Source organism: Hippoglossus stenolepis, chromosome 1 (assembly GCF_022539355.2).
Source record: "Hippoglossus stenolepis isolate QCI-W04-F060 chromosome 1, HSTE1.2, whole genome shotgun sequence".
Lineage (NCBI taxonomy): Eukaryota > Metazoa > Chordata > Actinopteri > Pleuronectiformes > Pleuronectidae > Hippoglossus > Hippoglossus stenolepis.
The window spans coordinates 29494290-29553658 of record NC_061483.1 but is presented as its reverse complement, the minus strand read 5'-3'; the positions used below and the strand labels follow the sequence as shown (position 1 = coordinate 29553658).

At 41.0% G+C, this 59369-nt stretch overlaps 1 protein-coding gene across 1 annotated transcript; it reads left to right on the top strand.

Annotated features, from left to right (window-relative positions):
• Positions 1–10890: 10890 nt before the first annotated feature.
• On the top strand, positions 10891–54206 carry LOC118109289 (mucin-5AC-like). The gene is given in 57 exon segments (XM_047340296.1): positions 10891–10951; positions 11108–11167; positions 11279–11540; positions 11995–12109; positions 13517–13607; positions 13685–13791; positions 14119–14347; positions 15088–15213; positions 15313–15430; positions 15645–15783; positions 16632–16742; positions 17343–17412; positions 18019–18156; positions 18972–19136; positions 19220–19314; positions 19410–19536; positions 20417–20672; positions 21556–21602; positions 21951–22054; positions 22197–22348; positions 22475–22613; positions 22914–23024; positions 25435–25614; positions 25713–25952; positions 27392–27548; positions 27814–27942; positions 28202–28352; positions 28989–29233; positions 29666–31975; positions 31978–35996; positions 36107–36220; positions 36628–36808; positions 37927–39134; positions 39136–39338; positions 39664–39835; positions 39985–40000; positions 40068–40265; positions 40268–40470; positions 41675–43934; positions 45233–45372; positions 45521–45692; positions 45896–46143; positions 46367–46550; positions 46772–46955; positions 47264–47442; positions 47565–47634; positions 47737–47867; positions 48237–48271; positions 48374–48542; positions 49076–49174; positions 49269–49312; positions 50379–50501; positions 50896–50994; positions 52004–52132; positions 52300–52339; positions 52898–53021; positions 53662–54206. Coding segments are annotated over 57 exon segments (17205 nt in total). The 3' UTR covers positions 53888–54206.
• The last annotated feature ends 5163 nt before the right edge of the window (positions 54207–59369 follow it).

Sequence of the window (59369 nt, the reverse complement as noted above, 5' to 3'; positions counted from 1 at the left end):
CGTATTGCATTCACTTGAATGCAATACGCAATAGATAATTGTAATCTAGTATTTTGATGAAGTTACATTTTGCGTGGATGTTTCGCACAGAGCCCTTGTTCCGCGGGCTACATGTAACTGTTGCACTCTTAGACAGTCTTTTGTTTGGCACGATTTCTTGTATTAGCGCCATGACGTATAGCGTCGCTTCAAACTGTCAGATTCTCCTTCTGTATAAATAACAGTGAACCACAAAAGACTAATGTAGCCGAGCGTGTTGTTCTCTTATACTGTCACAGGCCTCAGCCGAAGAAGGACACGAGAGATGGTTATTGACTCGGGACATCACACCCGGTTACTTTCCTTCACACTTCAAAACTTCTCTATCAACAGAACCCTCTTCCGTTAGAAGCCCTTTCAAAACAAGAGTCCCAACCAACACCCTGCTTATAACAGGAACTACACATCAATCTTCCATAATAAAGCCACTAAATAAAATAGCTTACACTAACAAACGAAATATTTGAATTATGGACAAAAATGAAAACTATCTGCAGCATATCCCCCGAAAGATGGTCGAGACTTTCAACTGATGTTTTCAGGTATATTTTTTTCAAGTGAATGCAACACGATTCCGTAGACCGGTGCTGTGGGCCTAAGGCCTAAGGCGGTACCCAATCCCTGGTGGTGGTGTTTTCCTCACGATCCCTTTTTCTGTTGGTCTGCAGTGTCAAGGGTTCATTTATGGGCCGTTCCCATTTTTGGTTCCCTGCCACCATGGTAAGCCCCAGCCCTGTCCTCATTACCCTGCCTAAGTGCTAATTTTATCTCACTCATTTTATCTGTAATTAATCCTGGTGTTACATTTAAGTTACTGTTGAATTGGTAATTATTTTTGTTAAATAAAGTTCTTTTCTTTTTCAGCTGAAACCGTCCCCCAGGTAGTGTTGTTGCAACAAATGTTCATCCTTGCTCACGCTACATATAATTGCAGTTCTTTAAATAATCATCTCTGTCCACATCTTTCCTCTCTCTAAAACCTCCACCAGAGAATAGTGTGTGCTCCCTGCAGAACAAACCATCTTCCTGGGTATAGTGTACTGAACAGGTAAGTCAAGTATAATGTTTGTTTCCACCTGTGCTTTTCCTGAATTCTATTTGAAATAAGTTCAGATTTATTCTGGTTTCTCACTGCTACAGTCATCCTCCCTGTCCGGCACCCCTCCTGCTAAACAAACAGCAGCACCCAGCATCGCCCAGAGCTATCACTCTAACCTGATACACACTGATAACAGCTCATACTCCTATACAGCAGCCTTATCTCTGCTGCACGCCAACTTCAACCATACCTGTTGCTTCTGTGTACTGTGCACACATAATCATCCGTTGGTATTAAACGTTGGGTTAGTGGGGTGGCATACAAAAACGTTTTTCCCTTGTTCCTGCATTTCTTCTTGTCGTCACCACTGAACAACAAAACAATTTTAGGTGAGGCAAACAATGAATTGATTTGAAGCAGTGCTGCTCTGAGTTGGGTGGCACCACCAAGTCACACCTCTAAAACAATTGAAACCACATACAGCGTTATCTCTGCCACTGTGCTGGATAGAAAGTGTTGCTCATACAACGACTGCAGCAAAGGGATGATTATTGCTCATATGGGTGGACAGTAACTAAGTACTTACTCAAGTATTGTCCTCAATGACAATTCTGAAGTACTTGTTTCGTACTTGAGAATTTTGTTAAGTAGTTTCCATATAGTGTCTTTGAGTTATATTAATATTTCTTGGCTGTAGCTCAACAACATGTTTTGTTTGCCTCTTCCACTAACACCTCCAATCCCATGGCACTAAATTTCGCTCTGCTCTCCGTAATGCTCCATGGCTGAAACCAGTAACGCACGCAAAACACTCTTTGAATACTACTGCCTCTACCATGTTTGCACCTGTTATCATTTACGCAATCATTTTTAGTAGATCACCTGCAAAATGCCCACCAACCAAACGTGTAATCTGTTATAATGCACACGCGATTTAGCACACTTTATTTGGGATCTTAGGTGATCAGGCCCTTAGAGACCACTTTTTTGGTATCAGGTTCAGCTGTCAGTAGGGACTGAAGTTCATCGTGAGAATTATAAGTTTCAAAGTGTGAAATATTTCCTCTGACATAGTTCCTGATTTGCAGATATCTGAAAAAATCTGTTGACTGCAGCACAAATCTGGCTGTAAGCTTAGCAACTGAGGACAATAAATTTAGGTATTCTTATTCATTGATGGTATAGCAAGACCTTTCCTCCTCTAAATTGAAAAAAACAGCATATCGTTGTGAAGGGAGAAATGCATGATTATAACAAATGGGGGATAAAGTAGAGGTGTTTGGTAAATTGAACACTTTCTTTATTTGATACCATAACTTACTTTTTTTTTTTAACTATAAAACCAATCCCTTTAAATGACCTGAGCGTTTTTTTGCAGCATGCAGTAGCACTGGAAGGGAACCCCCACTAATGTCCTGCTCTATAGCCAACCATGATGGGGTTGTGTCATTAATCTCTTCAGGATATGCCTCCTGGCAGTAAACAAATGCTCAGGCATTGGCTGCCCAGTAATAGTGTCGGAACTCAGGTAAACCCAGTCCCCCTGAATCTTTAGATTTACAAAGATGAAAAACATGATGATTGAATCCAATTCTTTAAAGAAGCCTTTGGCCAAAAAATAGGTATGTTTTAAAAATAAATGAAGAAACATTGGCAAGGTCTCCATTTGTACGGCATTAATTCTGCCAGTCATTGACAGGGAAAGTATTCGCCAGTATTCAGTATCAAGTTTATTAATCAAACTCAGTTTTTAAAGCAGGTCTGATTGCATAGGAACAGTGGTTCCCAGGTACTTTACATGGTCAGTATTTTAAGCGGAAGTATACAGAGAAACTCAGGATCTCATTCAGAGGCATAAATTCACCTTTCTGCCAATTTATAGTATACCCTGATAGCTTCCCACATTTTTATATAGGTCTAGAAGAGGTGGGACAGATTCCTCAGACCATGAGAGAAATAAAACGGTTCTCTGGAGGCCGATTCGGTGAGCTCGGTCTACTTTGTTTCATTGGGGAAAGTGATCAGCTCCCAGAAGTTTAGGCAACAGATCTAATGCCTTCTCCATCTTCTCTGGTAGACTTTAACTAATTATTCGCCAACGTCTTTACAGATACAAAAGCGAGCATTTCTTATTTAAATGTAGATGTGTTCTCACATTGCCTCTTCCAGTCTGGAGGATCACCAGAGTTCATTGCATGTCTGAAAACAGCTTATATCAGTTAGTTTCCATTCACTGAAGGAACAGCAAGCTGGTCTTCTTAATGCACATAAGTAAAAGGATCAATTGGAGGAACCAGGAACACATTCAAATGTAAAGTAGTAACCTGGCTCCTGCATAAACATTCTACAGGTCAGTAATCCGTTTTTTTCCAGACCCCTGACTGTCTTTTTTTTCTCTATTCTAACTGTAGCACTGATTGAAGATACTTTTTTGCAGCATGAGTGTATCTGAGCATAATGATCAGATTTCCAGGATTATGGTTAATTTATTATGGATGAAGTTATTCTAAATCCAAAAATGCTTCACTGTGTATCATGATCCCTGCTTATTCAGCTGCTGCAATGCTCCTCTCACTGTCTGCAGTCCTTGGTCATGCATATGTCATGTGTTTGAAAAGCCAATTCGAAAACCATTTATCAGTTGATATGGCAAATTGTTCTCGTGGATGAATCTATCTGGCGAATTCAGGTTTCTTTCTCACATTTGCAGAACATTTAACCATTATCTCACTGCAAAAAGCCAATTGTAACCGGGTACTAAAGTACTATATACGTTCCATCCAACACGTCATACCAAACCTTAATTCACATAATGAGTTTATACTTATACGTTTAAACTGACCTGTTAAATTCCTTAACTATTTGATCATGAAAGATAAGTCCGGATGATATAAAGGGGTGTTACCTCTGAAGCTTTTTTAAATATGTACATATGATTTAGGCTTAAGAGCCGTATTTTCATCTTAGCAAATATTTGCTGTGTCACCTCAGATAGATTAAAAATTACATTCAAGTTTCTCCAAAATCATCCAGGTCAAACCACAGAAGCAGGTTTCATATGATTGGGCCCAAACCACCCGAGTCTCAGGCCAGTTATCACTGTTGGTTAAGGGAGGCGAGCGCAGTCCAAACACACTCTGACTTCTATGTGTTGTCAGGCTGACTCAGAAAATCGCAATATTGAGCAACTTCTTCACATTACATTCAAGTCGGCGCCGACTCTACCTCTGAACACACAGCGGTTATGATCACATGGCTTTTTCCAAAAGCCCCATGAGATGATAAGGTTCTCTCATCATATTGTCTCCTACAAGATTCACTAAAGTTTACCGTATATTCATTACATTTCCAAAAGTGCATTGGAGGTGTATCCTACACACCCAAGACTATGCATTTCACTAACCCTTCATGAAAAAGGACAAACTGTGTTGGCTGTTCTTCAATGACTCCAACCTTAACAGAGAGCAACATGCAATTACAAGTTGCTTTTCACACCTACTGACTGTATGTCAGTGAAATCAGATACAGCCATAGTGATTTATGTAATATATCATAGCAGAGAGTTACAGTGATACACTCACGTGCTCTTCTGGTCAAAACGTTTTTAACTCATATAATTGACTTTGCAATATGTGAACAGATTCTTAATCACCCCAATACTTGGTAGCAGGCCACCCGCTGGAAAATCTGACCACAGTGTTTACCACCTCTTGCCCAAATATAAAGCTGTGAAAAGAGAGAAACCACGTCGCCAAGCAAATACAGGTGTGGTCTGACAAATCTAAAGAACATCTCAGGCTTTGAGGAAACGGATTGAGACCTCTTCTTTAAATCCTTTCAAGATGCAGAAGACCCCACATACAATATTATGTCCTATAGTAAATTTTGTGAGGACACTGTGTCTAAAACAAAACTGAAAATATTCCATAATAATAACTCATGGGTGTCAAAACAATTGAAGACTGCTTTCTGCTCTGCTCTGGTGACTGTATAGAAAAAGAAGTGAGTTTAGGGAGAAATGATCTAAGGCAAAAACTGACTTAAAGAACAGACTAGAGGATACACTTTTAACTGGCAATATAACTAGACAGCTACACATACACAAATGCAGACGAATGTCATGTGTGTGACTGTGCCTTTAGGAGGGTGTGGGACACTCATGGGCAGAACCAGTAAATACATTGATGTTTCAGTAAATAACAGTCAAACCTTTTTTGATGACATGAATCACTTCTACTGTAGATTTAACAGCATTGATGACAGGACAGAATGTGATGAGTTGTTTAAAAGCCTCCCTGTAGAGACACTAATAGTTATTACAGAGGACAATTGCTACAAGTCTTCTTAAACCAAAACCAAATAAGACCACTGGCCCAGACAGCCTTAAACTGTGATACTCAATTAAAAGAGTTGAGACATGGCCTTGGTGGGCCTCCTACATAAAACCCACCCTTTCTGTGAAGCTGCCTAAGTCCACAAAACATATGTAGATGGGCAAACTCCCATGACCCCAACAGTCATCTTGGAAAAGTAAGGAGTTGGTCCAGTGTTCGACATTCAGCTCCTGCTGGATCTCAACAGTTGGTTGGAGCCCCCTTCCCAGCAGCCTGACACGAGCCTGTGTCCCCTCATACCCTGAGGTTATCCCCTCTCCAGGGGTTTTGCTCTAGAGTCAGTGCTTCGTGTGTCCACCTCTCGCACCAATTCCAGCTCCTTCCCCATCAGAGAGGTGACATTCAAAGTCTCCTCACATATACGTGTGTTTCTTTATGCTGCATCTGCTATTTTATTGTCAATATATCAATAATTTGATCAGTTTTTGTTTCCTTGAGCAGTTTCAGTTTACAGTAAGTTTGTGGTGGTTTTAGAGAGAGGATTTTTAAAACATCGGCGCTGGTCCTTATGCAAAACTTAGACACTTCTAGTGTTTAGTTGTAAAGCTGACTCTGTCAGTCTCTCCTGGAAACAATTAATAAGAGAGATCCCATCCCTTGGACAAGATACTGAACCCTGAATTGTCCCTCATAAAAAAATTGCTACAAGTAGAGTGGTCATCAAGACCAGAAAAGCTCTATATAAATACAGACCATTTCCCATTTACCATCTTGCCTAAAGACACTGTAACATCAGGAGCCAGAGCTGCATTTGCCTTTTAGTTTTACTCTGTCACAGTCTCTGTCAGAGAACTTGTGGAATAGAGGAATCTTCAGTATCCATGTCTCACATCACAGAGCTCAACTCATCTGTCATCCTGCTCACACCTCTGCTATGATCGCCTGTATCGCCTAGTTCACAGAATGATGTTGATGCCCCTCTGACCTTTCCTCTAGCAAAACCACCAGGCCAAAGTTTCCACTAGTACGCCATAGTCTTGCTCCTTGTTATGGGTGCCCTCTCCCACATGTTTTTAAGTCAGCTCTCACTGTTCTCAGCTATTTTTCATGTTTGCTCTGTGTGCTCTGAAGCTGTTTGAACCTGTGGTGCAGTGGTTTCCAATGCCTGAGCGTCCCACCTATGGTTTGTTTAAAGGTTTTAGCTTTATTTCACTCAATCAGCCCCTCACCCATTTCATTAAATGGCTTTTCTAGTCTTGATGACCACTCAAAGTGCTTTACAGCACAGTTAGCCATTTACCCATTCTCACACACAATCATACAGTGCATCTATTAGCAGCACCTTTTTTTGCTATGAGGGGCAATTCGGGCTTCAGCATCTTGCCCAAGGACACTTAAGATGGGTAAGACTGGGATCGAACTGCAGACATTCTCAGCCACAGCCGCCCCACAAGGTTGAGCTCGACACACAATTACTGATGCGTGACGACCATCAAAACCACATGATATTCCGGTTTAAAACAAATAATAACTGTATGTTTGAATTATTAGCTCTGCTAATCTGGTAAAAGCTTCTTCATCTTCATCTCTTCTCAGCCAGTTATATTAAAGGTTATGCAATTAAATTAACTGTGTGCTTTCACCTGTGTGTCTTAAACTATTGTTTATTGGTTTGAGAAGTTTCTTGAAATAATTTTTTACTTTTATGACTCTTGGGCAAGTTGAGGCAGATGTGCTGATCCCTATGGAGGTGTGTTATGGATATTCTACCCACTCAGCCACCTATCTGGACATGATGTATAGCATTACAGTCTCTGCAATAGAATGCTGAATAAGAAATTCATTGTCTGCAGCTTCCAAATAATGTATGTTACTCCATGATAATTTAAAACTAGGACAAACATGATATCACAAGGTACTAAAACAATTACAATATCAAATCATACTGTATTTATATAGTTGCAATACAAGATACAATTAAAATACAGCAATAGAATAAAATGCAATAATACAACAATACAATGAGAAATAAAATAAAATAAAATGTTGATTGGTACTCCACTATGATTGCCTCCACACTGGCTCCCTGTTAGTTTTCAAATAGATTTATACCTATTATTACTAAAATATTATTATTATATATTATATTATATTGGGAATGTTTGATTAGCTTTTATTTAACCGTTTTTATTTATTTTTATTTTCCTTTTTACTCATTGTTACTGCTTAATATTCATATTGCAATGTCCTTTTAGTCAACTGCTTTGTCTTTCATTTACATTTTTTGGTTTTACTTCTAGTTGCAAAGCACTTTGTAACATTGTTGAAAAAAGTGTTATATGAATTAGGTTTCGCATTATTATTATTACATATGCTGCTACATTCTGAATGATCTGTAGCTTGTTTATAGATTCCTTAGGTATAAAGAGAGCATTCCAGTAATCAAGCCTGCTGGTGATGAAAGTCTCTCTCGATATCTGACAGGGAGAGAAACAAAGGTGATAACAGACAGTTTCATTGAAATTACTGATGTACGAATCAAAATTTGAATCATGGTCCAAAAGTGGCCCAAAACATTTTTGTCATCATTCATGTTTTTAATGATATTTCCCGGTGGCAGCATGCAGGGACTGAGCAACACCAAGTACCAAACTCACAAAATGGATGGTGGATGGTGACACAACAACTAGATTGATTAGATATACAATATAACCTCCTCACATATTCTACCATTACTGACAATACCTCTATCATTACAAATGTCATTACTGCTCCCTTCATCTCTGACATTTCCTCATGCACAAACACATTAAACATTGATACTCCTCTCAATTTATTTTGTTGATGTTCTCAGTTACACGCGACAGCTATTGCCCCTCTGTCTGTCCTGGGAGAGGGATCCCTCACATGTGTCTCTCTCTCTGAGGTTTTTACGTTTCTTTCCCATGTTAATAATAATAAATACAATTTGATTGATTGACAATACTCACACTGCTTTCATGTTTGATGCAGTAGAGTCACAGGGTAGCAGCTAGAGGTTAATACTAATTTGTCTGGATGGACCTCAGTTCTGTTTAACTGTGATATGATTTAATTTATCAATAGCTGCTGCTCGAGAGAAAAGCCATACAGCTTATACACATTATTTCGTAATTACACCCACCTTTTCAGAGGTGTTACCTTTTTATATACGGTCTATGGGTGTTACACTAGATTTACACATTACTAATGTGAAACTATAGAGGCCTATAATCTCACCACGATGATAAAATATCATTCACCTAAACAAAATGTTTTTTTTAGAAAGTATAACCCTGTGTGTCTTAAAATATTGTTGATTTTGTTTATTATTTATATTTCTTTATTTGTATGACTAGTGCCGTGGTCATTCTAAACCTGCCTGTTTGGATGGACTGTATTTTTGGTCTGAGTTAATGCTACAGTTCTACAATATACTGTCACTTTTTATTGCTCGTGTGCAGGATTTTGTGTGGAGATATTATAAACAGTCTATGGTGATTGAAGTTAGAAACTTTGTGTTCATCCCACCTCTTTTATCTGCAATGAGGATTTTATGTTCAATGTTTTTCATAAAATGAAACTAAATTTTCTTTATTACTGTTCATGTGCATGGTTTATATTTAAGTTTGAATGATTTACTGAACTGCTGTAATTCTTTCAAACATTGCATGTTGGCTCTTTCAGACTTCTGACAGAATCTTCGGACCCAAGTTCACAACACTGCAAAATAAAAGCTCTGTAATTCAGCTCAATATAAAGGAAGTGATTCTACGAATGTTGTTGCCATGACAGAGATTAGCACCCGTCAATGGTCAATCTCTGTCTGTCTCAGCCTGATATGATAGAATAAAAATGATCAAGCTATCAAAATGATCAGGCGGTGATTTTGACCCCTGGTTTGACCCAGTTGTTGACCGCTATTGAGGTTTATCCAATGATGTAGAAGAAGACATGTCCAACTTGGTCCACAGTCTGAAGGCACTATAACCAACCCCCACTGATGGCTACAGATGGCTCCTTGTCTGTTTATTCAAATTGTATTAATATTGAACGTATCAAGTGTCAAAATCACACCAAATTCGGCACTGCACTTCCCTGGGCCATTACCAGTACACAGGCCTAGTGTAAAGCCGATAAGTTGGATGGTCATTAATAGTTAGTTAGTCAGACGTTTTGATATTTTGTGGGTGAGGCATTATTATGAGCTGTTGTCATGCGTGTGATTTCTCTGCTATGAAAGTCACAGGACTTTTGTGGCTAATAACAGCTTATGATTAGTGCTGCGGTGTCTATGGCTACACCCAATGAGCGTTAGGCACACTGCAGACTCACGTCAGCTGGCCACACTATCTCATTTTGGTGGACAGTAAAACAATACTAATGGATCTGTAATGAAGTGAAGTGAATTTAAGTAATGTCCACTCTCCATTCATGTGAGTCACTGCTGAGTCTTTGCTATTGTTAGAGATGACTGCTGGTGATAAGAGAACAAAAGATCTGAACACACCTTGTATACTTTCAAGCTTTTATCGCTTGAGTCAAAATATGACAAAGCAAAGCAAACACTCCAATTATATTTAATTGTTTCCTATTGTTTGCCTTCCCTTGTGTTTTGTGAAGCACTTTGTAACTGTGTTTTGCAAGGTTCCATTTAAATAAAGTTTATAACTAATTATAAATAAAGCAAATTGTTATTATTATTACTGGTCAATGTGATTGTGTTTCTTATAGTATGAGGTCTTTTTCCTTTATTTTGCATTACATTAACCATGCTTTGTGACCCTGTGATCACAAAGCATGGTTAATGTATTACAAAACAAATATATAAAACAAACTAATATTTAGGGATATATTTTGGGAGAACCACAAAATGTAAAATATAAATACAGTTTCTGTTAAATGATAATCAAACCCATAATTTTGGATTTTATCACATAAATTAAGTATTTGAAACTGCATTTGTGCAGAAAAATTCATTTTATTTTCAGTTTTATTATGTAGTTAAGTAAAAAAATAAACATTATGACAAAGATACGGTTTGTGAATAAGTTATATATTATAGTTTATTTAATGTTATATTTTGTTGGACCATATTTCTACTTCATTGCTGTATTATGAATGTAAACAAAAAGTTATGCATCTGTACGATCAACAACACATCAGAAGTAACAAGAGAAAAAACACCAATATAGCGTGTCATCATTGACCTTCAGGAGCCTATTTGTGTGCATCACAGACGTGAGGTGAGCATCTCTTTTCACGCTCAGTAACCTTCATACCAGGTGCGAGTGAAGGAATGGGCCGCAGCCAAAGGGCAGGACCAGCCGTCATGAATCACCATGTAAAGCTAAGAGGAGGCCACTCCCTCACCTGCCGCACAAAGAGCTCAACCCACGGTATAAAGACCTGGACCTCCCTCCCATCAGCCTCAGTGTTCCTGTGGAGAAGCAAATGGCTATGACGAACAAGTGGTTGCTATGGCTGACCCTGTCTGCCATCGCCGCCGCTTGGCACAGCGGTACATGCATTACACTCCATTAGGAAGCCTGGGAAATACAACACATTGGACAGATCAACAATTTAATTGTTCAAATATTGCTAGAGTAAAGTGTTTTAATGGTGTTTTATATTTGATCATTGATTACTGAACAAATGTTTTTATTTCTTTCAACAGAGGCAAAGTCTGCGGTGAACATGTTCTCTTCCATGTCCCAGATGTCTGGAAAAATAAAAGGTGAGCTTGTTGCTGTAACTGTGAACTATTTCAAATTGTGAGCATTCCATCACATTAACACAAAGATCTTACTTAGTCTTTGTGGCATCACGTCCTGATTTTTCTTTCTAGGTGTGAGTCCCATCCACAATGGCCAGGTTTGCAGTACATGGGGAAACTTCCACTTCAAGGCCTTTGATGGGGACGTTTTCCAGTTGCCCTCCACCTGCAACTACGTCCTGACCTCTTCATGCAGGAGCAGCTACAGCGACTTCAACATCCAGATAAGAAGAGAGGAGATTAAAGGCCATCCCGTCATCAAGCACATCATGATGAAGCTGGACGGTTCAGTGGTGGAGCTCTCAAATGGTTCAGTGGTCGTTGATGGGAAAGAGTGAGTTAAAAAGCCCTAAACACTGTGTCTGCATAAATTAATGCATCAGACTGGATGGTAAATATTTGATAATATATCATAATCTATTCAATTGGAAAAAAAACAACAGTATGTTATCTGATAAATCTGTTAAGTAGTTTATTAAATCTTGTTATTATTTGGAATATTGGAAACAAACATCTTTATGCTTTGGGATATTTGATTCATCCTGATCTTGATAACTGCCTCAAGCCTGAAGTGATAATAATTAGAACAGTATAGTCAGAAACTCAAGTACATTTCTCCAAAGAATATGGATGTCTACTACCACTCAATGCATTTATACCTTTCCACACAGTTACTGTAGATACAAATAATAGATCCACACACTCTCCCTTTGGCTCTTTGAACAAAAGTTAGAAAACACCTAAGATCCAAAATAATCTGTGTTTCTTCTTTTTTCTTCTTCCTGCAGAGCCAGTTTACCGTTCAGTCACTCAGGAGTGTTTATTGAAAAAACTCCCACCTACATCAAAATCAAAGCAAATTTGGGATTGTTTGCTACCTGGAACGAGGAGGACTCTTTTCTGGTAGGATTATTGGACTGCACAGAAATAACTCTTTATGTGTACAAACAGATCAGTCACAGCATTTAAACCATATGCCTGATATTATGGAAATCTGTATTTATAAAGCACTTTTCTAATCAACAACTAGTCTTATAAACAACTCGTTGCTTCTATGTGCAGCACATTTTTTATTGATACAAAGCCATCAGGGAGAGTTTGGGGTTCAGTGTCTGGTCCAAGGGCACTTCAGCATGCAGACTAGATGAGCCGAGTTTATCAACCCTCTGGTTAGTGGACAACCCGCTCTACCTCCTTGGCCACAACTGTTGTAGGTCTCCCCCATGCCTGAACCTTTGAGGCAGGACTCTACTAGATGAACTGTGGCTCTCTCTCAGACACCATCTTATGGTGAGGCCTTGAATGAATCAAACTTGTTTTTCCAGCTCATCTCACAGACAATTGGTTGGATTGAGAACTGCGAAATCTGAAGGCCAAGTCACCTTGAAGTCTATTGTCATGTTCCCCAAACCATTCCTTCAAACCATCAGTTCTTGCAGAGTGACAGGACCCAGGGGATACATCACATGTCAAAGTAACATCCACATAAATACCAGAATCCAAGGTTTCCCAGCAGAACTTTGCCCAGAGCTTCGCATTACCTCAGCGGGCTTTCTTTCTTCCCATGGAGCACCCAGCTGCCATTTCTTCCCCTGCTAAAGGCTGCACATGGACCCAGCCATGTATACAATGTAAAAGAAAACATGATTCATCAGACAGGGTCTCCTTCTTCCACTGCTTCATCGTCCAGTTCTGATGCTCATGTGCATATTGTAGATGCTGTTGGCAGTGGACAGGGGTCGGATGGGGACTCTGACCAGTACATGGCAACACGGCACCATTGGCAACAGTCCGTGATGCATTGTGTTCTTGCAGCCTTCTGTCATATAGCCATGATTTTTTCTTCAGTAGCTCTCCTGTGTGACTCGATCACACCAGCCAGCCATTGCTCCCTGTGCAGATCAGGTGCCCAGGACCTTGTTGCTGGTTCACTGGCTGTGCTTCCTTGGACCAGTTTTGGTCGAGACTGACCACTGTACACCAGGAACATTCCACAAGATACATCCTTTTGGAGATGCTCTGACCCAGCTGTCCAACCGACACATCTAGCTTCTTGTCGACTTGCTCAGATCATTGCTCATCTATCCTGCTTCCAACGCAACAACTTAAAGAAATGACTGCTCACACTTGTCGCCCAATAAAGCCCACCCCTTAACAGGTGCCATTGTAAGATCAACTAATCAGCGGTTTTATTTTTGTGGGTTTCTGTTTGTTTGCGTGTGTGTATCTGTGTTAGTATTATTTATTTTTAATTTTATTTGTGTATGTTTTAATCTGTACTGGTGTGTGTGTGTGGTTTTGTCCTCTCAGGTGGAGCTAGATGAGAAATACAGGAACCAAACGTGTGGTCTCTGTGGAGACTTTAATGGGCTCCAGCTATACAACGAGTTCTACAGTCACGGTACGCTGTGACACATTTGAACATGTTGGCCAGTGTAGGCGTGTCCACAGAGTTTAACTGTGATATTCTCCTGACAGGTGTACAAATTTCCCATGTGGATTTTGCCAACTTCTGGAAAATGGACGGTCCAACTGAGAGCTGCTCCGACTACACACAGGAACCAATAAAGAGCTGCAAGGACATGGTGAGAAAAAAAAAAAATATATATATGGAAATCAAGTCATTCTACACAAAACTACACTTTTATCACTGTTGTACCATGGCCAGTATCTTATTTATTTTAATGACTTGAACAACAACATTGTTAGTATATCAGCTGAAGAGTTCTCTCAAGAGTGGCTCATAGTTTTAGTTTTCAGTTACTTTACAGGTTTATCCCTGGACAATATGTTCAACCTTTTGTCACAATTTTGACTGAAGTGAGGCAGATGTGTTTAATCTTGCACCTTCATTGTTTGCCTCCTCTGTGTCCATCCCTGTCTGTCTGCCTATCCATCCGTCTGTCCTGCAGAAACCTCTGTGTGAGCAAATCCTCACGGGGCCGGCCTTCAACAGCTGTCACAGTCTGCTGGATGTTGAAGCCTTCACCTCTGCCTGCACCACTGACCTCTGCCAATGCGGCAACAGCACAGATGAACATGCAGACCCTTTCTGCCTGTGTAACACTGTGTCAGAGTTCTCCAGACAGTGCGTCCATGCTGGTGGCAAGCCCCACAACTGGAGGACCCAAGAGCTCTGCTGTGAGTGCACTCATCACACACGCACACACACACACACACACACACACACACACACACACACACACACACACACACACACACACACACACACACACACACAAAAGCGACACAACCTGAACGTTCCAAGCCTAAAATGCGGCATCTTGGGTTTGAATATCACATCCACATATTACATTTTTAAAATATAGATATAAAACACTGTATATTTTTGTACTATTGTTCTTTTTATTCGAAAACTGTTTTTTCAAAACTGTTTGTCTTTTTTATATTTATAGTTATTTGCTTCATGTTTTTCTTCTTTTTTATTATATGTATGTAGTGTCTTTGAGCCTAATAAAATGTAATAAGAATAATGACAATAATAAGGATAATTGTAAATAGTCTGTATCTAAGACAAATTTAGTTAACACCAGGCAGCACTCACAAAACATCTTACTGATGGGATCTACTTCTTGTCACTGTTAGACTGTGGAATGCTGGAAAAATGCAGTGTCTACACTTGCACAGTTTATTTTATCTCACATTCACTTCCTTAGCTAGCAGCTCATTAATGGAACACTGAGGTCAGAAAGTGTGAACTGATTCATGAGGTCAACCCCAGCCCTGCTCAAAGCTGAGGAGAGGATACTTCAGACATGTGGGCAGGTCGTTTAAGGGCAGGAACGAGGCTGCAGCCATGTGAATGTTATCTGAGAGGTTATGTAAGTCAAGTGGTGAGAAAGAATCTGGTGTATTCACAGGGAAGTTATGTCCTCTCAATATGGAGCACAAGGAGTGTGGAAGTCCCTGTGCTGATACCTGCTCCAACCCAGAGGCCAGCCACACCTGTGACAACCACTGTATCGATGGATGCTTCTGCCCCGCAGGTACAGCAGAGTGACACACACACACACACACACACACACACTCACAGACACAAACACACTCAATGTGCTTTAACAAAGTAATGCATTGATCACTTTCAGGCATGGTGCTGGATGATTTAAACAACAAAGGTTGTGTTCCACTGAGCAAGTGCTCCTGCAGCTACAACAGCAAGATCTACGGACCTGGAGAGTCCTACTCCAGTAACTGCAAAAAATGGTATGATATACAATATGCATGTGTGTGTGTGTGTGTGTGTGTGTGTGTGTGTGTGTGTGTGTGTGTGTGTGTGTGTGTGTGTGTGTGTGTGTGTTTTAAAGGCCTTATAGACTGTATGTCCAGGGTAGTGCCACCTAGTTTTGGCAAATGATTGCACATTAATTATTTCTAACTTTTCACTAGCAGTTAAGATTAAACTATGTTGTGCTGACAGTGTTTGTGAGAGTGGTGAGTGGACGTGTGCGGAGGAGAACTGCCCAGGAACCTGCTCTGTGGAGGGAGGAGCTCACGTCAACACCTTTGATGGAAAAGACTACACCTTCCATGGGGACTGCTCCTACATTCTGGCTAAGGTAGTATTCACACACAAACACACACATACACAAGCCTAAACAGCTAAAATCGTCATAGGCAGATGGTTGCATAAAGAGATGTAAATATTAAAATCAAGAGAGCGGAGGTATGTTTGTCATCTCTGTACCATCCCATATATTTAATCACTTCATTTAGATATTGAAAAAGGCAAAGGGATTGACCACATTTATTGAGAGGGCTATAACAACTAATACAACTAAATTAAACCTAATTTAGATTAGGTGGCACGGTGGTTAGCACTGTTCTCTCCTTGTTTGTGTGGGTTTTCTCTGACTTCCTCCCACAGTCCAAAGACATGCAGATTGGGGTTAGGTTAACCGTCTAAGTTGACTGTAGGTGTTATTGTGAGTGTGAAATGTTGTTTGTCTCTGTATGTTGACCCTGTCAGCTGGGATTGACTCAAGCTCCCCCTAAGACCCTTAAGTGATAAGCAGTATAGATAATGGATGGATTTACGGTAGTATTGTGTATTATTAAATAAGAGGAAGTTAATAATATGAGCTGTTTGTGTTTGTGTTCAACAATGAAACAAATTAGTCAAAGGAATAGTAAATTGTTTTACTTTGCACTACTAGGCTAATTGAAAAAAGTGAAATACAGAGGAAGCACATACTTCATAAATATTACCCACTTTTCTTCTGGTCATAATCCTCTCCCTACCTCCTCCCACACACAGCTGTAATACAACAGTCCTCCTCTCTTCCAATAGCATTGAAATTTAAAGCAAGAAGAACCCACTTTAATGGCATTTGGTTTCCTTTGCACTCTGCAGAGCAGACATATTGTTTGAGTTCAGAAGTTGAACAGCAGCTTTTTATCTGTTCAGGACTGCAATGGAACCCAGTTTGTGGTACAGGGAGAACTGGCACAGTGCGGACTTACTGACAGTGAAACCTGCCTCAAGTCTGTTACTCTAGGACTGTCTGGAGCGACCAATGTGAGTATGACACACACACACACACACACACACACACACACACACACACACACACACACACACACACACACACACACACACACACACACACACACACACACACACACACACACACACACACACACACAACTGTATCTTTGTGAGGTTACTATTTAATTTATTCATTGTTGAAAACGAAGAAGCTGTACATTTATTATTTTATTTTATACTTGAATATAATAATAAGGTCCAAGTCCAAATACAATATTACTGAGTGCCAAAATATTTGTGTTCCTATATACAGTATATTCAGCATGATTTATATCACTGAAGGAAAACCTGACATTGTGTTTTGTTTTATTTGTTTGGGACCCACCATTGTAAAAAGCATACAAAAGGGATGAATGTTGAAAATGTAAGTCAGTGTATTTTTTAAGTTATCCTGCAATCTTGTAAGAAGGTCGAGTTGGATCACTCATCAGTTAATGTCATGTTTACATGAATTATATTTATCAAAGTTGTGTATTGTTGCATGACTTGTTTGTTTTGTTGTTTTTAATCCCTGAAGACAGACCCAAAATATGAATATTTTAATAACATTTTGTTTCCTTTCATATAAAGGTGATCACCATCCAGCCCAGTGGCAAGGTCTTTGTGAACGGCATCTACGCTCAGTTACCATTTTCTGCTGGTGAGAGACTCCTCTGATCTGTAATCACCCCCGACATGTTTAAATAACACACAGCATCACTTAGTCTGGTGTATATATAGTTTAGTTATTTGATTCTTTAAAGTAAAACAACTCGAGAGAACACTAAATCTGCCACACAGTGGTTGGAGCTGTCATTATAATTCTGTTTATGTCCTGCTTGTTTACTCACACACACTGTACAAAGCTAAAGTCACTGGGTGGTGCAGGGCCCTGCTAGGGACAGAGATGACATGATGATACAGGGCGTTAGTGTGTGTCCTATTAGTGTTTACTCTCCAGGAAAAGTCATTTCTATGGTAAATTACATATTTTGATAATAATTGTAATGAAATTCATTTACAATCATATTTTTCCTGTTTCTACAGTATCTGATTCCAATAACCATCCAGTGGCTGTTTCTACACAGTTGTCCCAAACAGCTTGATCATTTTTAATCCAGATATAATGAGAGCATGAAGGAAACAATATTTCGAATATCTAATATTCTCTAACTGCAAATTGTATTTCTCACTAGCCAAATTGGCAGATGCATATGGCAGTCTTCCATCCTTATAACAGACGCTGTCCCTTTCTCTGTACCTGTAGTCGGGATCTCGGCCTTCAGAGCATCTTCTTTCTACCTGCTGGTCCAGACGTCTGTCGGCATTCTGCTGGAAGTGCAGCTTCAGCCAATCATGCAGCTCTACATTAGAGTGGGCAGTGACTACAGGGACAAGACCTGTGGTATGTGCATCAAAACAATCAGAATGTGCTCTCAGACTGGAAACACCCTACAGAAATGAGTGATATTCTTTAATGAATCCTGTTTGTGCATATGTATAAATGAAAAAGGAAAAACACAAGACAAGTAACACAAGCAGCTCCTTCAGCCTTTAAAGTTTGTATTACAACATAAGTAGCAACAGATATATCCATTAGAGGAAGAAATAGCAAGACTTAAGGAAGGCATAAATGCACATTCTCTACTTCTAAGATAAATGCAATCAAGAGTGGGTGTAAAGACAGAAAGGATTGTGACATAGGTTATTCAACCCTGTAGAGCTGGTTCCCTTAATATATTCATTCAGTATTTATTTTCTCCACAAGGTCAGAGGAGCTTATTTACTGTTATAACCTTAGACTATGTGTTCATCAGTTTAATATAAAAGTCTTATTTATGGTGGCAGTTACATTTGGAAACTTTGATCTTATTAGTTGAATTCATTACTCCCTCTGTGTTGTGATGAACAAAACTATTTTATGAGGACGTACATCTCTAAATATCCTAATATGCAGGTCTATATGCTTCCTTTTACATTCAGACCATAGTTGATGTGGTGCGACATATATATATGATGTGGTGCGACATATATATATATATATACATTTACATTTATAAACTTTTTTAAATCACTCTGTGCTTTAGTAGGAAAGAAGAGGAATCTTCGACAGAAAGGCATAACAATTATGAAGCTGTAGTGACTTGATCACAATAATTTAATTGTATTGTAAAATGAAGGCTTAGGTGATGTTGTTAACATGATAGTGTCTGCCTGCAGGTCTGTGTGGGAACTTCAACAATAACCAAGCTGACGACTTCCTGAAGCTCAGTGGTGTTCCAGAATCCACAGCAGCTGGATTTGTCAACAGCTGGAAGACACATGGCAGTTGTAGAGATATTAAGAGGAGCTTTGACAACCCCTGCAGTCTTAGTCTGGACAATGGTAGGTCTGACTCTTTTTGATTGTCTGTGAGCACGTTGGTTTCATCCGGATTGACTTATTTTGGTCTTGTGTGTCGCTGACAGAAAAGTACGCTGTGCACTGGTGCTCCATGCTGAGTGATCCTCAGGGAGTGTTTGCCCCATGCCACCAAGAGATCAGTCCTGACTCTTACAAAGAGGTCAATTCTCACAGCTACGGCTTTTACTCATGTCTGTCTTCTTCAACCAGACCAGTCTCCTCACACTGCTCTTTCTTTATTTTGTCCCCTCACAGAACTGCATGTATGACAGCTGTAACTGTGAGAAAAGCGAGGAGTGCATGTGTGCTGCAGTCTCTTCTTATGTGCATGCCTGTGCATCTGCAGGGATCCAGATCAATGGCTGGAGGAAGACCATCTGTGGTGAGTAGTGGGGAGCGATGAACTGACCTATAGGGCGGCATGATTCTGGTTGAAAGGAGAATCACTGTTTGTTTTTCCACTCATAACTGATCTCACAATTCTTTCCTTTATAGCATGTCACACCAGATAGCCCTTGAGAAGTTTTCTTCTGTTCTTCAAACCTCTGTTAAAGCAGTTTGATTATCTGCAGGGTTCCTGTCTTAATTTCATAAATGTTGAAACATTCACTAAGTTATAATATCAAAAGCAAGCAGGAGTTGAACCAGCAACCAGAGAATTAAATTACTCTAAACACTGGACCACTGCTGTAATCTATGATTACTGGCAGTAAGAAAAGCACTGAAAGTACTCTGAAAGTCCACTAGAGAGCAGCATGATACCATTGGTGATCAAAGGGCTCCTGTTTCCATCTTGTTATCTCTCACACACAGATACACACAGATACACACACACACACACACACACACACACACACACACACACACACACACACACACACACACACACACACACAGGTACACACCCACCCACACACAAACAGTATGTTTATACATAAAAACACTCCACAGTGGCAGATTTTACACCAAATTTGTCTTGTTGAATCTGCAGCACATACCAGTGCCGACTAAATCAGAGTCACAGGGCCACATTTTGATAACAAAAGTGTACAGGAAAGTGTTGAGTGGTAGTCTAAATTTGCATCTGATGTTGATATTGATAGAAGTAAACACATAAGAATCATCTCCTGTAGGAAATCATGCTGTTGCCTTGGTCCTGCAGGGTGGCCCCACATGAACCCACAAGTACAAATAAAATGCTGCTGTGGCACTATACCAAAAAGGCTTTGTTTTTCACTGATCCTGTGGTTTGTCCTCCTCAGGGAAATATGCCAGCTCCTGCCCGAGCAGCATGGTCTACTCCTACAACATCACGGCCAGCAGTCGCACCTGCCGCTGCCTCAGCACCACAGATCTCAGCTGCCACCTCTCCTTCCCACCCATCGACGGCTGTATCTGTGCAGAGGAAACCTACCTGGATGACTCTGGGAAGTGTGTCCCATCTAAGGCCTGTCCCTGTTACGACAAAGGCTCTGTGGTGTCTCCTGGAGAGGTGGTCAACAAGGATGGAGTCATGTGGTATGAAAATTACATATTTCACAAGTTTTTGGCAGATTAGCAAAAAGAGCAAGTTCAGGAAGTGTCAGTGACAGACATAGTGATGAAATTACAACATTGGTCAAACAAATTTCACATAACTGCGTGATGATGGTTCCGCATTGGCGCGAAACGTTTCTTCATTTTTTTCTCATCATCCAGAGGTATTCACAGGTAGTGTTTTAACCAGATTTACTGACGTTACAGAACCCTTCAGTGATCTTCTTTTTATCAGAAAAGCATCTGCTGACAAATCTAGCAGCTTTAGAAAAACTTTTTGGCTCTGAGTCAAGTGATCAATGTGGAAGTGACTTCTGTTAAAAATATCATCTTAATGGTTCATGTTTCAGTCACTATTTCATTCTACAGAAAGAGAAAGATGTGCAAATAAGAGCAGCTTTGATGTGAATTATATCGTATATGTGAACACAGAGAGGAGGAGAGAAGAAAACAGATAAAAGGCTGAAAGCTGCTGAAACTAGGCTGAAAACTGACTTGATGAGGGACTTTTTGAGCAGATTTAGGCTAATTTGCATTGAAAATGGTTGTTTTTATAGCGGTTGCACAATAGCTTTGTATAACCTCAAATTCCCACATTGGCCACACATGGTCGAATCGCACACAAAGCTTGTTTATTGTGCTACTGGTAGCCTTAGAGCCCCAGTCCCTAATGTATTTTAGCAGTAAAATGTGGAGTAGAGACTTGTATATAATTAAAGAGTTTGTCTCATTTAATTGATCATAATAAAAATGACTGACTCTCTGTCCCTGTAGTTCAAAGACCTGTTGGGGTTTTAAACAGTGTGTTGTAAGGTTATGTTTGTGTATTAACATATATGTATATTTGTTGTAATTTCTACACTAGCACCTGTAAGAAGGGCAAACTCAGCTGCATTGGAGAAATACAATCAGGTAAGTTACATGACACAGAATCACCTGATAAGTAGCCGCCTAAAGGTGAGAGCTACTTTACTTCCTGACAGTGACTTATCTAACAGAGTAACACTGTGCTTAGTACAGCTGTAAGCAGTTAGGCCTACTGGGAAAGTGTCTATGATGGCTATTCATTGGACTCATTTTCATGTCAAAGATTATTGTAGTTGCCTTAATAATATTTTGAAAAGCCAATTAATCAAGCATAAAAGTTCAATCAGTTCCGTCAATCAGGAAAACAGAGGTGATGTCAGGTTAAATATAACCTGACAAGTAAAATTCACTTTAGAAATACAGTAAAGTAATTTCAGACTTGTCTTTTCTCAGGAACCTGTGCTCCTCCCATGGCGTTCTTCAACTGCTCTGCTAATGGTCCCGCTGCAAAAGGAACTGAGTGTGAGATGAGCTGCAACACATTAGACATGGCCTGTGTGAGTCACCTGTTCCCCAACATAAAGGATTTATTTACATGCGAACACAGATAAATAGTTTCTACTGGTTGTTCAACATTGTCTCTGCTGGAGCAGAAATGAAAGCTGACTGTGGACTGTACATTTTAACTTTCCTTTCCAGATGACCACAGGGTGTGTCTCTGGCTGCATGTGTCCACCTGGGTTGGTATCTGATGGTAAAGGACGCTGCATCAAGCCAGAGGCCTGTCTCTGTGATCACAATGGGATCTCCTACCAGCCTGGAGAGACCACCAGGGTGGACTGCAACACCTGGTAAGTGAATCACAAGTAGATTGAGACACTGAAGCTAGAAACACGTGACAGGTTTCCCCCTGTGACATGTTAACACAAAAAGGCCTTTTATAATCGTGATTCCATCTGTTGTGTATCTGCTCACAGCACTTGTAAAGACAGAAAGTGGATCTGTACAACCAATCAGTGTGATGGGACTTGCTCTGTGTATGGTGCTGGACACTACATGACCTTTGATCAGAAGCGCTTCACCTTTGATGGCAGCTGTGAATACGTTCTCACTCAGGTATGACTGTGCCAGAAAAACAGATGAAAAACAGAAAGATGGAAGTATGAAGAATGAGCTGTCACTAAAGGGGATTAGTATGTTGAACATAATCAAAAATCCAGATCTAGTGAATTTAATTTAAATTTGGTTTCATAAGGAGACTGTTGGGCCTTGGCAGACGTATGCACTCTACAAAGTGCCCATGTAGATTTATATTAATTTTATTCAAATGAAAATGAAATATAAGGGTGAATATCAGGAATAAAGAGATAATATACTTATTTGTGTGTGTGCGTGTGTGGGTGTCCCCTTCCTCAGGACTACTGTGGCAGCGCTCAGAGTAATGGAACTTTCAGGGTGATCACTGAGAATGTTCCGTGTGGAACCACAGGAACCACCTGCTCTAAGACCATCAAGATCTTTCTGGAGGTAAACAATCAATAAGAAAAAAAAAACTGCTGGCACAATGATAGAATAAATCAATATAGCTTGACTTAAATAAACTTATGTGACATATGTAGAAGTGTAGATTCTTGAAGATGTTTAGATTTACAGTATATACATATACATATTTACTCTGACTGTCTATGCATGTCTTCCTGAAGCTCAGGTCCTCAACCATAGGCCTGGGACTGTAAGGTTCTCTGTTCCTTGGACTTTGCACTTCTGGTCATCTCCACGTGTTCAAGTTGTTCTTTCAGCCCCTGGAACTTCTCGACATTCATCTTGGGCTCCTTCCTGTTCCTGTTACTGTCAGCTGGGATTGCCACATAGCACTTGCGCTGTCTTCTGCTCCTTGTCATCCGACCCATATGTCTTGTTGGTTAGCCAGCTATTGGTTATCCCACAGGATCGTAGCTCTGTTGTTCTCCGCCACTTTCAGATGTGGGTCCCATCAGCACTTAGGCTTTCCCGATGTTCCTGTACACATTCCCATGCAGCCACTTGGTTATGTCTCTCAGGTGCATTGTCACAACTTGCATTTTACACCCTGCTACTGTGTGCTGGACAGTCTCAGTGGTATCTTTGCACAGCTTGCCCCTTGAGTCTCCTGTGGCAGCCTCCATTGATTTAGTTCTTAGGAGTTCTTGAGCTGCCTCTGTGATGTCCTTCAGACTGGCCTTGATGTCACCCACTTCCTCCATCTGTCAACAGTGTTTCCCAATATTTATCTAGACTATGGCTGCCCGCCATATTCTAATTTGTCCCGCCACAGTTTCATAATAAATTGAAAAATGTTTAATGTCTTATCATAATAATGTGGAGCCTGCACTTTTTTTGCAACTCTAGCTTTTTTTTTCTCCTATACTCCTCATAATATCATATGACATCTCTAACTTGGTGTGCAGCGCTATTTGCTGCACTACTTCCTGCGTGCGCTGTCGCGCTACTGCAAGCTACCTTATTTGAGAACTTCTCTTTTACACTTTAGTTTGTGTACCAGTCATTCAGAATCTGTTGCATGTGAGAATGACCTTAGTGCACTTGCACGCTCATTACCGCCATAGATCGTCTATTTTCCCCTCCTCCTCATCATTTTCTGTCTTCTGTAGCCTGACCCACGCTCTTGACTGTCATCCTGGGGTAAGGGCATCTTCCCTATGTATTCATGGATGCTCTTTGTTTGACCTTGGATTGTGGTACTCTACTATGCCCTTTTTTCGCCCTTCCTCCTTTCTTTGTCTGAGGAGTCTCAGGGTGCTGAACTTTGGGTGGAAACCTCCATGCAATTTGATTTTTGTGTCTTGACCTTGGAGACATCTATCTTCTCCTGTGGCCTGCTTACTATTCCAAGTGGGTAACAGATGACTAAACAGGCTTACAGGTTGAGACATTGGGTCTTATTCCTATCATTGAGCTGGCTTCTCAGCACCTGTCTTACCCTGTGGAGGTGTTTAGTTTTGACTGATCTTGTGTTCTCATGTGGGACACCCAGATACTTGTAGTATCATACTTGTACCCGTATGTATTATCCTCTATGTTATCCGCCCTTATTGTAACTTCAGCCCTTCAGTCCTTGTCACATCCTACTGCTTTATACTTTATGTATTATGTAATACATAATATGTTACTACTTGATGTTACTGTTGCCTGGGAATCGCTACATCTATCACAACTGCCTTTGTCTGCTGTTTGTTGACCACCACGACGTCCAGTAGGTTAGACATCACCAGTTTATCAGTCTGGATCTGGAAGTTATAGCCCATACTCGGCACGGATGTTCCGGTACAGCCACTCCCTGTCTGCATCTTACACCTACTACTTACACAAGTTATTGTGTTGATTTAATTCTACAAGGATAACATGTCTCATCAAGCTACACTAAATAACCTATAATTACAAATGAAAAACATGTGTTTATAAATTTGGGTAAGTTATTAAAACATATACTTACTAAAGTATTAACATCCTTTGCCATTAAACCTGTGAGACACACACACACACACACACACACACACACATGTTTGTACAGCGATCTTAGTGAGGACTCATTGGCATAATGCATTCCCTAGCCCCTTACCCTAACCCTAACCATCCAAACTAAATGCCTAACGCTAACCCTAACACTTAACCTAACCTAAACATAGTTCTTACCCTAACCCTAAAACTTAGCCCCCAAACAGTCCATTAAAGGGGGGTCACAAAGTGAGGAGCGGCCAAAAGGTCCTCACTTTCCCAAAATGTCCTCACTTTCCCAAAATGTCCTCACTTTCCCAAAATGTCCTCACTCCGTAGGTTGTAGACTCAAACTGGTCCTCACAAAGATAGCTGTACAAAAGCACACAGACTCACACACACACACACACTTACCATAATCCTTTCCTTCTCTTTTGTGCAGAGTGCAGAACTGATTCTAACAGAAGGAAACTACAGGTTGCTTTCAAGTGGAAATGAAGAGGCACCTCCATTCCGTTATAGCACTATGGGTAACTACCTCGTAATTGAAGCCAACAATGGACTCATTCTCATGTGGGACAGGAAAACCACCTTGTTCATCAAGCTCAGCCCAAAATATAAGGTAACCCTGGTGTAAATGAAGGCTGTGGTCGAAATGTGAAAAAACCTGAGCTTTGTTTGTGTTTAACAACATGAGATAAGGAGCCCTTCTTTTTTCAGGGTCGGGTGTGTGGGCTTTGTGGCAGCTATGACAACAATGCAAATAACGACTTCACTACAAGGTGCCATGCAACGGTTGTCAGCCCACTGGTGTTTGGCAACAGCTGGAAGGATTTACCAAGCTGCCCTGATGCTCAGAGCATTAACAGCCCCTGCACAGACAACCCATACAGACAGTCGTGGGCCCAGAAACAGTGCAGCATCATACAGAGTGACGTCTTCTCCACCTGCCATTCTATTGTAAGTTGTTGTTTAACTTAAGTTTGTTGATAAGTTTTTCTTCTGTTTTAGTCCTGCAAGTAGCAGGGTCTAATGATGCACATGTCAGCCAGTTTTTCAGTTCTGTCCCTCCAACACAGATCACTCTGTGCAGCTCTCAATCTGACTGCAGAAATTTCAACACAATCACCAAGACAAAATCCAACAAGTAAAAGTACTAGGTAGAGGTAATACTGGACAACAAGGCACTTCTAGTGTTTAATCTTTACATATTTGTGGTGTTTTATTTAATTTAATATACTGTTGGGCAATTTTATCCTTAACATTGTGTCATATACTTTAATCTGCGCATATCATATGTTCTGTACAAAAATTTAGATTTGTAACGTAATTAGTTATTATACCATGTCTGGTGCATGAACGCACCAAAAGAGCACCGTCCATTGAATATGCTCATATTTTGGTGAATGGTCAAATAAAGGGATCAGTTTGCAACTGCTGAAGGTGACAATCGCTTACTCTCGCCGGACTAAACGACGCTGCCGTTTTACGACACCGTAAAGTGACAGGTTTAATTTCTGCCAAACAAAATCTTACACCATTAGAGTGAATTTCCCCTATGAAATCATGCAATTGTAGCACATAATCTTTGGCAATCCATAGCACAATTTATCTGAGCCACATTTTATTCTAACACTAAAGAAGGCTTTGCACCCCCATGTGGCGGAAGGTGCATAGGAGAGCGACGAGTAGATCAAAAACTATGAAAAGAGCTCCCGCACATTGTCCAATTTGCAATCAGTGATCAATTAGGCTGCAACATATCGGTACTAGACCTTCATCAGGCAAATATCTTGTGCTAATGAGAAGCCATTCTAAATAGGGAGTGGCCACAGGTCAGCCACCCAATCACATTCCTAATAAACGGGTAAAACTGCAGAGATGTATTTATGGCAAGTACAAAATTACCAGTACAAGTGCAATCTGTGGATGCTGGGCTTGTGTTATAAGCATAAAGTAGCATGTTCATTGGTACCTGCTTTGTGTGTTTGTTCAATGTGCATTGTGTTTGAATTGTGTTTGGTTTGGGGGAAAATTGCTGTCATGGGCGCTTAACTGAGCTTCCACATGTTAAAAAAAGGTATGGCATGTCCATACTTTCAAAACTTGATTTTGAATGTGACCTTGTTGATGTGGGTTCCAAGAGAACTGTGTAAATTGTGAATGATGAACATGAACCAGTTCCTTTTATTCTTTATGAACTGAACTTTGATCCAACTCTGTGTGAACTTGCACAACACTGACTAAACATGCTACATACAGTAAATGCAGTAGAATAAAAACTAGATTATTTGCATGTCAACAAACGGAAGTGCTACCTTTCCTCCATTTTGTGTTGTAGAGTTGCTCTTTACTAAACACTAAACTGAACTCACCAAATGTATCAACACACACTGCAGGTGGATCCTACTCCATACTATGAAGCATGTGTGTTCGACTCATGTGCTTGTGACACTGGTGGAGACTGCGAGTGTTTCTGCACTGCTGTGGCTGCTTATGCTGAATCGTGTAATCAAGCTGGTGTCTGTCTACGATGGAGAACCCCTAAAATCTGCCGTAAGTAATCAGGATGAGAGATTTCTTGGTGAGCTAATTTTAAATTAGAATTATGTCTATTTTAGATAATTTCACATAACACATAAGTAGCTAAATAATCACATCAAAATAATTGTCATGAAAATGTCAATGTTGTGATTTCTTACTAAAGTACCATGTCTGTCAAGTACAAAGGTAAATATAAAGCTATGTACACCAACACATCTAGGTCATCAGATCCAGCCTGACACATGCGCAAACTGGATTCGTTGTTTCTCTTTTTCAGCTCTCTTCTGTGATTACTACAATCCCCCTGGTGAATGTGAATGGCACTACATGCCTTGTGGATCTCCTTGTATGAAAACCTGCCGGAACCCTTCAGGCAGCTGCTCCACACAGATACCTCCTCTTGAAGGTACAGGATAAGGATTTTATAACTTGACCTCATCTGTTAATGAAATTTAAATAAGGATTATCAAGATCGACAATTGACGACATCAATACATTTTACCGTTACATATAATAATTTCCTTAATAATATCAATCATTCCACCACAATTGAATGGGTAAATGAAATTCTAACCCCTTTCAAAGGGTGGTATTCCTGGTTTTAAAAAATGCCATAAAGTACCCTCTCTTGCAATGTATGAATAGATGTTGTTTTTTTCAATTAGGTTGCTATCCCAAGTGTCCCACTGCTCAGTCATACTTTGATGAGGATACAATGACATGTGTCGTAAAAGAACAATGTGGCTGCTATGATAAAGAGGGGAAACACTATGATAACGGTGAAAAAGTGCCAACAACCAAAAACTGTTATACATGGTAGGTTTTGCATATCTTGCATGTGCTAATCGATGTAATGTAATGTTGTGGGAGGTTCAAATACAAATTAAACAAAAGAATCTAATCTGACTATTAATTTTATGTTTTTCTCTTTAAGTACATGCAGTTCAATGACCATCAAATGTCGTTACGATAATGAAGGTAAGCAAAGATTTGGAGTGATCATTGGTTTAAAAAAAGCGTATGTGAGGTGAAAATGTCAATTAAAGATCTTCTCTTTTTACAGCCTGTAGTTGCACATATCATGGAAACAAATATCCCTCTGGCAGAACAATCTATAACACAACAGATGGACATGGTAACTGCATGACAGCAGTATGTGGTAGAAATGGCACCATTGACAAGGAGTCTTACCCATGCCCAGTACCAGCCATAACTACACAATTGCCCACTGTGACTTCAACTACAACTAGCCAGTCTCCAACCACGTTTGTTTTTACATCAACCACACCAGGTATGTATGGTCAAGGTAAACATTTTGGAATTTAAGACATACAGTAATCAGCTATATAATGCAAGATTTACTACTTAATCATTGTCCGTTTTATGTGTGTTTACAGAACCAGTTACAGTCACTTGTAATCCTTGTGTATGGTCGCCATGGTATGATTCCAGCTTCCCCACACTGGGAACTCCAGGAGGAGACGACGAAACTTATGAAAAGATTAGAAGGGCTGGACACAAGATATGTGATAAGCCAAGTCAAATCAAATGCAGAGCTGAAAAATTTCCTAATGTCACAATTGACAATGTGGGACAGATTGTGGAATGTAATATAGCTAAGGGGCTGATGTGCAGAAATGAAGACCAGTCGGGGCCATTGGCCTTGTGCTTTAACTACCAAGTCAGAGTTCTGTGTTGTGATTATAGTGCATGTCCAACAAAGCCTACTCCATCACCAATACATCCAACCTCACCTGCAAATCCCACAACAAAACATGTTACAGGAACACCTTGTCAGGAAACATTATGCTTCTGGTCAAATTGGATAAACTCGGACTACCCTGACTATGGTCCTCAGGGTGGGGACAATGAAACCATCAAACATATCATCCAGAAAGGATATAACATCTGTGAGAATCCAGTGGCAGTGGAGTGTCGGGGTGTGCACTATGAATCAACCCCCCTTGAGAAATTAGGACAAAACATAACTTGCAATAACAAAGTAGGCCTCCTGTGTAAGAACAGCTTACAATATCCCCCCATATGTTTAAATTATGAAATAAAAGTAAAATGTTGCAAGACAGTACAATGCGACACAACGCTGAATCCAACAAGCACTACTTTCACAGCCTTACCAACTGTATCATCATCTACTACAACTAAAATGCCCCTAAAGACAACTAAAAAAACTACGACTCATCGACCTAAAACTACTACTTTAACCACAACACCTACTACCACAACTGAAACCACAACAACCGAGAAACCTACAACTACTACTACATCCACCCCAACGACCACAACTGAAACAAGAACAACCCAGACACGTACAACAACTACTACGACCACCACCCCGACCACTACAACTGAAACAACAACTCAGCCACCAACAACAACTACTGCAACCACCACCCCTACCACTACAACTGAAACAACAACTCGGCCAATTACAACAACTACTGCAACCACCACCCCTACCTCTACAACTGAAACAACAACTCGGCCAATTACAACTACTTCAACCACCACAGAAACAACTACCACCACCAGGGCACCTACAGCTGGACCATGCCCTGGGGGACATGATATGAAATGTGTTTGGTCAAATTGGATCAATCTTGGTGAGCCCACACCAGGCCCTAGTGGTGGGGATGATGAATCCATCCAGAAAGTAATCTCTGCTGGTTATCACATTTGCTCAGCTCCAGAAGAAGTCCAGTGCAGAGCCATCATTTACCCCCATCTTGCCATCTCCAATGTGGGACAAGCTGTGACTTGCAATAAGAATGTGGGTCTTATATGCAACAACAAACAACAAGGACTTCAGAAAGAGTGTTTCGATTATGAGATTAAATTCAAATGTTGTGAGTGTCCAACACCTTCTACTGTAAAACCAAGTACTATACCTGCTACTACTTCAACCGCAACACCTACTACCACAACTGCAACAACAACTCAGCCACCAACAACTACTACTACGACCACAACCCCTACCACTACAACTGAAACAACAACTCAGCCACCAACAAGAACTACTGCAACCACCACCCCTACCACTACAACTGAAACAACAACTCAGCCACCAACAACAACTACTGCAACCACCACCCCTACCACTACAACTGAAACAACAACTCAGCCACCAACAACTACTACTACGACCACCACCCCGACCTCTACAACTGAAACAACAACTCGGCCAATTACAACTACTTCAACCACCACAGAAACAACTACCACCACCAGGGCACCTACAGCTGGACCATGCCCTGGGGGACATGATATGAAATGTGTTTGGTCAAATTGGATCAATCTTGGTGAGCCCACACCAGGCCCTAGTGGTGGGGATGATGAATCCATCCAGAAAGTAATCTCTGCTGGTTATCACATTTGCTCAGCTCCAGAAGAAGTCCAGTGCAGAGCCATCATTTACCCCCATCTTGCCATCTCCAATGTGGGACAAGCTGTGACTTGCAATAAGAATGTGGGTCTTATATGCAACAACAAACAACAAGGACTTCAGAAAGAGTGTTTTGATTATGAGATTAAATTCAAATGTTGTGAGTGTCCAACGCCTTCTACTGTAAAACCAAGTACTATACCTGCTACTACTTCAACCGCAACACCTACTACCACAACTGCAACAACAACTCAGCCACCAACAACTACTACTACGACCACAACCCCTACCACTACAACTGAAACAACAACTCAGCCACCAACAACAACTACTGCAACCACCACCCCTACCACTACAACTGAAACAACAACTCAGCCACCAACAAGAACTACTGCAACCACCACCCCTACCACTACAACTGAAACAACAACTCAGCCACCAACAACAACTACTGCAACCACCACCCCTACCACTACAACTGAAACAACAACTCAGCCACCAACAAGAACTACTGCAACCACCACACCGACCACTACAACTGAAACAACAACTCAGCCAACTACAACAACTACTGCAACCACCACCCCTACCACTACAACTGAAACAACAACTCAGCCACCAACAACTACTACTACGACCACCACCCCGACCTCTACAACTGAAACAACAACTCGGCCAATTACAACTACTTCAACCACCACAGAAACAACTACCACCACCAGGGCACCTACAGCTGGACCATGCCCTGGGGGACATGATATGAAATGTGTTTGGTCAAATTGGATCAATCTTGGTGAGCCCACACCAGGCCCTAGTGGTGGGGATGATGAATCCATCCAGAAAGTAATCTCTGCTGGTTATCACATTTGCTCAGCTCCAGAAGAAGTCCAGTGCAGAGCCATCATTTACCCCCATCTTGCCATCTCCAATGTGGGACAAGCTGTGACTTGCAATAAGAATGTGGGTCTTATATGCAACAACAAACAACAAGGACTTCAGAAAGAGTGTTTTGATTATGAGATTAAATTCAAATGTTGTGAGTGTCAACACCTTCTACTGTAAAACCAAGTACTATACCTGCTACTACTTCAACCGCAACACCTACTACCACAACTGCAACAACAACTCAGCCACCAACAACTACTACTACGACCACAACTACCACTACAACTGAAACAACAACTCAGCCACCAACAAGAACTACTGCAACCACCACCCCTACTACGACAACTGAAACAACAACTCGGCCAATTACAACTACTTCAACCACCACTGAAACAACTACCACCACCAGGGCACCTACAGCTGGACCATGCCCTGGGGGACATGATATGAAATGTGTTTGGTCAAATTGGATCAATCTTGGTGAGCCCACACCAGGCCCTAGTGGTGGGGATGATGAATCCATCCAGAAAGTAATCTCTGCTGGTTATCACATTTGCTCAGCTCCAGAAGAAGTCCAGTGCAGAGCCATCATTTACCCCCATCTTGCCATCTCCAATGTGGGACAAGCTGTGACTTGCAATAAGAATGTGGGTCTTATATGCAACAACAAACAACAAGGACTTCAGAAAGAGTGTTTTGATTATGAGATTAAATTCAAATGTTGTGAGTGTCCAACACCTTCTACTGTAAAACCAAGTACTATACCTGCTACAACTTCAACCGCAACACCTACTACCACAACTGCAACAACAACTCAGCCACCAACAACTACTACTATGACCACAACCCCTACCACTACAACTGAAACAACAACTCAGCCACCAACAAGAACTACTGCAACCACCACCCCTACTACGACAACTGAAACAACAACTCTGCCAATTACAACTACTTCAACCACCACTGAAACAACTACCACCACCAGGGCACCTACAGCTGGACCATGCCCTGGGGGACATGATATGAAATGTGTTTGGTCAAATTGGATCAATCTTGGTGAGCCCACACCAGGCCCTAGTGGTGGGGATGATGAATCCATCCAGAAAGTAATCTCTGCTGGTTATCACATTTGCTCAGCTCCAGAAGAAGTCCAGTGCAGAGCCATCATTTACCCCCATCTTGCCATCTCCAATGTGGGACAAGCTGTGACTTGCAATAAGAATGTGGGTCTTATATGCAACAACAAACAACAAGGACTTCAGAAAGAGTGTTTTGATTATGAGATTAAATTCAAATGTTGTGAGTGTCCAAAGCCTTCTACTGTAAAACCAAGTACTATACCTGCTACTACTTCAACCGCAACACCTACTACCACAACTGCAACAACAACTCAGCCACCAACAACTACTACTACGACCACAACCCCTACCACTACAACTGAAACAACAACTCAGCCACCAACAACAACCACTGCAACCACCACCCCTACCACTACAACTGAAACAACAACTCAGCCACCAACAAGAACTACTGCAACCACCACACCGACCACTACAACTGAAACAACAACTCAGCCACCAACAACTACTACTGCAACCACCACCCCTACCACTACAACTGCAACAACAACTCAGCCACCAACAACAACTACTGCAACCACCACCCCTACCACTACAACTGAAACAACAACTCAGCCACCAACAACTACTACTACAACCACCACCCCGACCTCTTCAACTGAAACAACAACTCGGCCAATTACAACTACTTCAACCACCACAGAAACAACTACCACCACCAGGGCACCTACAGCTGGACCATGCCCTGGGGGACATGATATGAAATGTGTTTGGTCAAATTGGATCAATCTTGGTGAGCCCACACCAGGCCCTAGTGGTGGGGATGATGAATCCATCCAGAAAGTAATCTCTGCTGGTTATCACATTTGCTCAGCTCCAGAAGAAGTCCAGTGCAGAGCCATCATTTACCCCCATCTTGCCATCTCCAATGTGGGACAAGCTGTGACTTGCAATAAGAATGTGGGTCTTATATGCAACAACAAACAACAAGGACTTCAGAAAGAGTGTTTTGATTATGAGATTAAATTCAAATGTTGTGAGTGTCCAACACCTTCTACTGTAAAACCAAGTACTATACCTGCTACTACTTCAACCGCAACACCTACTACCACAACTGCAACAACAACTCAGCCACCAACAACTACTACTACGACCACAACCCCTACCACTACAACTGAAACAACAACTCACACTCCCCTGACACACCCTACTACGACAACTGAAACAACAACTCGGCCAATTACAACTACTTCAACCACCACAGAAACAACTACCACCACCAGGGCACCTACAGCTGGACCATGCCCTGGGGGACATGATATGAAATGTGTTTGGTCAAATTGGATCAATCTTGGTGAGCCCACACCAGGCCCTAGTGGTGGGGATGATGAATCCATCCAGAAAGTAATCTCTGCTGGTTATCACATTTGCTCAGCTCCAGAAGAAGTCCAGTGCAGAGCCATTATTTACCCCCATCTTGCCATCTCCAATGTGGGACAAGCTGTGACTTGCAATAAGAATGTGGGTCTTATATGCAACAACAAACAACAAGGACTTCAGCAAGAGTGTTTTGATTATGAGATTAAATTCAAATGTTGTGAGTGTCCAACACCTTCTACTGTAAAACCAAGTACTATACCTGCTACTACTTCAACCGCAACACCTACTACCACAACTGCAACAACAACTCAGCCACCAACAACTACTACTACGACCACCACCCCTACTCCTACAACTGAAACAACAACTCGGCCACCAACAACTACTACTACGACCACCACTGAAACAACTACCACCACCAGGGCACCTACAGCTGGACCATGCCCTGGGGGACATGATATGAAATGTGTTTGGTCAAATTGGATCAATCTTGGTGAGCCCACACCAGGCCCTAGTGGTGGGGATGATGAATCCATCCAGAAAGTAATCTCTGCTGGTTATCACATTTGCTCAGCTCCAGAAGAAGTCCAGTGCAGAGCCATTATTTACCCCCATCTTGCCATCTCCAATGTGGGACAAGCTGTGACTTGCAATAAGAATGTGGGTCTTATATGCAACAACAAACAACAAGGACTTCAGCAAGAGTGTTTTGATTATGAGATTAAATTCAAATGTTGTGAGTGTCCAACACCTTCTACTGTAAAACCAAGTACTATACCTGCTACTACTTCAACCGCAACACCTACTACCACAACTGCAACAACAACTCAGCCACCAACAACTACTACTACGACCACCACCCCTACTACTACAACTGAAACAACAACTCGGCCAATTACAACAACTACTTCAACCTCCACTGAAACAACTACCACCACCAGGGCACCTACAGCTGGACCATGCCCTGGGGGACATGATATGAAATGTGTTTGGTCAAATTGGATCAATCTTGGTGAGCCCACACCAGGCCCTAGTGGTGGGGATGATGAATCCATCCAGAAAGTAATCTCTGCTGGTTATCACATTTGCTCAGCTCCAGAAGAAGTCCAGTGCAGAGCCATTATTTACCCCCATCTTGCCATCTCCAATGTGGGACAAGCTGTGACTTGCAATAAGAATGTGGGTCTTATATGCAACAACAAACAACAAGGACTTCAGCAAGAGTGTTTTGATTATGAGATTAAATTCAAATGTTGTGAGTGTCCAACACCTTCTACTGTAAAACCAAGTACTATACCTGCTACTACTTCAACCGCAACACCTACTACCACAACTGCAACAACAACTCAGCCACCAACAACTACTACTACGACCACAACCCCTACCACTACAACTGAAACAACAACTCAGCCAACAACAACACAACAACTCGCCAATTACAACTACTTCAACCACCACAGAAACAACTACCACCACCAGGGCACCTACAGCTGGACCATGCCCTGGGGACATGATATGAAATGTGTTTGGTCAAATTGGATCAATCTTGGTGAGCCCACACCAGGCCCTAGTGGTGGGGATGATGAATCCATCCAGAAAGTAATCTCTGCTGGTTATCACATTTGCTCAGCTCCAGAAGAAGTCCAGTGCAGAGCCATTATTTACCCCCATCTTGCCATCTCCAATGTGGGACAAGCTGTGACTTGCAATAAGAATGTGGGTCTTATATGCAACAACAAACAACAAGGACTTCAGCAAGAGTGTTTTGATTATGAGATTAAATTCAAATGTTGTGAGTGTCCAACACCTTCTACTGTAAAACCAAGTACTATACCTGCTACTACTTCAACCGCAACACCTACTACCACAACTGCAACAACAACTCAGCCACCAACAACTACTACTACGACCACCCACTAGAAACAACTACCACCACCAGGGCACCTACAGCTGGACCATGCCCTGGGGACATGATATGAAATGTGTTTGGTCAAATTGGATCAATCTTGGTGAGCCCACACCAGGCCCTAGTGGTGGGGATGATGAATCCATCCAGAAAGTAATCTCTGCTGGTTATCACATTTGCTCAGCTCCAGAAGAAGTCCAGTGCAGAGCCATTATTTACCCCCATCTTGCCATCTCCAATGTGGGACAAGCTGTGACTTGCAATAAGAATGTGGGTCTTATATGCAACAACAAAAAACAAGGACTTCAGCAAGAGTGTTTTGATTATGAGATTAAATTCAAATGTTGTGAGTGTCCAACACCTTCTACTGTAAAACCAAGTACTATACCTGCTACTACTTCAACCGCAACACCTACTACCACAACTGCAACAACAACTCAGCCACCAACAACTACTACTACGACCACCACCCCTACTCCTACAACTGAAACAACAACTCGGCCACCAACAACTACTACTACGACCACCACTGAAACAACTACCACCACCAGGGCACCTACAGCTGGACCATGCCCTGGGGGACATGATATGAAATGTGTTTGGTCAAATTGGATCAATCTTGGTGAGCCCACACCAGGCCCTAGTGGTGGGGATGATGAATCCATCCAGAAAGTAATCTCTGCTGGTTATCACATTTGCTCAGCTCCAGAAGAAGTCCAGTGCAGAGCCATTATTTACCCCCATCTTGCCATCTCCAATGTGGGACAAGCTGTGACTTGCAATAAGAATGTGGGTCTTATATGCAACAACAAACAACAAGGACTTCAGCAAGAGTGTTTTGATTATGAGATTAAATTCAAATGTTGTGAGTGTCCAACACCTTCTACTGTAAAACCAAGTACTATACCTGCTACTACTTCAACCGCAACACCTACTACCACAACTGCAACAACAACTCAGCCACCAACAACTACTACTACGACCACCACCCCTACTACTACAACTGAAACAACAACTCGGCCAATTACAACAACTACTTCAACAACACTGAAACAACTACCACCACCAGGGCACCTACAGCTGGACCATGCCCTGGGGGACATGATATGAAATGTGTTTGGTCAAATTGGATCAATCTTGGTGAGCCCACACCAGGCCCTAGTGGTGGGGATGATGAATCCATCCAGAAAGTAATCTCTGCTGGTTATCACATTTGCTCAGCTCCAGAAGAAGTCCAGTGCAGAGCCATTATTTACCCCCATCTTGCCATCTCCAATGTGGGACAAGCTGTGACTTGCAATAAGAATGTGGGTTTTATATGCAACAACAAACAACAAGGACTTCAGCAAGAGTGTTTTGATTATGAGATTAAATTCAAATGTTGTGAGTGTCCAACACCTTCTACTGTAAAACCAAGTACTATACCTGCTACTACTTCAACCGCAACACCTACTACCACAACTGCAACAACAACTCAGCCACCAACAACTACTACTACGACCACCACCCCTACTCCTACAACTGAAACAACAACTCGGCCAATTACAACAACTACTTCAACCACCACTGAAACAACTACCACCACCAGGGCACCTACAGCTGGACCATGCCCTGGGGGACATGATATGAAATGTGTTTGGTCAAATTGGATCAATCTTGGTGAGCCCACACCAGGCCCTAGTGGTGGGGATGATGAATCCATCCAGAAAGTAATCTCTGCTGGTTATCACATTTGCTCAGCTCCAGAAGAAGTCCAGTGCAGAGCCATTATTTACCCCATCTTGCCATCTCCAGTGGGACAAGCTGTGACTTGCAATAAGAATGTGGGTTTTATATGCAACAACAAACAACAAGGACTTCAGCAAGAGTGTTTTGATTATGAGATTAAATTCAAATGTTGTGAGTGTCCAACACCTTCTACTGTAAAACCAAGTACTATACCTGCTACTACTTCAACCGCAACACCTACTACCACAACTGCAACAACAACTCAGCCACCAACAACTACTACTACGACCACCACTGAAACAACTACCACCACCAGGGCACCTACAGCTGGACCATGCCCTGGGGGACATGATATGAAATGTGTTTGGTCAAATTGGATCAATCTTGGTGAGCCCACACCAGGCCCTAGTGGTGGGGATGATGAATCCATCCAGAAAGTAATCTCTGCTGGTTATCACATTTGCTCAGCTCCAGAAGAAGTCCAGTGCAGAGCCATTATTTACCCCCATCTTGCCATCTCCAATGTGGGACAAGCTGTGACTTGCAATAAGAATGTGGGTCTTATATGCAACAACAAACAACAAGGACTTCAGCAAGAGTGTTTTGATTATGAGATTAAATTCAAATGTTGTGAGTGTCCAACACCTTCTACTGTAAAACCAAGTACTATACCTGCTACTACTTCAACCGCAACACCTACTACCACAACTGCAACAACAACTCAGCCACCAACAACTACTACTACGACCACCACCCCTACTCCTACAACTGAAACAACAACTCGGCCAATTACAACAACTACTTCAACCACCACTGAAACAACTACCACCACCAGGGCACCTACAGCTGGACCATGCCCTGGGGGACATGATATGAAATGTGTTTGGTCAAATTGGATCAATCTTGGTGAGCCCACACCAGGCCCTAGTGGTGGGGATGATGAATCCATCCAGAAAGTAATCTCTGCTGGTTATCACATTTGCTCAGCTCCAGAAGAAGTCCAGTGCAGAGCCATCATTTACCCCCATCTTGCCATCTCCAATGTGGGACAAGCTGTGACTTGCAATAAGAATGTGGGTCTTATATGCAACAACAAACAACAAGGACTTCAGAAAGAGTGTTTTGATTATGAGATTAAATTCAAATGTTGTGAGTGTCCAACACCTTCTACTGTAAAACCAAGTACTATACCTGCTACTACTTCAACCGCAACACCTACTACCCAACTCAACAACAACCACCCTAACACCACCAACCCCTATACAACCAACTACCACTACAACTGAAACAACAACTCAGCCACCAACAACTACTACTACGACCACCACCCGACCTCTACAACTGAAACAACAACTCGGCCAATTACAACTACTTCAACCCCACAGAAACAACTACCACCACCAGGGCACCTACAGCTGGACCATGCCCTGGGGGACATGATATGAAATGTGTTTGGTCAAATTGGATCAATCTTGGTGAGCCCACACCAGGCCCTAGTGGTGGGATGATGAATCCATCCAGAAAGTAATCTCTGCTGGTTATCACATTTGCTCAGCTCCAGAAGAAGTCCAGTGCAGAGCCATTATTTACCCCCATCTTGCCATCTCCAATGTGGACAAGCTGTGACTTGCAATAAGAATGTGGGTTTTTATGCAACAACAAACAACAAGGACTTCAGCAAGAGTGTTTTGATTATGAGATTAAATTCAAATGTTGTGAGTGTCCAACACCTTCTACTGTAAAACCAAGTACTATACCTGCTACTACTTCAACCACAACACCTACTACCACAACTGCAACAACAACTCAGCCACCAACAACTACTACTACGACCACCACCCCTACTCCTACAACTGAAACAACAACTCGGCCAATTACAACAACTACTTCAACCTCCACTGAAACAACTACCACCACCAGGGCACCTACAGCTGACCATGCCCTGGGGGACATGATATGAAATGTGTTTGGTCAAATTGGATCAATCTTGGTGAGCCCACACCAGGCCCTAGTGGTGGGATGATGAATCCATCCAGAAAGTAATCTCTGCTGGTTATCACATTTGCTCAGCTCCAGAAGAAGTCCAGTGCAGAGCCATTATTTACCCCCATCTTGCCATCTCCAATGTGGGACAAGCTGTGACTTGCAATAAGAATGTGGGTTTATATGCAACAACAAACAACAAGGACTTCAGCAAGAGTGTTTTGATTATGAGATTAAATTCAAATGTTGTGAGTGTCCAACACCTTCTACTGTAAAACCAAGTACTATACCTGCTACTACTTCAACCGCAACACCTACTACCACAACTGCAACAACAACTCAGCCACCAACAACTACTACTACGACCACCACCCTACTCCTACAACTGAAACAACAACTCGGCCAATTACAACAACTACTTCAACCACCACTGAAACAACTACCACCACCAGGGCACCTACAGCTGGACCATGCCCTGGGGGACATGATATGAAATGTGTTTGGTCAAATTGGATCAATCTTGGTGAGCCCACACCAGGCCCTAGTGGTGGGGATGATGAATCCATCCAGAAAGTAATCTCTGCTGGTTATCACATTTGCTCAGCTCCAGAAGAAGTCCAGTGCAGAGCCATTATTTACCCCCATCTTGCCATCTCCAATGTGGGACAAGCTGTGACTTGCAATAAGAATGTGGGTCTTATATGCAACAACAAACAACAAGGACTTCAGCAAGAGTGTTTTGATTATGAGATTAAATTCAAATGTTGTGAGTGTCCAACACCTTCTACTGTAAAACCAAGTACTATACCTGCTACTACTTCAACCGCAACACCTACTACCACAACTGCAACAACAACTCAGCCACCAACAACTACTACTACGACCACCACTGAAACAACTACCACCACCAGGGCACCTACAGCTGGACCATGCCCTGGGGGACATGATATGAAATGTGTTTGGTCAAATTGGATCAATCTTGGTGAGCCCACACCAGGCCCTAGTGGTGGGGATGATGAATCCATCCAGAAAGTAATCTCTGCTGGTTATCACATTTGCTCAGCTCCAGAAGAAGTCCAGTGCAGAGCCATTATTTACCCCCATCTTGCCATCTCCAATGTGGGACAAGCTGTGACTTGCAATAAGAATGTGGGTTTTATATGCAACAACAAACAACAAGGACTTCAGCAAGAGTGTTTTGATTATGAGATTAAATTCAAATGTTGTGAGTGTCCAACACCTTCTACTGTAAAACCAAGTACTATACCTGCTACTACTTCAACCGCAACACCTACTACCACAACTGCAACAACAACTCAGCCACCAACTACTACTACGACCACCACTGAAACAACTACCACCACCAGGGCACCTACAGCTGGACCATGCCCTGGGGATCATATGAAATGTGTTTGGTCAAATTGATCAATCTTGGTACGTAACCCAAATCTGGTGAGCCCACACAGGCCTAGTGGTGGATGATGAATCCATCCAGAAGTAATCTCTGCTGGTTATCACATTTGCTCAGCTCCAGAAGAAGTCAGTGCAGAGCCATTATTTACCCCCATCTTGCCATCTCAATGGGACAAGCTGTGACTTGCAATAAGAATGTGGGTTTATATGCAACAACAAAACAAGGACTTCAGCAAGGTGTTTTGATTATGAGATTAAATTCAAATGTTGTGAGTGTCCAACACCTTCTACTGTAAAACCAAGTACTATACCTGCTACTACTTCAACCGCAACACCTACTACCACAACTGCAACAACAACTCAGCCACCAACAACTACTACTACGACCACCACCCTCATCTCACACACTGAAACAACTACCACCACCAGGCACCTACAGCTGACCATGCCCTGGGGACCTGATATGAAATGTGTTTGGTCAAATTGGATCAATCTTGGTGAGCCCACACCAGGCCCTAGTGGTGGGGATGATGAATCCATCCAGAAAGTAATCTCTGCTGGTTATCACATTTGCTCAGCTCCAGAAGAAGTCCAGTGCAGAGCCATTATTTACCCCCATCTTGCCATCTCCAATGTGGGACAAGCTGTGACTTGCAATAAGAATGTGGGTTTTATATGCAACAACAAACAACAAGGACTTCAGCAAGAGTGTTTTGATTATGAGATTAAATTCAAATGTTGTGAGTGTCCAACACCTTCTACTGTAAAACCAAGTACTATACCTGCTACTACTTCAACCGCAACACCTACTACCACAACTGCAACAACAACTCAGCCACCAACAACTACTACTACGACCACCACCCCAACTACTACAACTGAAACAACAACTCGGCCAATTACAACAACTACTTCAACCAACACTGAAACAACTACCACCACCAGGGCACCTACAGCTGGACCATGCCCTGGGGGACCTGATATGAAATGTGTTTGGTCAAATTGGATCAATCTTGGTGAGCCCACACCAGGCCCTAGTGGTGGGGATGATGAATCCATCCAGAAAGTAATCTCTGCTGGTTATCACATTTGCTCAGCTCCAGAAGAAGTCCAGTGCAGAGCCATTATTTACCCCTATCTTGCCATCTCCAATGTGGGACAAGCTGTGACTTGCAATAAGAATGTGGGTCTTATATGCAACAACAAACAACAAGGACTTCAGCAAGAGTGTTTTGATTATGAGATTAAATTCAAATGTTGTGAGTGTCCAACACCTTCTACTATAAAACCAACTACTATACCTGCTACTACTTCAACCGCAACACCTACTACCACAACTGCAACAACAACTCAGCCACCAACAACTACTACTACGACCACCACCCCTACTACTACAACTGAAACAACAACTCGGCCAATTACAACAACTACTTCAACCTCCACTGAAACAACTACCACCACCAGGGCACCTACAGCTGGACCATGCCCTGGGGGACATCATATGAAATGTGTTTGGTCAAATTGGATCAATCTTGGTGAGCCCACACCAGGCCCTAGTGGTGGGGATGATGAATCTATCCAGAAAGTAATCTCTGCTGGTTATCACATATGCTCAGCCCCAGAAGAAGTCCAGTGCAGAGCCATTATTTACCCCCATCTTGCCATCTCCAATGTGGGACAAGCTGTGACTTGCAATAAGAATGTGGGTCTTATATGCAACAACAAACAACAAGGACTTCAGCAAGAGTGTTTTGATTATGAGATTAAATTCAAATGTTGTGAGTGTCCAACACCTTCTACTGTAAAACCAAGTACTATACCTGCTACTACTTCAACCGCAACACCTACTACCACAACTGCAACAACAACTCAGCCACCAACATCTACTACTACGACCACAACCCCAACTACTACAACTGAAACAACAACTCGGCCAATTACAACAACTACTTCAACCACCACAGAAACAACTACCACCACCAGGGCACCTACAGCTGGACCATGCCCTGGGGGACATGATATGAAATGTGTTTGGTCAAATTGGATCAATCTTGGTGAGCCCACACCAGGCCCTAGTGGTGGGGATGATGAATCCATCCAGAAAGTAATCTCTGCTGGTTATCACATTTGCTCAGCTCCAGAAGAAGTCCAGTGCAGAGCCATTATTTACCCCCATCTTGCCATCTCCAATGTGGGACAAGCTGTGACTTGCAATAAGAATGTGGGTCTTATATGCAACAACAAACAACAAGGACTTCAGCAAGAGTGTTTTGATTATGAGATTAAATTCAAATGTTGTGAGTGTCCAACGCCTTCTACTGTAAAACCAAGTACTATACCTGCTACTACTTCAACCACAACTGCAACAACAACTCAGCCACCAACAACTACTACTACGACCACAACTCCTACTACCACTACTGAAACGACAACAACAACTCAGCCACCAACAACTACTTCAACCACCACAGAAACAACTACCACCACAATGGCACCTACAACAGGACCTTCTACACAAACACCTACCACAATTGTGGTGACAGGAAGAACTCAACCAGTTACACTACCAGTTACACTGCCACTGATTTGCCATTGCTTTCATAATGGTACAAAGTTCAGCAGTGGTAAGTTCTAATTACTAAAGGCACACCTTTTCTAAACTTTGCATTCCATGTGAGAAATATTGATGGTATACACCATTGTGGTTTCTACCATACATTTTGGCTTATTGCTTTGGTTTATTCACCAACCTAATTTTGGTATATAGCTTTTCATAACCCTTACTCAGGCAGAAATGACTTGAATTAGCACAACTCTATTTGATAAATAACTAGACTGACTAGACTGGTCGTGCAGTTAAATATTGAAATCAAGACAATCAGAAAGATCTAAGATAAAAGGAAGTTGAGTGGCTTCTATGAACTGTCTTGATATGTAATAAATTGACTCTCTGGTTGAACTTTGACCATGTACAGGTATAAGACATACACTGAACATATTTCCCTGAAGAGAGAAGAAAATGCAAATTTCTGATTCAGTTGCTCTGGACCTTTTCCAGAGCCTTTCCTGCCAGCACCCTAGTAAAGAATGAGCCTGTATGAGAAAACAGCAGCAAAATGTCTAGAAAATCCACAGTTAGTGAGTGGGTGTGTTGATATATTTGCAGGTTGATGCACTGTTTTACTGTGCTTTTTTCACCTTTGGTTTGACATACATATAAATGCTATGGATGATCTGGAAACACCATTGACTTTTTTACAATTTCAGACAGACAAGTAACAGCTGAAATGAATATTAAAGCAGCAAAACATCGTTAAGAGTTTTTGCATCTAGGCGGCGACCTCATCACTTCCCCGGATATGATTACATAGAGATTTGTAGTAAAGAAAAAATATTTTTGACCCCCCTGTCAGAGTCTGTAGGTGGATGCTAGGGTGGTTAATTGACTGGCAGCAACTTAGGGCAGCAGAGTTATTGAAAAGCCAAAGGAGAGATGGGAAACATTTGCATATTGTGAGGGTGTGTATGGTTCTGTATGGAGGAAGTAAAGCAGTGCAGCTTAACTGCCTGAAGTAGCTCAACATTTGTGACATCCTTGAATTGCTTGTTTCTTGTCTTTGCATTTACTTTGTACGTAATCTCGAGGCACAACATTTTTTTTTTGCAGCATTACTCTTACATTTTATCCCAGCTGGTCATTTACAAGCAGAATTTTAAAAGCACAAGTGTCTTCATATTAGTCATATAGAAATAGTGTTAAGCTCCTTCATCTGTCATTGGGACACTTGTGTCAGTGTGACTGAGTGTATGTTTACTGTATATCAGTATATTCAGTATATCACTCTGTGTTATGCATGTTTAATTCATGCTTTCAAATACGTGACAGAACGTTTTCAGGAATATTCTTGCGCCTCATTTGCAGGTTCCATAGTCTACAATGAGACAGACCATGATGGCCACTGTTACCTGGGGTACTGCGATGAGAACTGTCATGTAGTGCAGAAACACTACAAGTGTGCTGCATCTGGGAGAGATTGCAATGACGAAACTCCCCCAAGAGAGGTGATTCTTTATTTCCACTTTGTTCATGCACATACTTTTTTTAATGCATTTGTTGAACTGCTATAAGCATCAATAAATAATTTTGTATTCTATGGGAATACCACCCCCTCCTTTTTTCTTTAATTCCAACCTATGATTCTCCTCACAGAATGGCGAAACTTGGAAGGGAAAGAACTGTAGTGTAGGAATATGTGATAATGGCTCTGTGACCTATAAACACACACAATGTCCAACTCTGGAGCCTCTAGTATGTGCAAATACCTTCCCTGCTATCGAAGTGAAGAATGATGATGAATGTTGCTCCCACTACGAATGCCAATGTAAGTCTGTACGACTTCACTTTGTTCCCAGTTCGCAACATTTTTAAGTTCAATATATGGTAGATTTTGAACTAGTGACGTAGTTATTTGATTTGACTTACACTATCTTATAATCTTATTTTTAACAATGGATGTTGTGTATTAGATCATTTCAGATGACTTGAAATCTTATTTTTAAAATGTAATATCTTCATCCTATTCAGGTATATGCTATGGTTGGGGAGACCCCCATTATGTCACCTTCGATGGAACATACTATGCTTTTCAAGGCAACTGCTCCTACTGGCTGGTGAAAGAGATCCTGCCTAAATACAACTTCAGCGTTATGATCGATAACGTCTACTGCAATTCACTTGATGACTTGTCCTGTCCTCAATCCATCACTGTCTTCTACAAAAGCTTCAAGATCTTTATTACACAGAAGGATATTAAGGGCATTTTCACAAACCAGGTAATCAAATGGCACCATTAACATACAAAATGTATTATTCAAACCTTCAGTGCAAATGCAACCATAGGTTTGGACTTGCTAAGTTGCCATAACTGACCTGATCCTAATTTTTAAAAGCATCCAAAGAGGGGATTTCATACAATATAGAGTAAATGCATCGAAAAAATGGGTGGGTTATAGAAGGGTTATTTGTGACATTCACTTCTTTATGCATTTGTTTTAGATTTCTGTGAATGACAAGCCTGTAAGTCCTGCATATCAGAAGGATGACTTCCGCATAGTCACCACCGGTATTGATACAGTGCTCGTCATCCCGAAAATTCATGCCAAGGTCACCTTCTCAGGGCTCATATTCAGCATCTCCCTGCCCTACAGTGAATTTGGTGGCAACACTCAGGGACAATGTGGTAAGTCTAAATTAAGCGAGATGACAGTTGTAGTTTTGTGATAATTTCAACAAACCGATTCTACCTATTTGACACATCTTCAGTATGATTCATTGTTGGGGGAAAAAAGAGCTCATATAATTTTTTTTATTACATAATCCTTGTGATTCAGCAAGAAGACAACACTTGAGTTTGAGTTGTATCAATGTTTTACCAATTACTAATGATGAGGATTTCTCTAGGCACATGTGACAACAACCGGACAGATGACTGCATGTTGCCCAGTGGGAAAATCGATCCTTCGTGTCCTCATATGGCGCACAAGTGGCACAGTAACAACAGTCACTGTGAACCTCCAGTTCAGCCCCTACCAACACCAACGCCAAATACCTGTAATACCACCATCTGTGAGATAATCAAGAGCAGGTAGGAAGAAAATGGAAACAAGTGTCAGAAATGCACCAGTCATCTCTAACATCTGGTTAAATCATCAGTTAATGTTAATTCTCTGTTGTAAATTTTATAATTTACATATTCTTTAATTTACATGTTTTTGTATTGGTGTATTATACGAGTAATTACACACACCTCTGGATGGAAATATAAATGTCCTGTGTAAAGCCTTACAAGCAAATATAAATTAAATGAATGTCCAAACTTTTACATCTTGGCATGCCTGTGTAATGCCAAGAGGTGATGCATTCAGTTTGTGTCCTCTTTCTATAAATCTCCAGTGTGTTTGAAGCTTGCCACAAGATCATCGACTACAGTCCATTTGTTGAGGGCTGTGAGTTTGATGTTTGCCACATGCACATTCATCACATTGGCTGCAGTAGCTTAAAATCCTACGCTGAAGCCTGTGCCGATGTTGGACTATGTATTGACTGGAGGAATGCCACGAAAGGACTCTGTGGTATGCAAATCAAATATGCAATATTTATGTCAAGCACAATTACACACAAAAAAGAAAATCACCAATGACATCACAGCAATGACCTCTTCTTAAAAAAATCTTGTCTTGCCTTCTCCTCATAGAATTTAAATGTCCAAGTCCCAAAGTGTATAAGGCATGTGGCCCTCTGGTGGAGCCTACCTGTGATTCCTGGTATATCAGTTTACTTCCAATTTATTTTTGCCCATTGCAATAATCACTTTTTATTGATTTATGAATGTGCTGCCTCACACTGTATACTGTTGTGTCTGCCAGGTACAACAAGAAATTCATAGACACTGTCAATGAGTTCAGTGCCATGACAGACGGGAAGCTGGAGGGTTGTTACTGCACAAGTGGCAGCTTACTCCTCTCTTCCAACTCACAAGAATGTGTGCCAGACTGCGGTAGGAAGAGATGGCACGGCTGTACAGCGAAAAGCTGTGTTGCACTTATGAATGTTGTGATCTGCTTGATGGCTTTTTGTGACTAAGTCAAAACCTCATTAATTTTTTATCAAAATCACTGGTTTGTAGATACAGTCATTTAACTAACAAAAGAGAATTTGGACATGTACTTTAAAACATGAGCTCAATGCTAACCAAATGTTTTTCAATATGAAGAGGCAGTATAGTAGGTAATATTATTTTTAAAATCACAATAAATGAATTCAAACTTGATTCCAGAGAGGATATATTGACTATTAACGTATTAACCTGAGCCCTTGAGGTCTATGATGGAAATAACTGTATACTTACTTATTTTCCTCCAAACAGAAATTTGTCGGCTGCCAAACAAAAAATGGGTGAAGGTAAATCATTTTTCTACACTCAATTATTACATAATCTTTTGACCGGCCTGTGATTGTGCCATGGTCCCTGCCAGAATAGTTAAATAAACACTGTGTTCTCAGGCCAATGCAACATGGATAGAAGGCTGTGAGGAGTGTATATGTGAGGAGGACTCCAAGCAGGTCACCTGCCGAAATGTGTCCTGTCCAACGCAGCCACCACTCACCTGTGACCAAGAAGGTCAGGTCAAGGTCACTGACACTACCGGCTGCTGTCAGAAGGAGAAATGTGGTAAGTGAGAACCAAGAAGGAAGCATCTCTTAACACTGTAGTCACAGCTTTCCTGCTCAATTCACAGTGATTCTACTTATTTAACATATACATTTGTATTTGTGTTTAGCCTCTCTCAGTATATTCTGAGGGAAACATCCTGAGCAGCACTTTATTCTGGATTGATTTTGTATTTATCAGATGTCCACTAACTTGTACTACAGTGGGACAGACCTCTGATGCAGCTGTTGTAAATTAATGTTCCACCAGTAGACTCTTTCCTGCTGTTGATTGTGAAGTAGAAAAAACTAAAAGAATAGGGTCCATGTGATAGTATGAAGTATGAATGTGATAGTATGAAGATGACTGATGACGTACATATTGTAATTGTAATGGACCACAAAAGTGCAGCAAATGACAAATGACCACATCGTCCTGTTTTCATGCCTGTATGAATTTTATAAGCACTTGTTTTTTAGTGTCAGATCTCCTGGATTGTTATTTGATGGTGTGAACAGTCCTTTCTGAACTCATCTATCTGTGTCTTTGAACAGAGTGTGATGTGAGGCACTGCCCTGATTCTGTGCCGCCCTGTCCTGCTGGTCACACTCTAAAAACCGTTAAGGGAGTCTGCTGTGTCAAATACTCCTGCGGTGAGTGTGCTCATGTGTGTGAATGTTATTTTGCCACTGTGATTGTTGCAGCACATTCAAAAGGAATTCAATGATTGGTCCTTTTCCTTTACAGAGCTTAAACCAAATGTGTGTGTTGTCAACAACCAAGAATATGAGGTGAGACATATCACATCTACATCTGTTTTTTTTGTGTCCGTCTGTGTGTGTGTGTCTTGAAATTACCACTATGTTTTTAACATATCATAACAAATGATATTTGCTACTTAAATGTTCAGTGTGGAGGATTTAGTGGCATCCAGTGGTCATGTTGCAGACTTACCCTCCCTTTCCAAGTGTGTAGGAGCAGCTACAGTTGCCTTTGGGTATCAGAAAAACACAAAAGAAGCAGCACTAAAGCCAGCATTTGGTTTGTCTCTTCTGGGCTGTAGCTACTGCCATTCCATGGAACAGAACCCAGTCCTGAGCTGTGTCCAAAATCATCCACTCACTCACCATCCCCTACTCCACTATATAGGGACTTCTATGTAAAGGACTATATAGTGAACTCATTGGCAAAAGGAAAAAATGCGTTCGAACACTACTTAGTGCATTTTCTTTCCACTGATAAGTACATGATTGTCACAGGATTAATTATTTATTGTGGGAAATCCCACAATAAATTTGTTAATGTTAATTTTACACTACCCTATCATCTCTCTGCCATGAGTGCATTGTATGATGGTATATATGGCTTGGTTAGTGACCATTGTGTACACTATTTTTCCCGATGCATTCTGGTAAGAAATAATCCACTATATAGTGTATTAAATGTTTTACTTAAATTCAGACAGCACTACAAAATGGTGAACTCACTATATAATGAACTATATATAGATTAGTAAGTGCTTTAGGACACAGATGTCAGGTCATTATAAACTAATTAAAACATAATTTTGAATATTATATTCCATTTCCGCCAAAAAGATTTCCCTAAATCCTTCACTCATAGATACACCTGCTACATATAGTGCAATCTAATGCGACTGCTCAGCGACAAATTCTCCTTTTACAAAGATCAGTTTTAGACTGACACTGTGATTTTAACCATATGTTTATAATTGAAGCTGTAGTTTACAGTGGTGTTGTATTGGACTGTACTATACTGCATAGTGTTTCTAATGTTCTACCCACCCCATTTACAAACATATGTATCTGTAACCATGCCGACTCTCTGTCCATCCAGGTTGGAGAACCAGTGCTCATGAACCCATGTGATAACTGCACCTGTAGTGATCAGATAGACACCAGCAGCCGTCTGCACTCGATAAAATGTCAGCCTCTACCATGTGACAAACACTGCCCTCTGGTAAGACTGCTCTCTTCCCCCCCCTCTATCAGTTCATTCTTACATATGAACGCTCTGTGAATTTATGGATGAGCAGATTCACTGACCGCATTCTCTTCTAGTAGTTTTTTTAAACCTTTCAACAGTAATGAACCATGTCTTCTAGTTGCTGTTTAAATCCATTCTGCCATTATTGAATGAGTAAATCCATCGATAACTTCAATTAAATTTCTTACATATATGGAAGTGCACCAATAACAGAAAATCTGTTGATAGAGCCATACTGTGAATCCACTGAATACTAAGCACAACATTAAATTCAATTATTCTCATTTAGACTTGATCTTTTTGCTGTTTTTACATTTTGCTGTTTTCTTTGTATGGTGAGTTTTTTTGTCTGTGTGTCTCTCCTCAGGGTTATGACTACCAGAGCGTCCCTGGTCGGTGCTGTGGAAAGTGTGTCCAAACAGGCTGCTTTGTGACGCTGTCGAACAATGAAACACACACCTTAAAGGTTTGTGTATATGAGTGCACATGCAATGTATGTGTGTTTGGAGAGAGAAGAGTAGAAAAAGAGATACAATTTTATTTTTAGATACAATGATAAGGCTGCCAGATCACATTGTGTTAATTTGTGCAGGTGCACCTTTATTAATTCCTCCGCACTGGTGATAGCCAGTGGTCAGAGGCATTATGTTTTCAGGTTGTCCCTCCGTCACATTCTTATGAACAAAATATCTCAAGAACGCCTTGAGGGAATCTTTTCAAATTTGGTACAAACATTTTGTTTGACTGAAGGATGAACTGGTGAGATTTTGGTGGTCAAGGTTCAAGATTGCTGGGACCTCACAGAGGAACTTTTTTGCCTTGTGAACACGATATCTCAAGAACACCTCCAAGAAATCCTTTCAAATTTGGTATAAATGTTTGCTTGAACTCACAAATGAACTAATTTGATTTTATTGGTCAAGGGTCAAATGTAAAGGTCAGGGTGCCCTCATATAAGTCCAGAAAGAAATGTATGTAGGCTGAAACTGCACTGGTTGGTGAGGGCATACAACCACAGGGCGGTAATTCTAGTTTCTGTGATTTCAGTATAAAATAATATACAGTATAATGGCAGATTGAAATAGAACAAGCCTATGGATGTGGAGTTTAAAAAGGTCACTCTTGGTATAGTTCCAGGGATTGTGCGCTTTTCACAGGATAAATAAGAGAAGAGAATCAGTATCATATTTTAGATTGAAAATCTGCAAGTTGATACATGATTATCAAACAAACGCTGTCTGAAATAGAGGCAAACATAATAATAAAAAACTCCACTATGCTGCATTTTGGAAAGTGATTAACAATTAACTAGTTGGAAGTGACATTGTTTCTTCATATTAAAATGTTTTTGGCTCAGAGTCAGTGCCTTGATGTCTGAACAACATCAGTCCACAGAGTAGATATGAAGATGGTAGTGAAACTGATGCAGTGCTGCCTGATATTGTGCACTAACATTCTGTTATGTTATTCCTCAGCCTGGAACCACTTGGATCCCCACTGGGAACCCCTGTGTGAAGTTTGAGTGTGTAAAGATCGGTAATCAGTTCATCACCGTTGAGGCCAGGACTGTGTGTCCTTCCTACGACCCCAATGAATGCATACCGGTAGACTGAACACACACACACACACGCACACAAACACACCCCATCATCATTATGACATTGCTTCTTAAATATGCGAACAAACTGCCTCCTATTGTCTAATGTGAATCTTTACAGAATGAAACATTCCCCAACAGAATGCTGATGTGAATCTGTTTATCTCCACACAGGGAACAGAGACCATAGCTCCAAATGGATGCTGTCATGTCTGTATGTATTGCTTCCATTAGGTTTTCATAGCTGCATAAACAATGACATGGCCACACTGTTCTTACACTCTGGTTACACTAAGCCTCAGGATGAACATTAGAGCATTTAACCTTTCATACAAAAAACGACAGTCACACTGCTGGCCTTACAAGCATGTGTCTTCATGACTGAGGATTAATGCCTTATTACATTTTAAAGCAACTCTTAGAATGCATTTGAAAGGTATAGATAAGCATAATATTGAGCCTCCTCTTATTTTCACAAATCTGCCCATGCGTTTTTATACAGTTTAGTGTTGATCGAGAGCAATTAACAGACAACTCAGAGAGGTTCTTACTGCTTAGTTCCATTAAACTGTAGCATTATTTGTTTTACTTGTAACAGCAAATACAAATACACCAAAATAAGTCCAGAGCAAAAGCAAAAACAAAAGCCAAAGAAGTTATCATAGTGCTCTACCATAATCTTCACTGTCCACACATGTAAAGATAAAACATGAGTAGAACAGGATAATTGAGATGTTATTCCCTTACAATATATGTCTCCTGGCTGCCTCAGGTGTGAAGAAGGTTCGTCCATGCAACGTGTCCACCACTGCTGTGCAGCTGGAGAGCAAGGGCTGTCAGTCCAAACACCTGGTGAATGTCACATCGTGCAGTGGAGCGTGTGGTACCTTCAGCTTGTGAGTCCCCTTTGCATCAATTTTCTTGTTTTCAGTGTCATGCAGAACCCTTAATACAATGGAAACCACTCCGGGCCAAATTGATCACTATAAGAGGTAGATTATTGTAACCAAGTTGTGTAGCATCTGTATGATCATCCCAGAACCTGAGAGAAAGGTAACTGCACTTTTTAAAATAAGGGCAATGTCAAATATCACATTTCAGATTAATACAAATAATAATAATAACTTTATTCGTACAGCCCTTATCTAAACAAGGTTACAAAGTGCTTCACAAAAACAACCATGGCAAAAAGAAGAATAAATTATAGTAAAAGGTATTCCATTGAGTTAAATTTGAAGGGCCAAATCTTAACATAATAAGGTCAAGACCTTATCAGGGTTATTTTCTCTCTCTTTATTATTTTCTCACTCTTCCGGAATACAACTCATTTCACCGGCTCAGTGGTACTAACCATGAACTGCTTTTTATGAGTGACAGAAAACTGAAATTACAGATTGAAAAAGAATTAGCTAAATTCCTGTATGAATATAAGATGAGCTGTCTAAACAGCTCTGAATTCTCAAATTTAAATTTAAATTGATTTCATTACACCCGTCCTTCCACTTTCCTCACACCAGCATTTCTCTCTTCTCTCAGCTACTCCACCAAAATGAGATCCTTGCAACACATGTGTTCCTGCTGCCAGGAGTTGGCCACGTCTGAGAGGCAGGTCCAGCTCTTCTGCCGTGACAACACTGAGATCACCTACACCTACATCCACATTGACACCTGTGGGTGCCTCAAGACGGAATGCTCTGTGCTTGGCCGCAGTGAAATGGCGAACACTCCCTCCAGCACCAGGTCCCGTCGACGCAGGAGATGAGGCAAATATGAGGACTCAGCCCCTCGTAGTGCTCATGAATACGTAGGAGCGTGAATGAACAATCAGCTTTATTTGCATACCTGATTCCTCTATTTATGTTTTATGCATTAGCATACTAAGCTTATGTTTGACAAAATTGTAAACTTACACAATTTTCATTAATAAAGATCATACTGTAGCTGCAGGCTAATCAAATCTGTTTCTGCCCTGGTTTCCTACTGAATGTACAGTGTGTGTGAGTCTGTACATGTGAGTATGTAACTATTTAAATTTCACTATTAGTCATGCATTTCCTCTCAGGCTGTGTAACAACTAGCTAGCTGCCACAAATTCAATTTAATGTGTGTTTACTGTGAATTTCATTACTGTTCTAAATGAAAGTTCATTAAACACACTATAATGGCATCTTGGTTTCATTTTTCTATCCATTAAGAATGCCATCAATCTCATTCACCTGGTAGGATACATAGCTGCGCTGGCCAAAGCCGGGCTAATCACCAGCACTGTCGAAGAGAACCACTCCTGTGGTTTTGGAACTTCTTGACATCAAGCAGACAGTATGTCCTCTCTTCCTGGAAGGTGACAGGAAATTACGCCTATTGCCTTAGCCGACCTGCGTAGGAGTGATCTTTATTTTATAAGTCAATGTCAAAGTGAGTGTTTGTGTTTAGCTGCCTCCACCTTGATCTTTGTTAACACTCAGCTGTGGCCACATCCTGCTCTCAGTTTACTCCCAAACCCAACATGTAAGATAAAGGTCTCACAGAAACATCATGGAAAAGCTGAGATGACAGAGCAGCCAAACACAACACATGGGAGCAGACAACTGCACACAGTCCCATACAAATACTATCAGTGTGACACAGTGCCTTTGGGAAAGGCGGTGCCACACAGTACACATCCCCAAGTCAGAGCACAGAACAAGGGGTGGAGAAAACAGGTATTCATAGGAGTCTTGGTAAACAAGGATGTTTTGCTTTATTTAACGTTTGTATAACTCAATACGTCAGTAGACAATTTTTGTGACTGACCAATCAACAACACTCTGATTTAAAGACCAAGCACTTAGAAGTAGAGGCAACAGTGTATCTTGTGAAGCGCAATCAGGACATATCAGTTCCACATGACTCTGAGTCAGATATGAAGTTATGAAACTGGAATAACACTCTGTAGGCTTGTACCTCTCAAATGCCAATTGTCTCCAACAAATTAAATCAAGCTACATCAAACTGCACACAATCATAGATATCATACCTTAAATATATGATTTTTTCACCAAGTCATGCTCTTTGCCCATAGGACACTGGTAAAGAAAATTGTCAAAAATATTCCCATCTGCAATATTAAAGAAAATGATTAAAAAAATAGCGGGATCATGCCAAAATGTAATAGGTTCTGTCTTAGCACATGTCCTATCCTTCTGAGATTTCTTGGTAATCCTGTTAATAGTTTTGTCTTGATTCTACTGATAAACCCAACAAACCTGATGGACAGGAGTGGGAAACCATCTTTAGAAACAATCAAGGTTCTGTGGCTCTGTTCAACTTTTAGACCCACACAGACAAAATGTTCAGCATCTAAACACTAAGTTGACTTAAAAATCAAAAGCCTTGAAAGATATAAACTTTTAAAAATGAAAATATAAATACTTTAAAAGAAGATATCAAATTCAAATTCACCTGAAGATAGTACAGAGCAGGCAAGCAACACAGGTATATCATCATCTGTCATTATATCTAGCGATGTTTTGTGTGTATTGACAACCAGTGCAATGCTTCCCACAGAAATTATTTTCAGAGCAATACAGCAAAGGAGGCTATCTTTAGTTTTAAAGTAAACTTTGGCAGACATCGGCACGTTACACTGAAACATGGGATGAGACCACTGCAGCCTCCACATTCCAGTTACTAAAGCATATTCCTTATTTGGGTTTCCCCTCAAAGATTCAGACAATAAACTAAATGTTTGCAATACCTTAAACAAAGTTGATTCAGGATTAGAAATGTATTGTCCAAACAGCTGAACTCACTGTGAAGCCATGATCATTAAAATAAACATCCTGCCCAGGGCAAATTTTGGAAGCTCAATGCTTCCTCCCTCACCATCAGCAGGGACAAAAATCCTATTTAATAATGTCAAACTATTGATATAGATGGTTGCCAAACAAAAAACAAGAGCCTTCAAGCAGCTTCAGTCTTCTGTGACCAAGTTACTAATATTATTAAGATGTTTAAAGTCCTTTGGCCTGTAGCCAACCTCCATTTCTCCAACCACAAGAAGGAAATGGTCCTCAGATTGAACAGAGAAATAGTTCAAATGTAAAAAGAAAACTTGAAACTAGAAACAAACTGACATCAAATGTCAAGATACAACAGTGTCCAATCAAACCATATATTGCTGTCTGAACTGAAGTGGCCTCCATAGAAAAACACCCAGATGATAGTTTTCTAAAATACTTCATGGAGACCGTCCTTTGGACAGATCAAGAGCACAATGAGGCTTTTTTGTAAAGTCATATCAGATCTGTGTTCACAGAAGAAAAATGAAGTTTTCAAAGAAAACAGTCTACCTATTCTGTGAAACATTGCTGCAATCTGTGCAGGACTAGCAATAGAAATCATTCTATGTCAGGGACCTCAACAGGATAATGACTATATATAGAATATACTGTACTTCTAAAAGCAGCTGAGACTGGAAGGGGCCTGATCTTAGTCTGTCCTTAGTCAACCCTGAACATTCACATGGGGGCGAGGCTGAAACCGTTGCTGGGAGAGGGACCATCAAGATTCTTACAAAATGGAAAGATGACAGAACAGACCCTCCCCTTCTGATCACTGTACTAATTAGTCCTATATTCAAAACCAGTAACTAGATGCTGTTGTTGTGTCTTATCAGTGTGTTTAAGTTTAATTCAAGCCATGAAAACATGCAAGATCACCATTGAGCTCTTTCTTAACAGGCAACAGGCACATAGTTAGCGTGGCTGATTGGTATAGGCTAATGCATGTGCAAGAATTCAAACTATACATTTGAATTGTTTTGTAAAACTTACCAAGACTACGTGACATTTTGTAGGCTGCAATTGAATGAATGGCATTTGGAAGAAACATAGCTAACACAACACAAACACTCTAGTTATTAAACAGAGTAGATTATTAAGATACTACAGGATAATATCCTGGACTTAGGAGCTTAGTCATTCTCAACACAAACCTAACAAACCTTCTCCTCCTTAGAGCAACACAGCATCATGTTAACATTTGAACAATATATGTACCCAATACTATAAGCTGATTGGAGTGTTAATTGGGTGTGGGCCGCTGATAATTAAGTTGTCTTGAATATCAAAAAGCCATTGATATGGTATATTACATGAATGTATATCTATATTATAGATATTATTTATTATATTTAGGTAAATTAGCAAGATAGGTTGGGGACAGGAGAAATTAACCACAGAACATGTGGCTGCTACAGATTATGTTCAGATTTATCCTGGTCTGTTCATAGACAAGTCCTGCCAAAATTAATTTATAACAAGTTTTTAGGTTTCTAAATTGAATCTATTTTTCTTAGTAAGTAAAGCAAGAGGTTAAGCAGTGACCATCATTGTCACTCCTATAGTGAGGCTCTAGGATATGAAACATTTAAGCATAGTGGCCTGAGGTCTAAACATGACATTTCATAAAATGCAATGCAAAACATTGCACAAATCACACCAAATTCTGAAAACACATATTACGAAAGACAATATGACAACACACCTAAACATTTCCCAAAATACATAATTTCTGAATAGACAACAGCACATTTGTGTTTTTGTGTGTCATCAGACAGAACTGCCTGTAGTTTGTATTTGTTTGCAGTTGCTCAAATCTCTCAAGTGAAAACCACAGCAAATGTTTTACAGTGCTGAAAACGTATTCCTACAGAGTGTCTAAATCGAGTTCTTATTAGGCTGCCCTGAAGTGTTTAAGAATGTTGAGTTTGTAGCCTGGGCTCGGCATGTTGCTTAAAGCATCTTCGGTTGAAGTTTAGCTGTTGATGCACTGGATCTGCAAATAAAAGTGCTGTTATAGGAGTTCCGTTACCTTTGTATTGTCTATACAGATAGAAAGCAATTTTAAATTACAGTACTTCTTCCAAGCTGTGAAATAATCCAGTTAACGAGGTGGGTCCTTATCTGATAAAAGCTAAATGTGAGTATACTGCCTTTGAGTGTGTGGCATGCCCAGGTACGCCCATCACAGAGCTGAACTTGAACAGTGCTGGGCCAGGTACATGTGTCCCTATCGGCTTTCAATATAAACTTCAAAACACACACAGGATCACATACCGTGACCTATGGCAACATGACAAATTGTATCCATCTGAACTAGTCAATCAGAAGTGGACTGCTTGAGGTTCAAAGTGTGAACACGCCCATGTAGATCCGTGAGGGTACAATTGAAATATATTTATTTGCAAAAACATTGTCAAAGGAGATCTGATCACAAGTGGTCACAGGACACAACACATTCAAGTTGAGATTCTAATGCCAGGTGTGAACAGACCAACTTAAAGATGTTCACTTGGGATCAAATCTGTCAGATGTTAATACTGGGTCTGAGCAGCTCCTTAGTGCCTACCCCTATTCTTAACAATGTTTCTTCTTAAGTCTAATTTGACCTGACAGTTTCAAAATTAACCAATACACCTAACATAATGTTTTGTCCTGTTGCTCTATTGTAGATGCCCCACTCTCTCTCTCTCTCTCTCTCTCTCTCTCTCTCTCTCTCTCTCTCTCTCTCTCTCTCTCTCTCTCTCTCTCTCTCTCTCTCTCTCTCTCTCTCTCTCTCTCACACACACCCACACACACACACACACACACACACACACACACACACACACACACACAACCAGAAGCACTGGGAAAATTCCACACACATCAGTGGCTCAGTGGACCATCAGACAAAATCCCTAAAGTTCATACTGTCCACAGCAGGCAGGCGGAAGTCGGCATTAGCAGTCCTCCTCTCTGTGTACTTGTCAATCAGGTGCACATCAGTATATTTGTATGTGTACTTGGCACTCAGCTGCACATCTCGTCCAGCCTGGGAAAAATTGGCTGTCTAACTGGGGCGCTAAACTGAGCAATAATGAACATAAGCTGCTATATAAAGATAGATTTATTGTTATTGCACTGACATGATAATACTGAATACCATTTGAAATGCAATAACTCAGGATATTATTTTTGATTTGAGCAGATCCAGAAGCATGTTTTCCAGATGTGGATCAGATTTTTTTAACCAACATTCTAGAATGTGTGTACTCTGTCATCAAGTTTTGATCCATGCACACTGTTGCCAAAGATCTTTCAAATCATTCAGATGGCTTAAAGATTTTGTTTGAAGAATTTCTTCTAAATTGAAATTTGAAGCATCCCATGTCAGTATAAATTCTCAATTTTTGAGATTAAACACAGTTTACCATCCAGATA